This window comes from Rattus norvegicus, chromosome 12 (assembly GCF_036323735.1).
Source record: "Rattus norvegicus strain BN/NHsdMcwi chromosome 12, GRCr8, whole genome shotgun sequence".
Lineage (NCBI taxonomy): Eukaryota > Metazoa > Chordata > Mammalia > Rodentia > Muridae > Rattus > Rattus norvegicus.
The window spans coordinates 45,371,449-45,443,378 of record NC_086030.1 but is presented as its reverse complement, the minus strand read 5'-3'; the positions used below and the strand labels follow the sequence as shown (position 1 = coordinate 45,443,378).

The following is a 71,930-nucleotide window of genomic DNA, read 5'->3' as shown; positions in this document are numbered from 1 at the left end:
GTTACCCAGGACAGAGAGCAGAGACCATGCTGTACTGGACGGATGGTCTGCATCTGATGGCATGACGATCCTGCTAAGCTGATTCCTCCCAGACCTGTCATGTCCCATACAGACCTGTGACACAGACACTTCTACTTCTCCTGACAGCACACCCTCCGAGACTGCTGCTCCTGTGTGAGGGCCAGGGAGACCGCTGTAAGAACTGCTCACCAGGGAGGCCCAGCAGATCCTAGTGTCACTTGCCAGCCTCAGCCCTTGACACCGTCTAGGGGAAGCTGTGGTCTCCCAGCCCCTTGATGCTTATGCTAGAAGCAAGGACAAGATGGGGAGAGGTGCCGCTTGGATTTTCTGCAGGGGATGCAGGCTAGGAGGTAGCTTAGAGCGAACGGGACATGTGATGCCATGACAAGGTTCCCTGTGGAGCCAAGGGGATGTCACCAGTCCCTGTCACTGCTAGAGAAGCCAGTGAGGTCTGATCTGATCACTACAGGAGTGCCAAGGGCGCTGGAGCTGAATAGATTCATGGAATGTGTAGATTCTGTGGGACATTTCAAAGACCTTGATGACACAGGCTGGTCTGATGGAGCACCTGCAAGATGGGGCTGGAATGCTTTCTCTGCCTTTCTCACCACACACAAGGACCCATCAGTGAAGAATGGAAAGAGGTGCAGTGGTTGGGGGAGGGGCGGTGCTCAGGCCCATACAGCCAGGATTGAGTGAAAGGCTTCGAGTTGGGGCCTCAAGGGAGACAACGAAAACTGTCCTTTGGATAGGAGAGTTATTGGAAGACAGGGAGGAAGATGGTAACCAGGTAGGGATCCAGGAGGCATATGGGGCAAAGAGGGGGTTCCTTTCTTATGGGTCCATGAGGAAGTGGGAAGGGGCTGAGGCACACAGGGGTTGATGAACCGTCACACATGCAGTTAGACTGTCCCTGCTAATAAAGCTTTCTCGAGCACCTCCAATCCAGACATTTCTAGCACTTAAATCCAGAAGTACCACGATTTCGTCAACGAACTTTAAATTCTGCTACAAAGCTGCGAGTGCTCTAATCTCTGCTTCGCCAACAGTTGGCCATGTGACCCTGGGTCTCGATCTTCCTGACCTTGGTTTTTGTACTTCTTTCAACCCCATTGATAGTGGCAATCTAGGGTCTCTGCAAAGCCCCAGGGACGGGGTAGACATCAAAGAACCTTGCAAATTAGAAAACGCAGGGAACGGCTGGGTATTAGTATTGTTGGCGATATTACATTCTCAGCGGGGCCAAAGACAGCCTGAGGCACCCTGGGAGCTGCAGTGCCTGCCCTCCTTCCTAGGGACGCGCTGGAAGAAGGAAGCAGCTGGGAAGATTCAGATAAGGTCGCATTTGCATTCTTCCAGCCTCCCTTGCCCAGAGCTCAGCCAGCTGAGCCAGGCACAGGGCCAGCAGCTTCTGCAGAGGATGGAGGTGAGGAGGTTGAGGTGAGGGAGCTGTGCTCCAGCCATGTCAACGCTGCCACGGTCGGTCGCATGCCAGTCAAGGCACAGCACCCCAACTATCACTTCCTGACAGCCTTCCTTGTACCCAGATTCCTTGGTCTGCACATCTCACTCGGTCCCTGGGACAGCTCCATGAAGTAGATTTATTCCTGCTGCACGGACAAGACAAGCAGAGATGAGGGGGTTAATGAGTGTGCCCACATTTACACAGCCAGGTCCGGTAGGTCCACACCTCCCAGTGCCAACTTCAGACCACAGTGCTAAGATTACCAGTATTGAGCGCCATTCAAGCTGCCTGCTATAACAGGCTTTTGGAAGCTGCTTCTGTTGGCTGAGGAGACGGCTCAATGGGTAAAGGTGCTCGCCAAGCCCAACGACCTGAGTTCCATCCATAGGACATGGCAAGAGAGCACTAACTTCCACAGATTGTCTTCTGACCTACATACACACCATGCCAAGCACGAACACACACACACATACACACACAGAGACACACACACGTACGCATACACATGCGTATGTACATACACTTGTATACACATGCACATGCACAGCATACATACAAGATAAATATATTTGTAAATGAGCAAATAAATGTACAGTGTGTATATATGGGGTGTGTGTGTGTGTGTGGTGTGTGTGGTGTGTGTGTGGTATGTATGGGTGATGTATATGTGTGTGTGTGTGTGTGGTGTGTATGGGTGATGTGTGTAAGTGGTGGGCATGGTATGTGTGTGATATGAGTGTGGTGTGGTGTGTGTACGATGTGTATTGTGTTGTGTGTGTTGTGTGTATGTGCTGTGTTGTGTGCATGTGTTGTGTGTGGGGTGTGTGGGGTGTGGGAATGGGTGACTCGTGTAAGTGGTATGCATGGTATGTGTGTGATATGAGTGTGGTGTGTGTGTATGATGTGTATTGTGTGTGTTGTGTGTATGTGGTATGTTGTGTGTGGTATGTGTGTGTGTGTGGTGTGTTGTGTGTGTGTGTTGTGTGTGGAGTGCTATATGTGTGTGTGGTGTATGTGATGTGTGTGTTGTGTTGGGTGCGAGTGTTTAAAGGAACTTCTTAGCGCTCATGAAGTAACCAGACAGTAGGAAAGCCCGGCATCTCTTGCCTTCGTTTTTTGTCAGCCTGGCCTCCAGAAAAAATGACCATTTTTTTGGTGGAAATTCAGGTCCTCAATAAAGACATTTCAGAGGAGCTAGCAATTCTCTGGGGGAAAATAAAGAAGATCCAGAAGAGTAGTGAGCATGGGTTTCTGTGAGAGCCTTGGGGAGACACAACAGAGAAAATGAGACAGGGGATTTGGGGAACAGCCTGAGGTCTGTACGAGTCCCTCCCTAGCCAGACCTTCTCTTTGCCCTGCCCTGTGCTGGTGCCACCTGTACTCTGTCTGTGAATCCCCAGTGTGTGAGCAGTGGGTGTCGCCGAGAGAGATTCAAACAATACAAGAAAGTTAAAAGTAAGAGGTGTCAGGGCTAGAGAGATGGCTCAGTGGTTAAGAGCACTGGCTGCTCTTTCAGAGGTCCTGAGTTCAATTCCCAGCAACCACATGGTGGCTCACAACCATCTGTAATAGGATCCAGCACCCTCTTCTAGTGTGTCTGATGACAGCTACAGTGTACTCATATAAGTAAATCTTTTAAAAGGAAGATAAGAAGTGTCTTTGAACTACAGTGATTCCAATACTCAAGAGGTTGAGGCAGGAGGATTGCCACAAGCATGGGAGCATCCCTGGCTACATAGGAAACACTCCCATCTCAGAGAGAAAGAGACAGAGACACAGAGATAAAAGAGAGAAATGAGTTCCTTCAAGTTCCAGGCTCCCCCTCACAGTGCTACCATGACTAGATCCTTCCACAGCCTCAGCCCCCCACAGGCTCTGCCCCTGCTGTTAGCTCTCCCAAGCTGGTGGTCCACAATACTTCCTATATGTCAGTCATGGAGATGGGAACACTCTCAACTATCTGTATGTGCCTCAATACCACATCCATCTTCAGTCTTTCTGACTTAGCCAGGTCTTCTGAGACTTCAGTAAATTGTCATCAGAGTTTATTCTGACACCCGGCTGTTCTCTTGTGATGCCCTGAGCATAAGGAGGTGGTGCTGGGTCAATGGCAGTTCAAAAAGATGGACTGTCCCCGATCAGCTACTCAGGAAACTGCCATGGTGGGGGAGGGGGGCTTTAAGGAACCCCTGGTTGGTTCTGCTGTGTGATGTCATTTCCTTTAGGTAAAGGACTACTCAGCTTCAAGAAACAAGATCCCAGCTGCTTCCTCCTGGCTCACAATAGGCTTGAGGACAGTGCTGCCAACGGCACATGGTGGAAGACGAGAAGCTCATTTTTATTGTCACTGTGACCAGACATCTAACAGAACTTAAGGGAAGAAGGGCTTCTTTTGGCTCATGGTTTAAAGGGATTCATCCATCACCATGTAGAAAGGCATGGTAGCTGCAACGGTCTTAACTGTAAACTTGCCATGGTGGAGAATTAACCCTGGAAGAGTCTTAAAAGGGGATTGTCTAGTTCAGTTGAATCTGCGGGCACGTCTGTGGATGACAGCCTTAACTGTTAATTGGTGAAGGAAGACCTAGCCCACCGTGGGCAGCACCATTCCCTATGCAAGCAGCTCTGGGTGATCCAATACAAGAGAAAGTCAGGTGAGCACAGGCGAGTAGTATGAGTGCATCCCCTACTCTCTGCTCTTGACTATGAGTGTGGGGTGATTAGCTGTTTCAGTTCCTGCCTTGGTGTCCCCCTAATGATGACCTGGAAGGGTAAGTTAATCTACCCTTCACACACGCACTGCTCTTTGCTGGTCTCTTATCAGAAGAACAGAGTCAAAATGAGGGTGATGGCTGAAGTAGCTGAAACATTCTTTGCAGCAAACCTGGAGATACAACTTGGAAGGTCAGGAAGAGGGGGACTCCGGCCAAAGTAGGGCTGGGATAGAACCCTCAAAGCCTCCTCTCAGCCACACAGTTCCTCCAACCAGACCTCACCTCAGAGTTCCACCGCAGCTTTCCAAAACAGCAGCAAAAGCTGGGGAACAAAGGTTGAGGGGCATCACAGTCAAAGCACAATGTGGTGCACAGCTCTCAACACAGTGGCTCCCTCCTTTCAGCTCTATGCCCTTAAATTTGTAGGGCACTTTCTCCTGAGTTCACACATTGCAGCCTCCCTCCCTGTGACCCTGCAGCATGGTGATAAAGGTCATCATGAACACACATGCGCACACATGTACACACAATACATGTATGCATGCACATGCACACACATGAACATGTATGCATATACATAAACAAATGCATAAATGGGGACTCGAACACCTTTAATATTCCAGGCACCAGGCAAGGCATTTTACATACCCATTAACCCATTTAAATGGTGAGATGATTGCAATAGTTTGAAGATGTTTGGGGCTCAAGATTTAAATGGCTCACCCAACCTCACAAGGCTAAAAATGACAGATTTGGATTAAAAAGAGACACATCCCAAGGTGCCCTGTTTACAGCAATGTATTGCATTGCTTTAGTACCTTCCAAAAGGAGCCTAAACCTGATTGATGAGAGGTCCATTTGCAACTGGGATCGGTTCCTGTTTGGCGGCTGTGGAACGACGCAGCCACTCTCACAAGGGCTTTCCTTACATGTTGTTTTTCCATACAACACACTCTGAAATAGGCAGTTTGGGGAAGTGTAGGCTTATATTCTTTTCAAAACCTACTTTAATAAGTGTACTTAAATGTTTTAACCTCCCTTCTAGCCCACAACCCACCAGAGGTCATGGAAAGGAAAGGCTATTAGGGGAAAGGAAGATGTGGGCCTGTTTAGAAATAATTCTTTGGGGCAGATCCAATCGGCATTGTCAGGATATCAGCAGCTCAGTTCACATGAATCAGCAGAGGTAGCCCCATCCACTGGTAAACACCATTCATGAATCAGCAAACTCCAGTTTGATCCAGAAGAAACCACAAGGCTCTGCCAATTGGCCCAAGTTCTTGGACATGGCAAGAAGCTTCGGGAACATCACCAGACATTCTTTGGTGCATTTCTCTCTATGAAGTCACAACAGACAATGTCCAGAAAAGAGTAGCAAGGTGAACCAACACCACACAGCTGCGTTGGCCACTGTCTTTAGGGTTGTATTTTTACCCTTTCCAAACATCGTATGTTCTTTCAAGCATCTGCTCTAGCAAAACATCACACGCCCTTTTTTCCAGGAAATTTCCAGAAAAATTCCACATGTCTGTCCTCAGCGAAAACATGCTACCACATGTCTCCTTCAGCAAAAAATATCCTCTCGTAGACAGTTTCCAGGAAAGCATCACGTGGCACATCTGAGTCTCCAAAGAAACCAGACAAGTCCACGTCAGGGGAGACAATGATGAAGTGAAGTTTCCAGAGACAAAGAGGGTAACTCAGCAGCTTCATCCCTTCATACTCTGGCGAGGATTGAATTGTCAATTCAACGTGACCTGGGAGGAAGAGTCTCAATGAGAGATTATCTACAGCAGGCTGGCCCGTGGGCAGGTCTATGGGGAGCCACCTGACTGCTTTAATTGATTTGGGAAGGCACAGCCTGAAAACTGGCAGTACTATTACTTGCTTGGGGTGCTGGGTTGTTAAGAGTGGAGATAGCTAAGTATCATTCATGTGTTCATCTGCGTTGTTGACTGTGGCTGTGATGTGACTAGCTCCTTTAAGCCCCTGCTGCCTTGAGTTCTCTGTCACAGTGGACTGTAAACCCGAGATGTGTGAGTTAAAATAGCCCCTTTCTTTTCTAATGTGCTTGTTTTGTTTGGTAATTTTTATCGTGGCAACCTGATAGTAGGTTTTTTTTTTTTTTTTTATATCCAGTGGGAACTTCCTCTTTGAAGCAAAATTCCTAGGCACAGGACAAGTAGTCACATTGCTCCATGGAGAAAACCCAGGATGCAAAAGGAGGTTGTCCAGTCTTGACAAAGCCAGGATTCTCATCAACGCAGACTGGGTCCAAATGCTTTTGCTCACACCACTACACTGGGGTGGTTATCTTGTAATAAGAATCCAAGTAATGAAGAGACTTTCCCAATGTCACACAAGATGGTGTTGCTGACGCCAAACTTGACTGTTATGGTTTAAATGTGAGATCTTCCCCACCCCTCAAGCTTGGGTGTTTGAATTCTTGGTGTTCGGATGCTGTTGCAGATGGGGGAGATGGGTCATCATCAGTGGTTTGGCCATGTATCACTTCAAGTGGAACTTTCCGCTTCCTGCTCAGTGGCATGCAGCACACAGCTGCCTTATTCCTTTCAGCTACAATAAACTGTACCCCCTTCAAACAAACAGCCGAAATAGATCCTTCTTAATATTGTATTTTATCAAAGATCCCATCTTAGGAATGAGATAAGACGCTGACACAGCCAACCAGCACATTTTGCTGCTTCCTAGCGGCTCCCAACCTCTGCCTCACTTCCATCCCCATCCATTTCCTCTTATGGCTTCTGCCCTCAGTTCTGCCCAAAAGACAGCTACAACTGGGAGATGCATCTCACCCATGAGAGAGATAAGGGAGAGATTCATGAGCATGTGGGTGGGGGATATTTGATCTTACCTGCCTGAGGTGGTGTGTTAACAGAGTTCCCTAAACTCTTGGTAGTGTCTGCCTGCAGGAAGGACGGAACAACTGTGCAAACATCCACCAGAGGATGTCTCTGAAGAGTTTTTCCTGGCACCAGCAGCAACTACAGGGCAAGTGCTTGAGCCTCCTTTGGGGTTTATTCTCTAAGTCTGTGGTTTGCATTCTACAACAGCTGTGCACATAGAGGAAAGTAAAACTTCTGGGCAAGAAACCTTCTGAAGCAAGGTTCTGTGTGTGTGTGTGTGTGTGTGTGTGTGTGTGTGTGCATGTACATGTATGTGTGTGCATGCATGTGCATGTGTGTCTGTGTGTGTGCATGTGTGTGTATGTACATGTATGTGTGCATGCATGTGCATGTGTGTGTGCATGTACATGTATGTGTGTGCATGCATGTGCATGTGTGTCTGTGTGTGCATGTGTGTGTGCATGTATGTGTGTGTGCACGCGCACGCGCACGCGTGTGTGATTTCAAAAGCTCTCCATACTTGGCTTAGTTTGGTTATTGGCCACTCTATCTACCTTCCCCTCCAAATCTCTATGACCCAGGTTCTGCTGTCATCCTCCCCTGCTTCAGTAGGAGAAACCAGGGCAACATCACACCAGGCTGCTCACCAAGGCCACACAGCTCGTCTAAGATTGAAGCCAGGACTCCAATCCAGGAAGTCTTGTTCCAAGGCTTCTGTTCCATATGGGGTCATCCCATTTGTTCTCCGTGGTTCTGAAACTGTATTGATACAAGCCAACCACGCGGGACACTGGCTCAAGTCCAGATCCCTGGGCATCTGCTGCCTCGACTGGTATGGGTGACTAACAGACCACATTCACAAATAGATTAATTCATTTCCACAATCTATGGGCTAAAGGACTATTGCCAGACTAAATGGTGTTTGTGTGTGTGTGTGTGTGTGTGTGTGTGTGTGTGTGTGTGTGCGTGCACTGCTTGAGGACAGAGGAGGAAGAATTCTAATACAGGCTGCCATTTGCTGAATGCACATCTCCACATCCTCCAAACCCTCGTGATGGGTAGCACCTGCTGGTGTTTAATCATCAAAATACCCCATAAATCAGGGGCATCATTATCTCTGTATCATGGAAAACCCATAGATGTAAACTGCCTCATTTACAGCCTGGCATCTCACAGGTCTGTCTGGTCCTGCTGTGGAGTCTTATCTTTACACTTTTATTCATCCATTTACATGTGTCTGTGAGAGGCATAGCTCACATGTTAAGGTCAGAGAACAACTTGTGAGAACTGGTTCCCTCCCTCTACCAGTGGGTCATGGGGATGAAACTCAGGTCTTCAGACTTGGCAGCAGGCACCTTTCTCCTTAGGAGCCATCTTGACACCACTGTACCATCCACTGCGGCCTTGTCTGTGGAAGCCTGGTTTCATGTCAAATTTACAGGTTAGTGGGGAAACCAAGCTGTACTTTTGTACGATGACAGAAACACAATGGAGAATGAGAATAGGAGCTGGTGGATAGCACACGGTGTGTGAATGAAAATGAGTGCGGGGAGGGGGCTGTACTGCTTCAAATTAGTTGACAGCCTTGATTGGCTTCCCGAGGAAAGTGATGTGTCATAGGGTCTGTTTGTAAGTAGTAGGGTTTGAACCAAGTAGTGATGGGAGTTCCGTCTGGATCAGAATGTTCCTGAAAACAAAAATACTGGTGTAGGAAGTCGATGAGGAATGAGATTATCTTGCTTACTCTGCATCCTGACAGTCAGGAGAGCTCACTTCCTCATCTCCCTCAGATGTGCAGGTCTTAGCGGACCACCCCACTGCCATGAAGCCTGCTTTTAGGGTCCCGGCTCTGCTTCATTTCTCTGAGGCTCTTTTGACTTCACAGATAAAACCCTGCTTTCATCTACCTCTGTCCACTAAGGACATAAGCTGGGGAAGGACAAGGATTCCTGACAGTTTTGTTCGCTGCTGGCTCCTTAGGGTGAATAATGGCTGAGGGCAGTGAGACGTGTGGGTACTCCGGAAGAGTTAGTTGAAATCTGAGCATGGGAAATGGGAAGAAACAGGCAATAGGGAGGGCCGAGGGTTCAGAACCATGGACAGAGACACGCCTCCCAAACCTGGGGAGCATTGGATGGGAGAGCTAAGGTTCAGAACCACGGACAGAGACACGCCGCCCAGACCTTGTGCAAACCACTGAATGAGGAGGGCGGAGGGTTCAGAACTATGAACAAGAGATGGGATGTCCAGAAGTTGGGGCGTTTCCTGATAGCCCAGCAGATGTCAGTTGGAGCGGTCTAGCAAGAGCAGAAATTTCATTCCTGGCTCCTTCCTCACTCCTCCCAGTCTCTTCTCTTTCTCTCGCCCTTCTTTTCTCCCCCTTCTCCCCATTTCCCCCTTTATCTTTCCCCCCCCTCTTCTTCTCTTTCTTCCCCTCCACCCCTGCCCTTTTTCTAGATCTCCATAGACTCTCAGGCATAGGCTGCCTAGACACAGCCCCAGGTCCCACCAAGCTACACAAGCCACCACCATTGCAGGCGCCAGCACATTCCCAGATTCTTCATTCCACCGAGCTTCGCTGCACAAGCCACCCCGGAAGCCTGATGTTCTCTCATTAGTTTGAGTTCAGGAGGTCCAACACAGCCCATAGGGACAACTTACCAATCAGCCCTGAACCCAAGACAGACTCCTCAACTCTTCTCTGACAGAACATCTTTGGCAGACTCCCCTCTCTTCCCCCTCTCTGTCTGGTGAGTCCTCGGAGACTCCAGCCAGACTGTTGTGATCCATATTTATCAGCTTGGGGCTGCCTTCCTTCCCTACCATTGCCCTCAGATTCTCCCCTGAGTTAATTGGGGAAGATGGATGGACGACGGCGCCCTATGTAACTCAATTAAGATAAAAGCCCCTGCTTTATGGCCGCCAGCAATAACTCTTGGTGCCGACATGTCTGATGCGAGCCACCCTGTGGAGGAGGCAAGGGTCTCAGCAACTGCTCTTGGTGACAGAGCGTTCCAGTTCCATGAGCCCCACACCCTGGACAGATATGGAAGGTGGATAAGCCCACTCATTGCTGCTGGGGATCCATGGTTTCTATATATAGAACATAGTCACTTCTAACCACTGGTTCAAGCCCCCATGTCTCTCCACTGCACTGGTAGTGCAAATTTACCTGATCCTAATATTTCTTCTTCCTATACCCCATTCCCAATGCAACATTACTATTTTGTATTCCACTGGGTACGTCAGCCAAATTAGGTCACTCATGGAAGCCATCCAAAATCCCCCTATGTCATTCAAAGGAACAGCCACAGTCGACATGACGGTTCTTTCAGTTTAATCTCCTTTCCCCCTCTGACCATAGATCTTCCCACGCTCCCTTGCTCGCCATGTCCTGACCACACTCCTTGAATCCACCCAGCATGCTCTGGGCGCCTACTTTTTTTCTGGCTGTTTCTCAGACCACAATGTCCTCCCCCCAGGGTCTCTCCCATGACTCATCTCCACACTATTTAAAACTGCCACACACTGTGCCAATAATCATTATCCTGACCCATTTCTTTCCTCTGGAGCACTTGTCATTGGGCACTGGCTAACTCATCTCCCCACCGTCTCCTTTCCCTCCCAGTGTGGGAACATCACAGAGAGAACAGTTTGTCTCATGGCCTCCTGAAACCACAACTCCTTGAGTGACATCTGGCACACACAGAGCACACCACAAACACTTTCTGAATAAAAACAGCTGTGAATCAGTAAAGGTCTAAAATGTGTTTGTTAAAGGCGGCTAGAACAAGAAAGGGAAACTGAGGCAGAAGTCTGAAGATGTCTACTAAGTTTCCCTGATGTACAACATCAAGGACTTAGCAGTTCCCGAGCATAGCCTGATCATATCCGTTCTTATCCAGACAGTTATGTATGAACTCAATAAACTTCCTGCCTCTGCTACTTCCCAGCTGTGAGAAGCTCCCCCTCCAGGAAGTTCCAGAAAGATCCAGAATCCCTCACATTCCATGAAGCAGACAACTCGAATTTTTTTAAAAAAAAATGTGTATGTGTGTGAGTTATGTGTGTGTCTATGTGTGTGCTGTTCCCACTGGTGCCAAAAGGGAATGCCACATCTCTCGGAACTGGAGTTACACATGGGGAGTGATGTGAGATTTGAGATGAGGAAAAGACAGGGGTCTTTTAGGGAAGAAGGAGAGAAAGGCAGCTGTCTCTCCCTCTCTTGCCCTCAGACTTCTACCTCAGTTTCCCTTCCTCTTTCTACCTACCTTCAAACATACATTTTTAGGCTTTTACTGATCTGTTCCTCTGTTTATACTGAAGTATTTATGGTGTGCTCTCTGTGTACCAGACATCATCCCAGAGGCCGGATGATGGAGAAGACAGTGAGACAAACTGTTGTCTTGGTTCTTCCACTCAACCCAGTACTGGGCACCCATGAATGGCTGATTACTGTGAGATGTCTGGGAGCTGGAGAGATATAGCAGACATGAGGACCTGGGGTTTTTTTTTTAGTCCACATAAAAAAGCCAGCTGTGATCATGGGAGCTTGAAGTCCAACCTCTTAGGAGACAGAGATAGATGGGTTGGTGCCCCCAGATGAAATATTTCCTCCCAATATCTATATAAGAAAACTTATGTCAAACACTGTACAAATGACTGTCATGTGTGGCAATATGTACAGACACCCAAGGCACAGAAAGTGTTCAAGGTCACACAGCTAAGAGTTAGCAGAGCAGTACTTGAGTGCAGGTCTTTGCACCATGATGCCTCTGTTCTTTTCCTTCTGCCCCCACTCCCTCTCTCCCATATGCCCTCAGCCTGGAACCTCCTGTCTCCACTCCATTCTCTTCATTTCACATATAGTAAGACCTTCAGTGTTCCAAGCCTGGACAGCAGTAAGGTTCCCCACCCATTGGAAAAACCCCAGAAATCAGTGTTTCTCTTCCTTATTATCATCCAAACCATGAAGTAGCTAAAGCTTTCTCAAGACTTTTGTCTGAAGGGTAATCCTGGAAGTGGAGCCCCACCAGCTACATCTTAGATCTAAATGGGAAGGGCGCGCATGCGCGCTCTCTCTCTCTAATGTGCACGCACATACATGCACACATACACATGCTGCACACATACATAGGTGCACGCACGCACACACACACACACGCTTTGTGGATTTGCTTTGGGACAGTTGTAGGAACCCCACTCCACATTACATCAGCGTTGAAGTCAACATGGTGTCCATCTTACTGCAGGCATTTTGGTCTTTCTCTATAGGATGGGCTCATAAACCAGTGAATCCTGGTGTGCCATCTAGCTACAGAGGAGCAAAATGCTAAAGTCTATAGACTGAAAAGCAGGGCCTCACATGTATGTCCATGCATGTGTAGAGCATTGCCCAAATCTGTTGACACTGTTTCCCACATGACAGTCTCACCTTAGCACCCACATCCCCCCGGGGCACTCTCTGAGCTTCTCGTGATGGGAACACAAGGGTTATAAACATAGATGGAGGACCTTTGGCCTCTCGGTCCAAAGGACGCTTAGCAGCATCCCTGGCTCCAAGACCATCCAGCGTTGCCTTGGTCTGTGACCTTCTGATACCCACCCCACCCTCTCTGAAGGCTGATTTCCTTGTTCATGAGAGACGAGCGATTCAGACTGACCTAAGATCAAAGAGTCCTCTTTGGGTGTCAATATTCTGGATTCTAAACTCCATCCAAGCAGGACTGGAGAGAAAGGCAGGCCCGGGTTTTACACCTCTCATTTCCCAGTGCCTCCCTGTATCATACAGCACGTCTGTGGACCTAGCTGTTCTCTCAGTAAGTTTCTTACACAGCGCAGGCCTCTGTGGGGGATGCTTACGTCCTAGTTAAGGCTGTTGTTGCCGTGATGAACCACCATGATCAAAACAACTTAGGGAGGAAAGGGTTCACTTGGCTGACATGTCCATATCATTGTTCATCACTATAGAAAATCACGACAGGAACCTGGAGGCAGGAGCTGATGCAGAGGCCATGGAGCAGATACCACTCACTGGCTTGATCCCCATGGCTTGCTCAGCCTGCTTATAGACCCCAGGACCACCAGCCATGGGCTGGGCCCTCCCCCATCAATCACTAATTAAGAAAATGTCCTACAGACTTGCCTTTCTCAAATGAGGTTCTCTGATGACTACAGCTTGTGTCAAGTTGGCATGAAACCACCCAGCACAGCTGATCCCTCGTCAAACTGACATACAAAACATCGCTGTAAAGCCACGACCTTTTCTTTCTCATGTATTGTCACGGTCTCACATTAAAAACATAGGTAACATTCAGAGTCCCGCAGATTTACAAATTCAAATGCCTTAAAACTCAGTCCAGTTAAAATATCCAGTCCCTTTTAGAATGACAAATCTCTTTTAAAAATTCAAAGCTTTCTTAATTGTGGGCTCCTATAAAAAAAAATAAAAATTAGGTTAAATGCTTTCTTACTTCAAGAGGGAAGGACCGGGCCACAGTCACAATCAGATCAAAGCAAAACCAAACTCACAACAGTGTAAATAGCACAGTGCCCAATATCTGGGACCCACTCACGGTCCTCTGGGCTCCTACAAAGGGCTCGGTCACTTGTCCAGCTCCACCGTCTGCAGCATACAGAGTTTGACTTCTAGTCTCTGGCTGGCTCTACCCCACTGCTGCTGCTGCTGCTGCTGCTGCTGCTGCTGCTGCTGCTGCTGCTGCTGCTGCTGCTGCTCCTGGTGGTCATCCCATAGTACTGGCATCTTCAAAATGCTACAGTTTTCTGCAACTCAGCTGCACTGTCACCAACAGCCTCTCCTGGGCTCTCTTCGTGGACTCCAGCTCCGCCAGTGTCAAGCCTCAACTTCTCTGCCTGACCGTATCAGTCCTGGGCTTCCAACTACCACTGAGGCTGCACCTTCACCAATGGTCTTCCCTGGTTTCTCACAGCGCCAAGCCTCAGCTGCTTTCTATGATCTCTTCACGCCTTCAAAACCAGTACCACCTACGTGACTCTCAGACTATCAAGTTCAGCTGTCAGCAGGTTGGAAGACCTTGGCTGTCTCTGGAACACAGCTTCTGGGTGCGGACTCTCAGGAAACCCTCCCCAGACCATTTCACTTCAGTGATGCTGATTTCTTACCTCTGGCTAACCAGCATCAATTGTCTCTGTAAAAACAGGGTTTCACCTTAGTGGTTCTGGTATGTTGTTAATCAGTCAATTCTTCAGCCCCAGATAACCAGACTCAAAAGTCCCAGTAGAGTCTTTGCTCCCTTCTGAAATGCCACAAGCCAGGCCTCCATCTTCTTCATTGCTCTTAACATTCTTATCTTCCCAGCTCCTACAGAACTGCTTCCTGAACTCTCAACACTCAATGTCTCTTCTAGCCCAAAGTTCCAAAGTTCTTCATAATCCTCCCCAAAACAAATGGTCAAATCTGTCACAGCAATACCTCACTATCCTGGGACCAAGTTCTATCTTTGTCAGGGTTTCTATTTTGCAATGAAAAACTATGACCAAAACAACTTGGGGAGGAAGGGGTTTATTCAGCTTACATTTCCTTATTGCTGTTCATCATCGAAGGAAGTCAGAACAGGAGTTCAAACAGGGAAAGAACCTGGAAGCAGGAGCAGAGGTCATGGAGGAGTGCTGCTTACTGGCTTGCTCCCCATGACTCACTCAGCCTGCTTTTTTATAGGACCCAGGATCAACAGCCCAGGGATGGCTCTACCCGAAATGGACTAGGCCCTCTCCCATTGATCACTAATTGAGAAAACGTCCTACAGCTGGATCTTATGGAGGCAGTTCTCCAACTGAGGCTCCTTCCTCTCTGATGGCTCTGGCTTATGTTGAGTTGACACACAAAACCAGCCAGTACAGACACAGAGAAGTTGAATGATTTGCCCAAGGTCACACAGAAAACGAGTTATCAGATCCGTAAATGTAGCTATGCCCAACTCCCAAGTCTGTGCTGCTCTCCCTGACCTTCGACTCCTTCTCGTTGAATGGACCTTTCGGAAGGGTCTAATGGTAGATGATAGGAATTTTCTAGAAAGATTGATGGAGGGTGAGGATTTCAAGATAGACTTGGAGGTCTGAAGGTGAGAAGATATACTCACATCGCCCTTACTGTAACAAAATACCCGAAGAAAATTCGACTTAAAGGTAGAAAGCCCCTAGCTTTGGAAATTTACATCTATGGTTACTTGGCTCTGTTGTTTGGCCTCCTCCTCATAACCATGAAGAAACCAAGAGAGGGAAAGGGAGAATCTGGGACCTCAGTCTACCTTTGGAAGGCATGTGGCCAGTGACTTAACTCCTTCCCCATGAGCCATGCCTCTTAAAGGTCTCAACACTTTTCGATGGTTCTATTATCTGATACCAAGCCTTTAACACAGGACCCTTTAAGGACAGTCTAGATATGAAGCACAGTAGAGAGACAGAAAGTGGATCCCGAAGACCAGAGGATTCACACAGAGCCCTGGGAGAAGGTCTAGAGGGGGGCTTTCTTTATCCTCATCCCCTGATGAGGATGGTGAGGATGTGGTATTAGGAGGCAGAAACCCTGGGAAGGCCCATCCATGCTGGGCCACACATCAAGGACTTCCTAATGGCATAGGCACCTCCTGCCACAGAAGCCATGGTCACAGGCCTTTTGATGATGAATGATGGCATCTTGTATTTAAATGTGTTAAGCCAGGGACCTCCATCTGTAGTCGCTGAAGGAGGAAGAATTTGAGGAGCCACTGAAACAAAGACCCTGGGACCCTTGTGGCTGCTGTGGTCTCCGTAGATGGTTCCTTGCACCTCTTTGGAAGAGAACTGGCCTGGGTAGCACATTGCCACAAGCATAGAAAGTTCCACCAAATTATCCTAATATGCAGAGGGGCCAGGAGAAAGGTTGGTCCCACCCCCGCCCCGAGAAAACTCAAGATGGAGGGTGGTCGATTCCAGACTTTATCTGCAACTTCTTTAATGGATGGAAGCTAAGGGTATTTTCCCAGAGGAAGAGACAATTATGAACAATTTCATAAGCACAAGATTCTGCTTAGCATTCTGGAGGGGTCACGGGCTCCCAGAAGGCAAACAATGAGCAATGACCCTAGTCCCGCCTAGTATTCAGGGAATTTCAGCAAGAGGAGCTGGGGACCTTGGTTTGAAAGCCTCCGTTGCCTGGGAGCCATCTCCAGGGCCTTCTTTATTCTCCACCCGACGCCCTTAGTCTGGGAAGAGAAGAATTTGTCTCTACTCCTAATTATGGGTTAAGACACAAATGATGCAAATATTATGCTAAATGAGTCCCCTTAAAATAGCAGAGAGCAGAGACTGCAGAAGAGGCCCCGTCCTTCTCATTTGCATGAGTCAGATGCCTTCTCCTCCCCACCCCTGTTGTTGATGTTAATCTGAATCCCTGAAGGAGTCACCTTCTCCTCCCCAGGAAGGTGTCCTGTGAGAGACATGGATGATTGCCTACAGCCAGTTAGTATTTATGCACCCAGAGAGGCTGGAGGGAAGCTAGGCCTTCTTGATGAGGAACTCTGAGGAGGCAGAGCTTCCTGTCTGAGGGACTAGGAGACGTGGAGAAGGGAGGAAGGAAGCATGAAGGGAGTTTAGGCTGCTGTTCTAGCTTCCTTTCTGTTGCTATGATAAACACCCTGACCCTGAGGAACTGAGAAGAAAGGGTTTATTCAGCTTATACTTCCAGGTCATAGGCCATCACTGAGGGAAGTCAGGGCAGGAACTCCAGGTAGGAGCCTGAAGGTAAGTCTGCTCACTATTCCATCCAACATTACCTTCACAAGGAACTCATTTCACAACCAAAGAAACACAGCAGGAATTATGGAGGACACGGTTTGCTGTTTGCTCACAGTGGTCAAGCTCAACTAAATTTCTTAGAAAGTTCAGGACCACCTGCATAGGGAATGGTGCTGCCCAGAGTGGGCAGGACCATCCAATATTCATGAATAATCAAGATACTTACCCCCATAGACATGTCCAGAGGCCAACCTGATCTAAACAGTTTCTCACTGGCAGCTTCTCCTCCCAAGTGACTCGAGGCTGTGTCAAACTGATAGGCATTCCGGTTAGGGTTCCTTTTGCTGTGATAAAACACCATGAACAAAGCAATTTGGGGAGGAAAAGGTCCTTCCTTCCATGATGAGTAGGGGTGTGGAGGCATAAACCAAACAAACCCTTTCCTCCACAAGTTGCTTTGGTCATGGTGTTTTAATCACAGCAATAATAACCCTAACCAAGACAACTGTCATTCTGACCCAGCCCAGAGTCACGTGGGAGGAGAAGCTGCAACTGAAGAACTGTTTAGGTCAGGTTGGCCTCTGGACATGGGGGGACTATCTTGATTATTCATAAATGTAGAAGGGTCCTGCCCACTGTGGGCAGCACCACTCCCTATGCCATAGTGGACACAGACAAGCTCCCACTGGTCCCCACTGTTCAGGGCTCTATATATAGATGACTGGGAAGTTCACCTTGGTTTGCTGCTCACCTGACTGTGAATCTTTGTTTTTCAAATGTAAAAAGAAAAGTAGCAGGAGAGTCCACAATAGACCTCACATCTCCTGTCAGCAGAAAGGAGTGGTAGCCTAGACGCGAGAAGCAAAAAGTATTATATTTGGATTTGGCTGCCAATGTTTGTGAAAACTAAGAAACAAGGTTTCACTTACCCACCTATCTCAGTTGATCAAGATGCAGACAAGACTCTGAGAGGAAGGACCCCCATCAAGCAACTTCCAAGGATCAGCGGATGGCCAGAAGCCCAGTAACTTATTCTCCCCTTCTGTTAAGAGTCAGAAAACAGCGGGGCTGAGCGATGGCTCAGCTGGGAGAGAGGTTGCTGCGCAAAATGAGTTCAAGCCCCAGGTCCCAAGTGAAAGAAACACTGGGCACAGTGGGATGTGCTTGCAGTTCCAAGGTTAGGGAGATTAAGACAGGTGGATCCCTCAGGCTTGCTGGCCCTCCAGTCAGTCAAGCTGAACCAGTGGGCCCCAAGCCAGTGAGAGACCCTACCTCAAACAAGTGAAGGCCAGAGAGATAGCTCTGCAGCACTGGCTGCTCCTGCAGGGGGCCTAGGCTTGATTCCCAGAGCCGACAACCATCTGTAACTCTGTCTCTGTCTCCTCAGGCACCAAGCGCACCAGACTACACAAACTCCTTCCCTTTCCCCATACACTGCTCTACGGGTCATTTCAGTCCATGCTATGCAAGGTGAAAGCACACACACCATTAGCCTAACATCAGACACTGTACTACACTGATTTTATAGGGCTTGATACATCCTGTGACCTCATGAGATCAGACATGATGGTGGCCTCTTTCCCAATGTCACCTAGAAATCTTTGAGGGTATTGACATGCCAGTTCAGACCTCATGCTCCTAGGAGATTCTCCTTTAATTGACCCAACGTGAGGTCTGTCAGGTAGAATTTACTTAAAGCCCACGTTTTCCCTATTGGCCATTATATTTGAGCGGGGGCTGGGCTACAGAAATTATGGCATCAGTGTGACAGCAAGCGATGCAGAATGGAGAACTAACACCTTAAACCCATATTTTTTTAAGCTTCAGAATAAAGAAAATCCCAATGTATTTGACCAAGATTTAAAAACAGTAATTTTGCGCCCTCGAAATCAAATACTAAACTGAAAAGTGTTAGGTCCGAAGTGGGCGGGTCCTCAAAATGGCGGTGCTGATAACAACATCCTGAGGGCTCTGACTCAGTAAACGGAAGGACTGCTATTGGGTGGACAAGAGGCCTAGATTCAGCATCCCTAAGGGGACGTTCTGGTTACCGTGAACCCTCCTTTATCCACTCTAAAAGCCACCTAACTCAGGCAAAGGCCTCTAGTCCCCATCAATGCCAACAGCCTGTATCGGCTCAAAGACACCGCTCCTCCCCCACCCTGCTGACTATCCATATGAAACTGCTTGCTTTCCCACCATTTTGCTTCTCTCTGACCTCCCACTCCCACCAACCCCACAAAAGATAGCCTTGGCAGTTGGATCCCCAATAAATCTGCCTCTACACACAAGGGTGGCTCAGTTTTATGGTCTCACTCAGCCTTCACAGACAAAAAGAAAAAAAAAAAAAAAAAAACACTAAACAGCCAGCTTCCAAGAAAGAAACAGAGGTAAATATGGAACAAAAAGGAGGAGTGTGTCCATCTTCAAGTTAGTCTAAGCAAACAACAGAAAGTGCTGTCATATACCAAGAGTTCTGGGGAATCAACAACATAAAAATAAAATATCAATAAAAGAAAATTGACAAAAGGTAGAAAGAAATAATTCTCAGCAGAATGAATACATGTATCAAATAAGCTTTGGGTTGGAAAAAAAGCAAATCCAGCCTTTCTAGTAATTTTTTTTAAAAAGAGAAAGAAATAAAAATGGAACCAAAGATATACCAACCTTAAAATCTATTCAACTAGGAGAGACAAAAATAGAAGAAAAGGAGGGGGGAAAAAACCCACCCTTCCAGGCTGGCCAGGGTGAGGGAGCCGCTCTCAGCATGGCAGAGGAATATGAATTAGTTCCACCTTTCTAGAAAGCAATTTGGCAGAATAATCCCAATTATGTTAAAAATATATATGCATATGCATCTCGGCATATAAAAAAGACCGGGTAGATATAAAACAAATGTTAACAGCAATTTTCTTGGTGTAATAAGATTAGGGTGATTTTTATTTTCTCCTTTATGCTTTTCTGTAGTTTCCAAATTTTCACACTGAATACGAATCACTTGCATAACGAGGAGGAAAGAAAAGCAACGAAAGAGGGGCGTTTTTAAAAACCTTGTTATATCCTTTTGAAATGTACTTCTTATATTTATTTATTTATTTTTACTGCTTCACTGCAGAATGCTTGGTTTCGCTGAGCTTTTTTTTTTTTTTTTTCTTAAGAGTTTTCATCCTGAGAGTAGTCAGCCAATAAAAGAAACAGGTTATTCCAGTCTTTCTGGGGAGACAAAAGGAAAGAAAGAAAGGGAGGGGAAAGAGAGGGAAGAAAATAGGGAAGGGGAGAGGTGGGGATATAGGGAGGGAGGGAGGCAGGGAGGAAGCACAGTAGCTCTACCCTCAGCAGACTCCTGTGGGCTTTACCCTCTCGGATGAAGCACGCTAATCCTGGGAGGTTTATACTTGGTATTTTTAAGTAGAGACCTGCACTCATCCCTCCTGCACAGTATGCCATAGTAATTATTTTCAATTTGACTAGCTTTAGAATCACCTAGGAGACACACCTCTGAGCACCTTTAACAGAGAAGGAAAGGCCCACCTTCAGTGTGAGTGGAGCTGTCCCCTGGCCTGTGGGTCCCTAAGAAGGAACCATGAGCTGAGCATTGGTTTGCACCTCTCTGTGTAGTGTGAGTTTTCCAGGAGAGGTGTGAGCAAGCGTCCTTCTCACCAAGCAGGGCACTGAGGACCATTCCACCCAAGACTAACTTAGGAAGCACCTGAGTATATTGGAGCTACTTATAAAAGGATAGATGACAGACACTTAGAGAAGCTTGGGTGACTCAAAGCCACCTGCACCTCCCAAAAGCCCACCCCAGCATGGGCAGCTCAAGGAAGCTGCACCCAGCATGGTTAGTCAAAGAGCCTGCTCTCCCCAGCAATTGTTACTGCTGCTACAACCTTGCGGAAGGGCCTTCTTAATCTTGCAAGTTTCAGGCACTTCCTAGACCTTATGAATTGTATTGACCTCACAAGCCTTAACAGGTTTTATTTTCGTTCTGTATCTTAATGAGCCTCCCTCCAGCTCTGAAGGTTACAATGTGAAGGAAAGAACCATAACGTGCCTCAGTGTCCCGCCACCATGCCTTTCCCACTCAAACTGTGAGACAAAAAGAACCAAAAAACGTTGTACCTCGCCCTGCTTCTCTGCTGGGGTGCCTGAAGCAATGCTGGCTCACTGCTGCAAGAAGGCAGGGCAAAGTCTGAAGCGGAGAGTCCACAGTGGTTCGTGGTCTCCTGTGTACCTAGGCGCTGCCATTTTACCACTGGGAGGCAGGAACAGGGTTCCCTTGTCCACGCTCCCCCTCAGGGTGTCCGCACACCTGGCAGGAAATGAGAGGCCGAGCCATGGACTGGCAGAACCTGTCTGATTCAGACTGAATGCAGAGTACTGGAGAGGCTGCAAGCGAGAAGGCCTTCCTCGGGATTTCTAGGTGCGCTAGCTCTTTAAGATGAAGGTCTTCCCCACGGCGACCATTAATGATGAGATGGTCCTTGCTTCTTCATACTGGTCTATTTGATGATAGGTGTGAATGCATACACTTTCCTCCCGGTGAACCAGGGATTAAATACCTATAGGAAGGAATGCCCAGGAAGGGAAACTCATTGGCTGAACGCTGGAGGGGGCGGGGCATGGCCATCTAGGTACCTCATTGGGTGTTTGTGCTCTGTGACCCAGTGCCCTTGGTCCTCAGTGGGGTGTGGTAGTTACTTGTTCTAGAGCAGGTAGAGGCAGGAATGGTAACGAATGGCTCCACTCCTGTGGGTCTCAATTCTGAGATTCCCAGGGTTTGAACCCATTCAACCTTACCACTCTTATGCCTGTACAAGGTCCCACATGTCTTTCTAGGGGCTGTAGAGATGGTTCAATGGGAAAGATGCTTGAGTTCAGATCCAGGCACCCATGTAAATGCTGGGTATGGTAGTGCTCACCTATAACTGGGGAACTAGGACATAGAGACTGATGACTTCTGCTGGGGACTCACTGGCCAGCTAGACTAACTAAAACAGGATCAGTGAGAAATACTCTCTCAAAATCAAGGTAGAGAGAGACTGAGGGAGAAGCCCAGTGTCAACCTCTGGCCCCCATATGCTCCCGGATCAGTGTGCACTGACCAGCCCCCAGCCCCACTCCCCATGAACCTTCCTTCCTTCTTTAAGTTATTGTGGTCAGGCATTTTATCACAGCAACAAGGCAAATGTGAAGTACAAATTAACCGATGACAGCATCTGGTTTGTAGTGTTCAGCAATGAGAACTCACACTAGTCAGTGGGTTAGGTGCCCAGACTGAAGAAGCAGTGTTTCAAGAGAAATCTATTCCATGTGGAGAAAAGTAGGGCAAGGTATGTCCCACGCCATTGTTCCCACTTTAGAACCAGAGCCTTGGAAACTCAGAGCTAACAACGGACAATGTCCTGCTCCCTTCATTCTTGGATGTCACTCTCCTGCTGTAACCATAGGACAGAAGGATATCCATCCTCCTGTCCACTCATCCATCATCCATCTATCGATCACCATCCATCCATCCATCCAAGCATTTGTCCAAGCATCATTCCATCCATTTGTCTATTCATCCATCTATCTATCCATCCATCAATTCATCTACCTATTCATCTATCTGTCCATCCATCTGTTCATTCATCTATCCACCCATCTACCCATTCATCTATCTACCCATCCATTCTCCTGTCTATCCATCCATCCACCATCCACTTATTCATCCACTTATTCATCCATCCATCCACCCATCCATCTACCATCCATCTACCCATCCATCATCTATCCATCATCCATCCACCCACCCATCCATCCACTCATCTATCAACCCACCCACCCATCCATCCATCCGTCTACCTATCTGTCTATCCATCCATCCACCCATCCATCCATCCTATATCTCCCTAACAACTGTATCATCTTCCACAGTCAAGGCACATGAAGCTTCTCATGTCATGGCAGCACATTGATCATGGGAAAATGTGAATACCATCTAAATTTCTCTGAACTCCACATGCCCAGTCACCAAGAGGCTGGGCACAGGTAAGGCTGCCTGAAAGTGGGCCAAAAAAGAGATTTTACCTGCCAATGCATGCAGAATGGAAGTCTGTCTTTCCTGTGATATTTTCTAACACCAGGTTACATATTGGGTGCTTATCCTTATGACCAGAGACATTGGCAGTCAATCTCCCGAGAGCTAGGGCTCCTAATGCCCCTTGCCTCCACTACCCTGCTTTTATCATTACTGCCAACACAGCCATACACTACTCTGAAACTGGACACGCACTCTTCATGCCAAGCCAACTATCCCAGAATGAGGTCTGCACTCTCAGAGATATATCTGTGTACTGTGACCGGTGAGTTGGGGGACTCTCCACAAGGGGCTGGGAGGATCCAAACAGAAGTGTTTGCAGATACAAGTCTGTCATTTGCTACAGGGGCTTGTCTCTTGCTTTTGCTAGGACGCTCCAACCAAGTGCTCCTAAGTCCCAATCAGAGGGTTTCTGATGATGCCACTTGCTCTTGCTCACAACACCCCTTAATGCCAGCCAGCCAAAGCCAGCCATGTGCCCACGTCAGATCCTAGGAGATGGCAAGAGCGGCCCTGTTAATAGATGGGATGCTTCCCACTGTTTGATAGCCAACACCTTGGTTTTGCCTCAAAGGAGGAAGAAGGGAAGACCGACCTGCCATAGCTGTAGCCTTCCTCTCTTTGATGCTTTTGCAATGAGGGAAACTGAGGCTGGCTCTATCCTTATCCTAGGCTGTTTATGCCACAGGTTAGCAGGCCACTTCCAACACTTGTCCTCAGAGTGCTCACCTGCAGACTCATACCAAACTCTTCATATCGTGTGAAGTCCGCTCTCTACTGCAAATGGAACGCCATATACCCAGGCTCTACTGGGCAGTCCTCCATCCTGGCCTGCCCTAGCTTCAATGACCACATATTCCCCAAGTACCAGACACCCTTTCTCCAGCCCTCTCCCCATCCTCTCCTCCTCCTCCCCACCCTCTTCCCTTCCTCCCCCTCCTCTTCCCCACTCTCTTCTGCTCCTCTTCTTTCCCTCTCCTGCCCCTTATTTCTTCCTCCTCTCCCTCTGTATCACTCTTTCTCCCTCCTTCCCTCTCATTTCTCCCTTCTTCCCACCTCCTTCCTATTCCTTTTCCTCTTTCCTTTTTCTTTTCCATGTTTTTCCTACAGGCAACCCTGGCCTCCTCTCAGTGCCTTGAATGTCTCACCTAAACCTTGACACAGGACACTGGTTTCTGGCACCCTGGCCTCTCCCTCATCTGGTGATTAATTTTCTATGCCAAACCTAGTGTCTGTGCTTTTAACTCCCTGGTTCGGTCCATGTGTCCCTGTGTGTTTTCACGGATGCGAATCTGTCCTTCCCAGCAGCATCCCCGATTATAGCCAGAGACCCGCGGGGTGATTGCTTCATCTGTCTCCTCCGCTCAAACCATAAGCTCCCTGGGAACCAGAGCTGTGCAACACGGTAGTTTACAATTCCCAGGTTGTGTCCCTCGTTCCATGTGTAAGCCAGAGTGACGACAGGGTGTTCCTCTAATTTCTTTCTGCAGCAGAGAGAGAGGATGGCAGAAGGAAATCCAAGATCAACCACTGTGAAGAGCATCACAACACCTATAACCACAAAATACACGGATGTGATTTCAGGGGAAACATTTCCCTTCCCAAGTTGTGCTATAAAGTGTTTCCAATCGCCTCTTCAGTTAAGAACAAGGCAGATTCCACCGATTATAAACTTACCCGCAGCTGGGAGAACAGCAGATGAGCTGCAAGTGTCCACTTGCATGAGTGCAAATCTCAGGCAGTCACGAGAAGCACCTTACCCACAGTGCACTGCAGCAGACTCTGTCTGCATAATGTGCCCATTCCTGGTGCTGACTGGACAAGAGATGAACATCTCTAAAGATGACCCAATCAGATTTTACTGCCTGGGCACATGACCAAGGAACCCGGGGTCCTGGTGTCCAACAGCTCTGATCCGCCTAGGAGATGAAGGTAGAGAAAAGCCTTTGTGGAAAGGAAGGCGGGTCTTCCTTGTTTTCTCTTCAACCTTTCTGCTGCCCTTACACACCTGCCCCTGGAGTCCGTAGCACTCCCCAGTGCCACTCTCCAAACAAACGCCCTTCAGAATTTCCAAGGTCGAGAACATTTCTACAGCTGTGGCCCCCAGAGCCAGGGTAACAGGTGTATTGATTTACCCCTCCACCCCCCGGCACGAATGCGTGCTTGCACATGCTGCAAGTGTTTTCTTCCATTGTCCTTTAAGTCTCACACGCTCCTTGTCCCTTCCCTCTAATCTCCTCCCTGGCTTTTATGTCCTTCTAAAATGTACATATATATTAGGATATATATGTGCAATATACAAGTGCTTTAACGTTCCCTTGCTATTTCCCCTCTGGAATAGCACAGCTCCATAAAACAGAACTTTTGAAAACTTCCTACACAACATAGCCATCCAGAAGTAAAAGACCATTGTAAGTCATAAAGGTGAAAAGAAAAAAAAGCCACACAGCAGAGAAGACAGTCATAATGTGCATGGCCAAAAAAGGGTTAAATGCAAGAATACTTTCAGAAACACAAGGCTGGGAGGTATCTAGTTAGAGAAAGGATCTGCCTTACAAGCTCCAGAGCCTGAGCTCCAGCCACAGAATCCATATATACAGGCACGCACACACATACACATGCCCAGGCATGGTGACACATGATCACAATCCCAGTGTTGGGGAAACTGAGACAGGCTGGTCTCTGGGACTCAATGGGCAACCAGTGTAACCTACTTAGTGAGCTGTCAGCCAGTGAGAGATGTTAACTCATAAAACAAAGTGGATTGTATCTGAAAAGTCACCCAGGACTGACCTCTGACCTCCACACGCATGCACACAAGTGTGCATCCCACACAAACACACTCACACAAAGGACACTGGAAACCGAATGAGAAATGAAATAAAAGAAGGGGATGCCCATGAGAGGAATTGAGGAAGAGCAAGAAGAGGATCTGCCAACCAAGAAAAGCGATCCAGGCCAAGAGAAAGGACATACCCAAAAATGATTGAGTCCTATAGGGATTAGGCTAGGGGAAGAGAAGCAAAAACTCAGTCCCTATGAAAGGGAGGTTTAGTGTAAGAGGTAGGGCGCGAGGTGTGCTGGGAGGAGCCACAGGTACAGAGGGATGCTGGGAGAACTGGGAGGAGCCACAGGTACTGAGGGATGCTGGGATTGCTGGCCAGTGTCCTGTGTTAATAGAAACCTCAGCCATTTGTCCTGGATTTCTGAAACCTAACAGAAACCCAGGTAAGAAATCCTCTCAGTTGTACTCAAGGAAATGTAAACTAAAACAAGACAATATTACACCCATCCTTCCAGGAAATATGTGAGCATGAGATGGTTTTTCACCCCTCCCTCTCATTAATTAAAAGAGCACCATTGGCATGTGATGCCTCTGGGAACTTCAGATAAAGCAGAAACACAACAGAATCTCCATCCTTCCAGAGTTTGGAGACTGAACGTAGTAATAAAAAGAAAATGCCTATGGTGTCTTCACTTGTTCTCTATCACCGTAACCAACAGCAACACACAAGGGGAGGATATATGTGTTTGGCTTACAGGTTACAGCTCACCAGAGAAGGAAGCTGGGATAGAGACTCAAGGCAGGAACCTGAAGGTGGGAACCGAAGCAGAGGTGGAAGGAATGCTGCTTACTAGTTTGCTCACCTGCCTAGGAATGGCACCGCCCACAGTGGGCGGTGTCCTCAGACATCCATTAACAAGGCAATGTTCCTGTAGATATGGCCATAAGCCAATTTGATGGAGACAATTCCTCAACAGATTCCCTCTTCCTAGGTGTATCAAGTTGACAACTTAAGCCAACTGACAGCACAGTGTATGGCCGGTTAGTGAAATCTGTTAAGGTAAAAATTTAAGGCAGAGAAGGACATGAAATTTGTGGGGATGCATATGAATTTCCATTTTTAAGTAGATTGACCAGAGGAGGAAAATAAATACAGAGAGTGGCAGGGATGGCTCAGTTGTAACAATGCTTGCTTTGTGCCTGTGAGTGTGGGTTCCTAGAACCCATGTAAAATGCCCGGTATGGTGATATGGGTCCGTTAACTCAATAATGGAGAGGTGGGAGTTGGAGACAGGAGGATCTCTGGAAGTTCACAGGCCAGTTAACCTGGCCAACTTGTTGAAGTTATAAGCCAGTGGCAGACTCTGTCTCAAACAGAAGGTGTAGGTTCCTGAGAAACCATCCCAGATGTTGTCCTCTGACCTCCACCTTTATGCATGTATGCACCCACGCTCACAAGAATGAACATGCATGCACATGCTCACACACACACACACACACACACACACACACACACACACCTGGAGGAATCAGACATGATTCATGTAATATCTAAGAAGCATCTTCGATGAAGAGATTGGCAAACGCAGAGGTCCTGAGGTAGAAATTCACCTCTGTCCTCCATCAAAGATCAGGAAGAAGTGAGACAAGGTGGCTGTCATTTGCGATCCCTGCACCCCAGAAGCAAGAGGACCAGGCTGAGCTACAGGGGAGACCCTGCCTAGGATAAAAAAAAAGAAGAAGAAGAAGAAGAGAATAGTGGCTGGAGTGGCAGGGATGGGGGACGACCTCACGGAGACACAGTAGACACAAGTCTTTGGGTCCTGGTAAGGGCTTTGGGTTTCCCTCAGTGGGCAGGGATGTTTACATGTTTGTTCACTGATAAATTCCCGACATCCATATGAGTGTCTGACACATAGCGGGTCAATAAACAGTTGTAAAAATAGATGAATAGTGGTAAAATAGAGCTATGAAATAGTTAGGCCACAAGGCTCAGTGGGGCTTTTAAAGGCAGATTAGAGAAGACTATGAAGTGTAGGCTCTCAAGCTGGTATCCATGGCTGTCCCATCCTCCACACCTATCCCCTCTTCCCCATCCTCATCCTTCACCATCCCCCATCTTCCATCCCCCTCCATCCCCCATCCCCTCACCCCACCCCTCATCCTCCAGCCTCCATGCCCCATTCTCCATCTCTCCTTCTCTTACACACACACACACACACACACACACACACACACACACACACAGAGAGAGAGAGAGAGAGAGAGAGAGAGAGAGAGAGAGAGGGAGAGAGGGAGAGAGAGAGATTGCAGCTCTACATCCCCGTTGGACATTCATGAGAGACGTGGACGGCTCTAGCCAATGGGAAGCAGCATGGGGGTGTAGTAGAGGCTGTCAGAGCTCAGAGGCCATGGAAAATTCATGGAAACAAGGGCCATGGTGTGAAGGAAGACGCATTGGTAGAAACTGAGAGGAAGACCGCTGGGGAGATGGAAATGGCCTTCATGCCCACCCTCAACCACATGCAGGACCCTCTCTGCCCAGAGTGTGTGCTGAACATGCATTCTTGCAGGGAACAGTCCCATTCTGCAACCCGTGGTGACCCCACTATGCCATATGCAATGGGAATTGGTCCCCGCCCCAGTAAAGGCCCTGGCCTAGACATTGAGTGGGTGCTAGTCAATGAATTTATGCCTGATTCATCCAGTGCCCGCCCCCTCCCCATCTCAACTGTCTGACTGAGACTCCTGCACTGCGTTCACATGAAAAGGGCTACACAAAGTATACATGGGTAGTTGGATAAATGGATGGATAATAGAGAAGCCGTGTGTTCGGCAAGTGGTACAAGGAGCCCAGAATAGCCTTGGCTGAGTTATGGTCAAGAATAGATTTAAGGACTTGAAAGGTGGCTCAGTGGTTAAGGATGGTTAAGACTGCTCTTCCAGAGGTCCTGAGTTCAAATCCCAGCAACCACATGGTGACTCACAACCATCTGTAACGGGATCTGATGCCTCCTCTGGTGTGTCTGAGGACAGCGACAGTGTACTCACATACATAAAATACATAAATCTTTAAAATAAGAAAAAAAAGATTTAGGGGTTGTGCAGGGGAGAGTTCAGAATGGACTAGGGGAAACTCTCTCTGTGGGCTTCAGTTTGTTTCCCTGCAAAGTGCTAGTAAACAGATTTGCTACGTTATGCTGTGTCTAGGGCACAGTACATGCTCAGAAAACTACTCTGTGAACATTGGGGGCCTTTGTCGTGAGATGGGGAGAGGAGCTGGCCTACTGACTCTGGGGGAAGTCACTGAGATGTGGGGTACTGTGGGGGCCCCTGGACAAGCAAGGTGGGGGCTCTACCTTGCAGGGGCTCTGAACTGGGACTAAGGAGATAGATAACTCCTTAGCTGGGTAGAAGTGTATTAGACCATGTGAAGGGGCTTGAGAGATGGTTCTGTGTGTAAAGAACTTGCCTGGCATGGACCTGAGCTTAATCCCCAAAATCCACTTTAAAGGCGGGACATGGTGCTTCATGCTTGTGATCTCAGCTCTGGGCAGGCAGAAAAAGAGAGATCTCTGGGATTTCCTGACCAGTCAACAGTAAGAGACTTCATCTCCAGACAAAACAAAACAAAACAGCTGCCCTCCAGCCTCTGGATATCCCCACTCACACACCCTCACATGCACACATAGATACACAAAAAGAAACTAACCTATTGAGAGAGGGCCCAACCACTGACCTAATTAATTCTGTTTCACTTCCCTCTCGTCTGCTTGGTTCTGAGTTATTCTTTCTTCCTTGCATCTTGGCTTTCGGGGTCAGTCACAGGATAAACACCTTCGAAGCTGAGATTAAAAAGAAAATTTTCCTACCCACCAGTGGAAGGGATTTTTTTTCTACACTGTGAATAACTGTCTTCAAGTGAATTTGTTGTTTAGATTTGATTTTTTTAATTACAGAGAATTAACTGTAAATCTCTATAGGGTACAGTGCGATGGCTGAGACAGGTACACATCTTGCCAGGATCAACGCAGGTATCCAGGCTTCCCCACATCTCAAATACTTGCCATTTCTTTGTGATGAGGACATTCAAAAATCTTACGTTCTGACTACCTTGAATAACCCCATGCACTACTGTTAACTGTATAACCCTAACAGTCCTCGGGAACTAACTCTTCCTTTCTGCCTGTGATGTTGATTGGCAGTGACAGGAATGAACCCGAGATGGTGTTGTAATGAAAACTGATCCAAGGACAGACAGACAAACATCGCATGACTTCAGCTGTAGAGCCCGAAAGAGCTGAGTTCACAGGGGCAGAGCGCAGAATGCTACTGTGAGCCTGGGAAAGGCGGGTGATGGCTGCCTGTCAGGTGGCTCCGGCCTCACTGACTGGAGAGCTGACACTTGAGGACCAGTGCTTAGGTCATCAACCTCTCCAAGCTCACGCTCCTCACTCAGTCACCTCTGGGTCATCCAGTTCCACGAGTCTGAACAGGGCATGGGCAACTTCCTGTTTAATGAAGATCATTTATCTTAATTGTATGTCTGAAGCAATTTCTGTTGATAGCGACCCACGCAGGACTCTGTAAGAAAGCGGGACTTCAGGGGAGGTTATCCGGGGCTGGAGGGGTGGGCTCAGCAGTTAACACACACCACTCTTGCAGACGGCCCAAGTTCAGTTCTTAGCACCCACATCTGGCAGCACACATCTGCCTCCAACTCCAGCTTTGGGGGATCAGACACCCCTTCCTGGCTTCCAAGGTCACCTTTACTCACATGCACATTCATACACACACACACACACACACACACACACACACACACACGCTAAATAATTTTTCAAAGAACATTAGCTCTCCTTGCTTGCATGAGTTTCGTGTTTCCTATTTTTAAGTATCTGCCTGTATTTATCAAGCGTTTTACAGGGGCGGGGGATTCAGTTCAGTTTGTAGAGTGTTCACCTTGCTTATTTCTCCAAACCAGGGGAGGCTGTTTTCCTTATACTAAGGATTAAAGTACCAGGCCATAAAGACACCAGCCATAGGTCCTAACGCAGTGAGAGTCTGGACTGACACTCCTCCCGAAATGTGCGCCCACCAGCAAACCACATTCCAACCCCTCTTGCATTATCCCAAGTTCAGGCTCTCTCTGAAATGCATGCGCATATATTAAGAAAACCAGTATCTAATTTCTATGTGCAGGACACTTTTGCCCGGGGCTGCGTCGTACAATTTGCTTACTTACTGTGCACTTTCAGGAGCATCTGAGGAGAGGGGACCTGGGGGCCCGAGCTCTGTTTGTTTTCCTGCAGATATTCATATTCCCCCACTACCTACGTTAACAGATTGAGACTCACGGGCATTCATGAGTGGTGTCTTTAATACAGCTCTGGAATATTCTCTCTATAAATTCTTAAGAACGGGCTTATGGATTGCCTATTACCTACTGGCATTATGGGCTATTAATAAATCAGTTACGGGGATGTCGTTGGGTTTTTTTTTTTTTTAAATTGAATTCCTTCCTTGGGTGTCCCCGTTCCAAGCAGCTAAAATATCAGTGAGAGGTGAACCCGCCCTGTTTTCGTGAAGGCTGTGATTTCCATGGAGCAGAGGCAGGGAAGTGGGTTGGGTGGGATCCGAAACGGTTCAGATGGAGGAGGGAAGAGAAGTCCCGGCCCTTACCAGATGGGAGTTGTTGCAACATTTTAGTGCCCACCATCAATCTCCCAGCATCCTCCAGCAACAGAGGCTGAGTCCACAGCAGCCTGCTGTCTGCTCTTACACCCCCCTGCCATTTCTCTGTCCAGACTTCTCCTGGCTGGCTATGCCTTTACCACTTGGCTGCTCAGCATGGCATCCTGGGGTGCAGCTGCTGGGTCCAGGTGTGACCACCCCACCTCCCTGACTCCAGTTCCCCAGCTCCCTGGGCCCCTCCCACATGCAGAACCCACAGAGCTTCCTGCCCTTTCCAAGCTAATGTTCCATTATAGAATTCCCTTCTATAAGGCATGATCTGGAAGTCTCTGGGAGTTTGGTGTCTTCCTTTGCGAGTGGCTTTCCCAGAAGCCTTGCCCCCTCCTCACCTCTCCTCTTCCTCCTCCTCTTCTAGTCTGTGTGTGTGCACGGCGTGCATACGTGTGTACATGTATGTTTGTGTGTGCATGTATGGGTGCTCGAGTACATGTGTGCACATGTTTGAGGCGGTCAGCGGTTGAGGTTGGCCAGCTTTCCCAATCACTCTCCACTCGACTTGCTGAGGCAAGGCCTCTCCTCAAATTCTCAGCTTGCTGATCCTGACTACTGTAGCTGGCTAACCCTCGGGGAGTTTCTTGTCTCTTCCAGGATTACAAGCGAGAATCGGAGTCCACCCAGCATGTGCAGGCTCCCTGGAGACCTGACCTCTAGCTTGCCCATCTGTGAGGCCAGTTAGCCACTGAGGCTCTTCTGATTGTCTTCCAGGGGCAGGACTCACAGCTGCCTAGGATGGGTACCCAACCCCACACTGTGAGATTGGCTATTGCCTACATCACTGGAGACCCCATGGCAGCAGGGCTGTGACCTGTTATTGCTGTACACTGAATTGTTTTCTTTTAAAGAATTATTTATGTCTATGAGCACGCTGTCACTGTCTGTGGCCATACCAGAAGAGGGCATCAGATTTCATTACAGATTTTTATGAGCCACCATGTGGTTGCTGGGAATTGAACTCAGGACCTCTGGAAGAGCAGAGCCGACAATCCTCTCCTACCAGCCTTCTTAGATCTAGGATGACAAAAGAACACACACACTCACACACACAAGCACACTCATGCACACACATACACACACACAAGCACACTTATGCACGCATATACACAAGCACACTTATGTATTCACACACACATAAGAGCACACTCATGCACTCACACACACACAAGCACACTCATGCACTCACATACACACACAAACACACTCATGCACACACATACACACAAGCACACTCATGCACGCGCACGCACACATACACTTCTCCCTGGACTGAGCCACTATGGTCTGTAAATTCGTTCCCTGGAAACGCACTTCCTTAAATGGGCCCTGTAGTCACTTTAGAATCTCATCTCATTGAGCCTGTTCTCTCTGCCCCAAACCGTTGCAGCTGTCCCTTATGCCCGAACAGGTCACTGAGACTAGTACTGTTTGGTCATTGTCCTACAGAAAGTTTCACTGACAATCAGCTGTAACTAGATGCAGGAAGAGTGGTTCTGGAAACAGACCCAGTGCTACACAGAACTACTGCTTATTATAGTAAAGCACCTCACATCTGGACGGCTCAATCAGGGCGTGTCTCTCTGGTAGCTCTCCTCACAGAGACCTGCTAGGAGATGCAGTGGGTGTGGCACATACCTGTTATCCCAGAACTTGGGAGGAGGCAGGGGTCTTATGAGTTTGAAGGCAGCCTGTGCTAAATAGTGAGCTCTAGGCTATCCCTTTGGACAAGAAGGAAGAGAGAAAGAAAAGAAAGAGCAGGAGGGTAGGAAAGGACTAGTGTTCTCCTCAGCCCATTCATAGGCAGTGCTTACAGATATAACTCAGTCCTTCAGTGATTCTAGATTCTAGAACAAAGTCTTCTGAGGTCATGTAGAACAATTCCCACTTGAAAATATGCCCAGCATCTTTATCAACACTGTATTATTTATGTCTCCTGTGGTGGTTTGAATACGCTGGGCCCAGGGAGTGGCACTATTGGAAGTCGTGGCCTTGTTGGAGTGGGTGTGGCCTTGTTGGAGTGGGTGTGGCCTTGGAGCAGGTGTGGCCTTGTTGGAGTGGGTGTGGCCTTGTTGGAGTGGGTGTGGCCTTGTTGGAGTGGGTGTGTCACTGTGGACATGAGCTTAAGACCCTCATTCTAGCTGCCTGGAAGCCAGTATTCTGCTAGCAGCCTTCAGACAATGATGTACATCTCTCAGCTCCTCCTGCACCATGCCTGCCTGGATGCTGCCATGCTCCTACCTTGATGATAATGGACAGAATCTCTGAACCTGTAAGCCAGCCCCAGTTAAATGTTGTCCTTTATAAGAGTTGCTTTGGTCATGGTGTCTGTTCACAGAGATGGAAACCCTAACTAAGACATCTCCTCAACCCCCAAGCGGTAGCCAGAACCAGAGTCCATCCCTAACAGATTTGAGGATGCCAGTGTGCTGAAGGCTAAACACTGTTGGCCAGCAGCAGCAGTCACTCAGCGCTGGGATGGTTAACGTCATGGGTCAGTTAGACTGGACTGTGGTGTGCCCTGACGTCTGGCGGGCTGCGTTCCTGAGTACGTGACACCCCCATTCATTCATCTCTTACTTCTCAAACTTCATTTCTTCACTAAGTTCAGACCTGAGATTCGGACTGGAGATTGTGGAGTTGTTACAGGTGACCAGGCACAGGCGGTAACAGTGATGATATTTAGCTTAGTCACAAAGTCCTATGGTGAGGATAGGGTGTGGAGTGGCCCAGGCATTCAGTAGGCACTGGTGGCCTCTGGGTAGGCAGTAAGGGGAGAGCCAGTGAGCAATATTTTTCCCAGTCTTAGTGGTGACTTGCCCTTCCATTTATGACACGGTCTCTTAGCTCTGCTTTGCAGGTGAGTTCCAAGAGTTAGAACCAACACGTTCTTTCTGACCACATAAGTGAGAAGTCTGTAGTGACGAGATCGCTGGGTGCAATGAGAAACCTGGCCCCACGGTCAGAAAAGAGGCTGAGGCTCTAACTTGAGATTCAGTGGCATTAGCTTGGGACGCAGTCGTAGGGCGGCAGCAGGCTGTGAAAGGTTCCCAGTCAAGATAAGGTCGAAACCCCAGTCAGTGACCCTGAAAGGGACGGTAGGCATTTCCCTAAACTCCCAGGAGGCCAGACCCCTCTCATGGAGCCACACCCCCCCCAGAGAGGCTTGTGGCCATCAGTCAAGTAGAAGCAGGACCACGCCCTCCAGCATGTAGATGAGGTCTTCCCAAGCTCTCAGAACAAGCCAATAGGGTACCTACTGTCAGACCCTGACCCACCCCAAAACTGTATATAAGAATCCTATCCAGAAGGATTAAAGGTATGAGAGAACTACTCCATTGTTTGAGAGCTTCTCTCGTAAGAGTTGTAACACTGCCGCTTAGGGAAGAAATCGGCTCTCCCCAAATCGCCTCCAGAAGCTCCCCGGCACCCCTCCCTGGCCAGTCAGTCTCCTGCTGGCTCAGCCCAGCCTATGTCTTGGAGCAACTGAAGCAACGGAGATGGAAGTGGAGCAGCTACAGCAATGGAGGCAATGGACTCCCTCCCTGCTCGAGTTCTCTCCCCTTCACGTGAAACCCCTGCACCCAGGGCCGGCCAGAGATCTCCATGGAAGGTCTCCAGTATGAAGGACAACACCCAGTAACAACGTCATCTCTCTTCTCAGGCCTCAACAGTCACATGCGCAACCGGGTCACATGAAAGACAAGTGGAGACTTGGGACTTAGGAAGAATTAGGTTCTAATCCTACCTCAGAGGGCTAAGCCCATGTGGCCACATAGTGGCTGCACCCCTCTAGTTATTCAGCCCACCCCACCCCACCCCCATTTTTGCCTTCTTCCCTACCCTAGGCAAGAAAATCAGGTCTTCAGAGGTGCCTGAAGACAGGGATGGCTATGGCCAAGGAGAAGACATCTCTAGGCAGACAATCTCCCGAGACGGAATCAAACACCCTTTACTACCTGCCTCAGAGACGAGATGCAGGTGCTCCAGCAGCCACCACTGTAACCATGAGGAAGAAAGCCACCCAGAGAGAGCTTCGAAGGCTGGAAGCAGGAAAGCGCAGAGCCCGAGGCCTCGGAGGGTACTCTTAGAAAGCAGCAGGTTTCCTGTTTCCTGGACCAGTTGACCCCGCCCCCAATGTCAAACGTCATATCCGCCTGCCCTAACCATCACACTTCAGTTACCCACAGATGTCCACCCTGATACCTGACCTTGAGTCAGCTGGTTGTTTGGGTTCAGTGGGTTTTAGGTGTGCTTCCCAGTCCTGTCAACAACCCATTTCAGAAACGCAAAAGCCAAAACACAGAGAAGGTGAGCAATTAGCCCAACATAACACAGCAAATGAATTTGAGAGCTCTCTCTCTCTCTCTCTCTCTCTCTCTCTCTCTCTCTCTCTCTCTCTCTGTGTGTGTGTGTGTGTGTGTGTGTGTGTGTGTGTGTGTGTGTGTGTGTGTGTGTGTGTATCTGTCTGTCTGTGTATCATGACTGGCAGACACACAGTCACAAACATAATTTTCACCCTGCCCAGCACACCAGTGCAAGGGGATACAACCCCGAACCACTCACATACAAAGCAAACACTCTATCACTGAACTAAGTCCCCAGCCTTAAATTTGTCCTCCGGAGCCCAGGGCTCTTAATTATAACTTGCATTTTGTTCTCCTGAGTTTCTGTTCTCCTGTCTATAAAATAAAACAGCAGAGAACAGTCATGTGAAGAAGCTTAAGACTTTTGGGCTTAAATCCTAAGAATTATCTATTCAAATCCTGCATCTATCCCTTAGTGCTGTGTGACTGAAGAAAAATCACTAAACCTCTCTGAGCCTTGATTTCCGTTTTAGTAAGTCTTGAACAGAGGGGTCTATCTCATAGAGCTGATCTAACCATCCTGTTAGGATGCTGATCAAACACAGAGCCCGGTGTGAGGTTCTCTGTGACTCAGATGACCTCTCCTGGCCCCTCAGGCACAGAGTTTCCATAGCATCTGTGACTGCCTTGATGCTTAGCGTCCTCCCTGAGAGGAAGGAACTGCAGCTGCCTTCTATGTACACAAGACAAATTGAATCCAGGAATGTTTCATCTGAAACCAACATTTTTTGTTTTTTGTTTTTTAATTGTTTACAACTCTGATTACTCCCGGCCAGGGCTACACCCAGACATGCGGCCCCTCCCTGAGGCTTCTCTGGACCCCAAAGCTCTGCAGAAGATGTCAGAAGCCTGAACGCAGCGGGGAGGGGCCGCAGGAGAGGCGCAAGCTTCAGAGGGTTACAGAAAACAATGAAATCGTAATTTTTTCACAGCAGATTTCATCAGCGTTGCTTGAGTGCACTCCATTAGGTCTCATTTATTAAATTTTGAGGAACATAATTTAGATATAAGATTCTGGACAAACAGGTTTTGGAATAGCTGATTCCGGGTGCATCGCCGGGCCCCCATGCGTGGAAAATAGGCTGGTGTTTTTCATTTTGATGGTCTCTGGAGAGACCTCATCTACAGCTCGTGTAGGGAAAGGAGAGTAGAACTGGAGGACCAGAAGGGGCTCCATACCATGCTTTGGAGCTCCCACTGCCTCCCTCCCCCACCCCCATCCCAATAGCCATTTGGAGAGATTCCCTGCCCTGTAGCATAAAAATCTCTCAGGTCCAGTAGGCACACCTCTCCATGTTGTGGGATTTCTAAGCCAAGAGGACGTGGGTGGGCAGATGCCAAGGACCCACACAAGACAAATAGCTCCTTTGTTCATTGTGGGGTCTCCATTGTGCCTCCTAAGACGCTCCTTCATTATCTTACAATCTCCTAATTGCTAATGTCTCCACAGCAAAACATAAATCAGGATCTTTTGGGATCCTGAAGTGGTCTACACTTTTATTTTGCAATCTTAAGGTCACTGGGGGCCCTCCCAACCTACACCAAGTCCCAAGGGCTTCCTCTGCCCTCTAAGTTCATCCTGGCCATTTATGCAAACAAGAGATGGGGAGAACTCCAACACAGGCCCCAGACTTAGTCTGTAAACATTACTTCCTGCCCATCCCTGAGCCACACAAGACATTGAAATGTTTTGGACAGGAAAGCTGACCCTGAGGGAGATGATGTGTGGCTAATTCCTCAGAATTGAGACATCCTCTCCAGGAAGTTGGAGAAAAGCTTGGGCATTTTATAGAGCCTGTCTTAGGGTTTTACTGCTGTGAACAGACACCATGATCAAGGCAACACTCATAAGGACAACATTTAATTGGGACTGGCTTACAGGTTCAGAGGTTCAGTCCATTATTATCAAGGCAGGAATATGGCAGCATCCAGGCAGGTATGGTGCAGGAGGAGCTGAGAGTTCTACATCTTCATCTGAAGGCTGCTAGCAGAATACTGGCTTCCAGGTAACTAGGATGAGGGTCTTAAAGACCACACCCACAGTGACACACCCACTCCCATGAGGCCATACCCACTCCCACAGGGCCACACCTCCAACAAGGCCACACCTCTTCCAACAAGGCCACACCTCCTCCAACAGGGCCACAGCTACTCCAACAAGGCCACATTTCTTGATAGTGTCACTCCCTGGGCCAAGCATAACAAACTATCACAGGGCCCAAGGGGGTCAGAAAGCCACCTCAGTCACAAGGCTATTGAGGTAGAAGCAGTTGTTGGGAAAGAGTCTCTTCCGTGAAGGTACCTGCATATTGTTCAGTGATCTCCAGGGAGGGATGCATCCTCCCCCAGTCATTGCCCTCGTTGAGGTGTGTTTCCTGATAACACAGATGCTTCTGGGTCATCTGTGCTCCTGTAAGAGACCCCAGTAAACTCACCAGATCGCTGAGTTGGGCCCAGAGGAAATGGTTTCCTTGGTCTGTCCACAGTAGCCTAATAGACATTGGCTCACATCTCTCCAAGAAAGTCACACAAGAGAGGGGTGCACTTGTCCCAGGATCACTTGGAGATCCAGTGGCAAAAGTGGGGATTAGGCCCTGATGGCAATCAGAAGATTAGAGTAACAAACTTTAGATGCAGAGCTCTTTGCTATACTCAGTTCCAAGGAGAGTTTGACCTTTTGTGAGGACATATCCAAGGTTAGACCTTGGGACAAGATATACACAAGCTGGGATACAGAGGAGGGGATGGTGGGGGCTTGTAGACTCCTGATAGATCCAGAACCCTGAATCGTTTCTCAAATTCCAAGGGGAAGAACACCCTCTGTTTGCCTGGTATCTGGCTTTGGACAACTTGGATTGGTGTGAGAGCCATGATCCCCATGAGGATGTTGTTTACAGTGCAGACTTACTCAGCTTCCCAAGCAGAGGATGCGGCTGTCTTGTAGCTAAGACTTTAAATCTGGGTTCAGAAAACATTAGATAAATGCCAGATTGGCTCCGGTTCAAATCCCACCCCCACCACTTGCTGCTCCCTGACTCCTCTTATACATGGAGCTAATTCCAAGCCCCACATCCTTTCCTTGTTTGATCTACAAATATCTCACAGTTAGGGAACTGCCCACCTTCCTCCCAGACTCTCTTGGTCACTGGCAGCCCTCTCACTGAAAGCCATTGATGATGGAGTCTTGCTCCTGTAAGCCTCAACAGACACAACCAAAGACATAATGTGCACCGGCAACCGGAACCATCATGTAGTCCGCCCAACAGAGTGAGACACAGCTGTCCATTCCATTCATTCTTTGGTGGGTATCAGTAAGGCAGGACTCTACCTCCCAAGCTCCCAGGGTCTTCCTAACAGGATTAAGGTCCAGCTTCCTGAAGAAGCAATAGACAGCATGATTATCCATCTCTACTTTTCTTTCCCACCATTGAACACAAATCCTCGTCTCCAAGGCTGCTTCTGGAGAGATCCAAATGAAGAATGTCCCTGTTGTTCATGAAATCTCAGGCATGTCATTGAAGCCCTAGGTTTCCTCATTCGTAAATAGGACTTCTTTTCGTATGGCGCCATGTTTTTGCACATGAGGTGAGTCCAGATGAGCTAAGTCGAGCTTTGAAAGGTACCCAGTAGTCAGAGAACACCGGAAACAATGGCTCTTACTATGCTCAAGGTCTAGAGAGGGGACCTGGCGACTCTGGGACTTCAGTGCAATGTTTGCTTCTTAGAGCAGATAGTCTCTGGGCCCAGAAGGCAACCTTTCTACTGTGTTCTTTTCATTGTGCGTTACAGCTAGGTTCTCCTGGTTGCCTGGAGCTCGCTCAAGCTCACACAAGCAAGGACGTCTGGTTGTGGGATATAGATGATCATCTCACACCATCATTGTGTGCCAAGCAGGGAGCAGAGTGGTGGCAGGGGTTCAGACTGGAAGACACTTTCTAATGGCCGAGCTATACTTGTGCTTCTCCGGATGGTCGTACATGCCCTCTCTCGAAAGATCCACCACTAACACTGTCTCCACCACAGCCCCTCCCTCTCTCCCACTCTTACTCCTGTTTGTGTAACTCACCAGTCCCACTGAGAGCCCTGTGGGTTCTAGTCCAGTTGGGAAATAATCAAAGGAAACACCCCTCCTATGTCCAGTTTGGGGGCATTCTACAGTATGGGCTCTCCTGCCTTCCCATACCACACAAGCTTAATAAGAGGGCTACGGAAAGTGTGTCACCTTACAAAGAAGAACCAAAAGCAAAAGCGGCCATGCCTCAGAGCAGGACAACTCAGGAAACAGGTTGCAGAAGACATAGATCCAGGTGTTCTCAGGCATTGGCCCCAACACCGCCAACACACCATCTATTCATCCCCGGGAAGACTGACGGGGCAGGGGTGGGCTGGAGAAGAGTGAAAGCTGTTGTGTGAATGGAACCATGTGGCAGACTGAACAGCACACAGGTGAAAAGATTTGTTTTCCTGCATTCACAAGCCAACCAGCTCTACTAAACACCTAGTTAAAAATCCCCGTTTACCCTCATTCCATAAAGGGGCAAGTCATAGGTCATGGGCTGGCTGATCACTAGCACACTTGGGACTATCTTTAGTCAGCCGCCTCCCTCACTAGAACACCCTTGAAGAGTAAGGGACTGTACCCAAAATGCTTGCTGCTACAACCCCAAGATCTGGAATTTGGCTGTTGGTTCCAGGTATGAGCAATGATTGAATGATTAAAGAGAATTGAATACCTGAGTGAATGAATAAATCCAACAGATGTTCATGAAAAGCCCCCTCCCTTGCTAAAGCACTAGACACCCCCTTCCCGTCCAGTCTTGCCCATAGAATCATCTCAAGCCTCAAATGTGCACAGCACCCTGGGAGAAGCCCAGCAGAGTAGCAAAAGTGTGCTAACCTGGAAGGAAACTGAGTGAGCAAGGGCACAGCCTCCCAACCCCATCACCAAAGCAACTTAACCCAGCGTTCCTTCCAGCCACATACTGCGAGTTTCCTCAGAGAGTATGACCGACACAGTTTTCTCTGTATAATTTCATTTCCACCAATGCTTCAGCCCCTCTTGAGACTGAACCACTCCCCTGATCACATGACTCTGAGCCCCTCGTGAATGTCCATAGACAGAAACTCTCCCTCCAGTTTGCTCCCGTGGGCATTAGTTAACAGAAATCTAAGCCAGGCCTGGTAATAAAAACAGCTTGTGCAAATGCTCATTTAAAAGGATTAAAGTACCCATGCCCTAATACATGGGTGCAAACTAATGACCCTAAAATATGGACAAACACCCATGAGATCTCAGACTTTACCCAGAATGGAGACAGGATGATACAGGAAGCACACAGTAAAGTCAGTCCCTTTGGGAGATGGATGTGACTTCACGGCTGAACCCAACACAGGGTCACAAGGTAGCTTTGCAAAACAAGGTGCTTGTTGGTGTGATTGGAACGAGGTGGCAATGCCTAGATGAACCACACACAGGACTTCGAATTATCCTCAGCAGTAGGCAAAGGCTGTGGAAATCCTAATGGAGAATACACAGGGCAAGTAAATCAGACCCAAGGAGCTCTTGTAAGATCAGAGACAATAGGTGTTCAATAAATAGTGGGCATGAACGAGATGCAATTCATACATCCAAGGCTGTGACAGGTAGAGACCTGGAGGGACAAACTCCTCAGCGAGAATCCCCAGTACCTTGATATTGATGGGCTTTCTGCATGCAGCCAAAGTCGGGAGGTTGCAGCTCTGGACTTGGGGAATACTGGTTTGTTCTTCAAGACTCTTAAGACCCACAGAGCAGCCAAAGTCATGGGGCTGTAGCTTTGGACTTGGGGAATACTGGATGTGTTCTTCAAGACTCTTAAGACCCACAGAGCAATAGAGTCAGAGTTAGCCTTCATTCCCACATGGCTCATGGGATGAGAGACCAGAGCAGATCCCTCCATTTGTACTGATCTCAAATACCCTTATTTTTCCGTCCATTTTAAGAAAAAGCTTTGCTGGGCACAGCACTCTTGGTTGACAGATATTTACTTGTGGGGCCTGAAATATACATAATTTCCTGCCTTCCTGCTTTGAGAGCTTTTATGGTGATGGGTCTGACATCCTTCCAGTATCTCTGCTTTTGTGCGTGAGTCTGGTTTTCCCCTCTATGGATTTTAGATTCCGTCCTTACTTTGTATTTTTGACGTCTTCACTGTGGCTTGCTGTGGGGACGTCCTTCTCTGCTCATGCGTTTGGGTATAAATGCCTCTTGCGTTGGTTGTCAACTTCGTTCCCTAGATTGGCATACTCTCCTGCTATGACTTTTTTTTCCCCTATGATAATTTATCTACTCTATTCGTTGTTTATCCCCCACTCTTTCTGTCCCATGGGTTCTTGAATGTATTCCAGAATTCTTGGAATTATTAGTCATGTCCATTGACTTTTTTTCTTCACATATGACCAAGTGTATCCATGTCTTGCTTTGTCCTGAGTCCCAGGATATGGTCTTGTCTGTTGATGGCGCTTTCTCATGTTTTTTTTTTATTTTAATGGGTTTTATTTTCCATTTCCAGAATTCCTGTTTGGCTCTTCAGAGGTGTTTTCAATCTGTTGCTGAATTTATCGTCTATATCTCATACTTTCTCTCCCCCACCTTGTGGTTCCACTCACTTTAGATGCCATCCTGTCATGATCTTGACTTAGCCAGTTAGGGTTACCATTGGTGCAATGAAACACCATGACCAAAAGCAAGATAAAGAGTAAGGGTTTGCTTGGCTTACACTTCCACATCATAGTCTGTAGGATGACGTCATCACACAGGTGTAGGCAGGTACAAGATAGAACGAGGCCTGTCATTGGATGAGAAGGAAGGATGGGCAGGAGAAAAGTTTTGGAGAGAGGAAGAGACTGGAGCAAGGTGGAGAAGTTGCCGGGAGAACATGGAGGCTGCTGTTAAGATTCCTCTCTGCACATTTACAGGTTGTTATGAATATTCGTAAGGGATGGATGTATATGGAGTTTTTGTGTGCCTAGATGAGCAAATTATATATTATCAATTGGATCAGAGGTTATGGTGTTGTGTGTTCTTTCATGTGGCGACTTAAGTTCAAGAGAGCATGTGGTGGCTGGGGACACTAAGCCGACACGGAATTGGGATGTATATTTCTGGCATGGTGGCAACCTGCCCTGGGAACTAGATGGGTAGAGAGATTACTGCCAGGCTCAGAGAGAAGCCTTCAGCAGTGTGGTATGGGATTGAGCAAAGTGGGTGAGAGGCTTTGCTGGATCTAGTGGGGGTAGACAGCTTTTTTTTTTTGTTTATAATTTTACAGCAATAATAGTCCACCATTGAAGGAAGTTGGGATAGGAACTCAAACAGGGCAAGAAACTTAGGCAGGAGCTGATGCAGAGACCATGGAGGGGTGCTGCTTACTGACTTGCTCCCCATGGCTTACTCAGCCTGCTTTCTTACAGAACCCAGGACCACAAGCCCAGGGATGGCTCCACCCACAGTGGGCGGGGCCCTCCCCATCAATCATTAATAAAGAAAATGCCTGCTTGCCTATAGCCCCGTATGTCAAGATGCCATAAAACTATTCAGAGCAACTGGATGTCCTGTTTGCTCATCCCTTTATCTAAACTTCGATATCATCATTGATACTGTTTTAAAGTAGGATTCTGAACTCTTCTTCAGGCGTTTCACTAATCTAGGTGATGTGAGGGGGACTGGGGTGTTGGGGATGGGTTATGATGGGAGGTTGTCTCATTCTCTGTGTTTCTTTGTTGTCTCTGCATATCTGTTGGGATTCATACCCCCTCCCCATTTTAACACACCTTTTCCTCAGACTCTGCATTGTTAATTGGCTCATAAGAAAGGTTTCCTATCGCTAAGGGAGAAAAACCTGGAAAATAAGTGGCAGTAACCACTGAGTCGCCCCTGAGCACCGGCAGGGGATGTGACTCCTAGCAAAAGTCACCGGGAAGATGCTAGTAACTGTGGCGTGTTAAAGACTTTCCTAAGGCTGTGATAAAACGCCCGAGACCAAAATTGACTGATTGAACAAAGAGTTTATTTTGGCTCATGGTCCCACGGGGATTGCAGTCCACTATGGCAGAGAGGCATGGCCCGCATGGTGGCAGGAACCGGAAGCTAAGGGCTCACATCTTCACAAAGGGGAGAGAGCAAACTGGGCGTGGCTAAGGGTGTGTAATCAGAAAGCCTGATCCTAGTGAGACTTCATCCAGCAAGGAGGTGGTTGCACGTCCCTAAACAGCGCCACCCACTGGAGACATTGGGTAAGAGCTGCACCTAGCACCTGCCTCATGGTTTATGTAGTTAATTCTCATTATCTTTCCACGCACCCTGAGCATTCTCTGACTGAACAGCTGCCATTCCACACTAGACTTATGAGCGCACCTGTCTATTAGGCTCCAAGCCATAACAGGCAGGTAAAATTCCTTACTTCCTTACTTCTGTCTATGTCTTCAATAAACCTCAATACCCTGACATATAGGAAATGCTCAGACAGTGTTTGTTGAAAATAAATGAATGGCAGAATGATCGTGTGAAATAAATATTCTGTATTCTGCTCCACGGTCTTTGTGATTTTTGACACCTAGATTCACAGTGTTCCCTCCTGACTGTCACTGTAAAAGACAAGTTAGAAAAGCTTGAATCCTTCTGGTTGGCCCTGTTTACCACACCTGTTTGACCACAGGAGCTGGAGAAGAGAAAAGAGGCAGGTCCCATGGCAGATGCTGCTACTCCTGAGATGAAAACCCTGGAGAATGAAGAACCTGTCCCAGTTTGGAGACACCAGAGCTTCAGAAACGTCAAAACCCAATTTTCCTAGCTAATACCATTGCCTGAAGCACTCTGGCAGCCCTTTTCCCATTTTGTGTTGTAAGAGGCTGTTCTGATATGTTCTGCTGCCACAGACAGCTAAAGGCAAACTGGAAGGCAGACACAGTGGTGTATATGCAGGCTCCCTTCCAATGCCTTGTAGAGCATTATATTTGGCCAATTTAGGAAGTAAATCAAAATAAAAAGAGACCAAGTAAGAAAAACCAAACTTGTCATGAACCAAAAGACAGCTGAGAGACCATGGTGTCCTTCAAAGCCAGGGTCTTTAGATCAGGCAAATTCCAAGCCTGCTGCTGCTTACCCAGGCAGACATCACTAATCAATTATAGCACGCTTTCACTTTAGCCAGTGATTCAAAAGCTTCCCATCCCATTGATTGGAGCGAGACATTACTAATCTGTTAGACAACGTACAGCATTAAACTCCCCTCCCAAACCTGACCTAGATGTTCATACTAAGTGTGTAATCTACAGGAGTAGAACAGACTTCCTTGCCTGTTTCCTAATGATGCTGACTGGGTTGGGGGGGATGAGTGGGTGGGGTTAATGACGTCAGCACAGAACAAACCATTTACTTCTTTTGCTGCTCTTCTCGCATACCCCCTCCACTTACATCCATCTCCAGGACACTCCGGCTTTCTTAACCTCATTTTAATGGAACATAACACACAATGGCAGGACTGGAGAAATGGCTCCATGGCTATGGGCATGCTTTGTTCTTGTGTTTAATTCTAGGCACTCACAGCAGCTGCTCACAACGGCCTATAACTCCAGCTCCAGGTATCCGATACCTCTGACTCCTCAGGCTCATACGTAGATGCACGTGTATCTACCATAAATAATAAAAATGTAAATAACAACAATACACTACGACAAAATGCAATCTGTGTTCACTATAAACTGCCCCCGAGGGGAACCGGGAGATGGCTCAGTTGATACATGCTTAGCTTGAGAGCCTCAGGACCTAAGTTTGACTCACTCAGAACCCACCTGAAAAGTTGATCAGAATTGGTGAGCATCAGATTCAGTGAAAAGCCCAGTCTGGAAAAATAAAGTGGACGGACAACTTCAGTGACAGTTTTCGTTGGAGGTGTATGCACATGTGTGAGTGCCAGCAAGCTTAAAGGCACTCTCTACCAAGCCTGACTTTGTTTTGTCTCTGGGTCCTACATGGTACAGGGAGAGAGCTGGCTCCCTCAAGTTTGTCCTCTGACCTTCTCCTCATGTGCACCATGACATGGGGGTGTAGACCACCCCTTCACATACATGTACACACATACACATGTAAACACACATGTGCACACACCTCCAACAGAAACTATCACTGAAGTTGTCCACGACATTACTTTGTATCTTCTCTCTGAGGCTCCAGGAGGAGGGACTAGTGCCTTCCTGGTTTGGAATCAGCATTGAGTATCTCTTGACCTGCCAGACCTCTGCTCCCTCTCCACCCAACACAGCCCCAGTTCGCACCAGTGGCGGCACACAGCTTAGAGCAATGGACTATGGCCATGCAATGCCCCATTCACCCCTCCCCTGAGTCCATCCTGCTTTCTGAACTACCTCCCCGCATTGCCTGGTTTACCCATTGTGGTTGCTTGGCGGGGGGTTGGGAGGGCGCATGCTGAATACCTGGGGGGATAAGTCTGGTATAAATAAGCAAATAAATAAATACATACAGGGGTTGGGGATTTAGCTCAGTGGTAGAGCACTTGCCTAGCAAGTGCAAGGCCCTGGGTTCGGTCCCCAGCTCCGAAAAATAAATAAATAAATAAATACATGCATACATACATATATACATACATAGACACATGCATACAAACATATACAGATATATACATTATAGATGCATACATATATAAATACATACAGATACATACATACATGCATACATAGATAAATGCATACATACACACATAGATACATACATACACACATAGATACATACATACATATATAGATACATACATACATAGATACATACATATATAGAGATAGATACATACATATATAGATATATACATACATAGATACATACATACATAGATATATATACATACATATATAGATATATACATACATAGATACATACATTCATAGATATATATACATACATATATAGATATATACATACATATATAGATATATACATACATAGATACATACATATATAGACACACACATACATACATAGATACATATATAAATACATACTATCTTGATGAATGTGAAACACATTTAAGCTCTTTAACATCAGCCCCCTGTGCAGGTGTTGGGGGCTAGACCTCACCAGGGAGGAAATGCCGTATCTCCTATTGAGCACCCATCTCCTCTTCTCCTTTTGAGCACCAGAAGGAACAAATAAATACACGGGGTGGGGGAGGGGCAGTTCTGCCTCATCTGTGTCCCTACAATGCCAAAGACCACTAAGTAGCCTCCTAAGTCAACCTCACAAAAGGCACATAGACTTTAATACTGAACATGAGTGTCCAAGGGATTGGGATGGGAGGACCACTCTATCATGGCTCCCCCAATTCCCAGTTATTGATTCCCTAAGCTACATCTGGGAAAACACTATTGTTTGAAGCTAAATGTGTTGGGCTTTGCAGTTAAGATTCACATTCTGCTGTTTAAACTACGTCTCATTCACCTGTGGGTTCACGAGCCTCAGCTTCCTGCCTGGGACTGCTCAATGGGAAATAACATATGGGAAGCGTCTAGCATGGTGCTTGGTGGTATATGAAACATACTTTAAGGCACCAGTTACTCCTCCCCCTAGATCCTGTTAACTGAAGATTCTCCTTTGCTCTCCCTGGTGGAGGGGGACTAATATGGCTTACCACACAACTCCAGCGGACTCGTGCCCAGAGTCAAATACACTGGTCATTTAAAATAAGTTTTGGGGGGCTAGAGAGATAACTCGGCAGTTATAAGTATATACTGCTCTTTCAGAGGAACCAGGTCCCAGCATGTATGTTTGGTGGCTCACAAGTGGCTGCAACTCCAGCTCCAGGGGGTCTGATACGGTCTTACGGACTCCACAGACATGGGATGGCTAATCTTAGCTGTCAGTTTGACGCACCTTGAAGAACTGCCTCCATCAGATTAGCCTGTGAGCATGTCTGTGGGGCACTTTCTTGGTTGCTAATTGGTAGAGGAAGGCCCAGTGGGCCCACTGCAGGCAGCACCATCCCTAGCAAGTGGACCCAGGTTTGATAAGATGTCAGTTATATGTGAGCCTGAGGCGGCTGAGAGAGCCTACAAGCAGCGTTCTCCACTGCCTCTGCTCCAACCCTTCCCTCCAGGTTCTATCCTTGGCTTCCCTTGATGGTGGACTGAAACCTGGAAGTGTAAGCCAAATAAATTAACCCTTTCCTCCCTCATGTTGCTTTGAGCTATAGTGTTTATCAAAGTAACAGAAAGCAAACTAGGACAGGGCACCTGGATTCGTGTGTAAAAATACCCACTCGCCCCCAGGCACATGCACACACACGTATGTAATTACAAAAGAAAAAACAATAAAAATAAATCTTAAAAAATAAAATTCACTTCAGAATATCAACCCGCTTCCTCTCGGTGTGGCATTTCATTACGATTAAGATTTTCTCCTTCCGGGGTTGGTGACATGGCTTGGTGGTTAAGAGCTCCAGCTGCTCTTCCAGAGGACCTGGGTTCAATTCCCAGCGCCCACATGGCAGCTCACACCTCTCTGTAACTCATGTTCCAGGGGACCTGACACCCTCACAAAGATACACATGCAGTCAAGTCACCAAAGTACATAAAATAAAAGTAAATTATTTTTGAAGTAGAGTTTCTCCTTTCTAGAAAGGCCTCTCTCCAAAGTGTACCAGCTGTGTCCATAGCGCCCTCTGCTGGCTGGAATTAGCAACAAACAGCCTCTCCTTAACAGCAGGAGCGGAGGATGGGCTTACCCCGTGCTAGACTGGGCCATGTCCCAATTGGGTCTTGGGCCCGTCTGTCAAGTGCACACATAAAACTGTTGTTGGTTGGTGAGCAGCGCATCAGTCCCCAACAGCTAAACTCTCCCTGTGTGTAAACCTTACAGACAGAGTACCTAACAATCTGCATTCTTTTCCAGGTCAAAAAAAAAAGCAGCAAGAGGATTTAAAACCATGTCTTAGAAACCCATAGAGACGGCCCGGGAAGGCAGTGACGGGGAGAGTCCTGGTTAATTTTGACATTCCAAACCAACAGCTTTCCATCAATTCCAGGACCTCATTCCCCCCTACACCTACCTCCTTTATTCTCAGAACCGATGTTTATATTTCCGCTAGACTAGAGACCAATCCTCCTCGGCATTCTCCGTCAGAGAGAATCAGAAATTTTCCACCTGGGATGTTACAAATTGCATTTTTCAACACAGTTCTGGGATACGGGGTGTGACCAGCATAGCTAAGTGATCAGACCGACTTGATCCCAATCGCTATCAGACACGTGAAGCTCAGGATGAGTGAGGCACGGAGTCCCCTGTCCACCGAGAGCCGAAGAGAAAGCCCAAGTCAGTCTGGAGATAGCTCACTGGGAATCTGCAGTCCGGAGGGAGGGTGGGGGAAGGCTTCATTCTCCGCGTAGGAAAGGAGCGTCGTTCTGTTGCTCGGAGCCTCCATTTGCCCATCTGTGAAAGGCAAATAAATGTCTGCGCTGGGGAATAAACCTGGAAAGGAAGCGATTGAGTCTCAAATGTGAGAGCAGGAGTTCAATACCTCAGCGCCCACGTTAAGAAAAACAAACCAGGCTGGAGGGATGGCTCAGAGGCTAAAAGCACTGGCTGCTCTTCCAGAGAGGTCCTGAGTTCAAATCCCAGCAACCACATGGTGGCTCACAACCATCTGTAATGGGATCTGATGCCCTCTCTGGTGTGTCTGAAGACAGCTACGGTGTACTCATATAAATAAAATAAATAAGTCTTTTTTAAAAAAAAAAAAAGAAAGAAAAACAAAACCAACCAACCAAACCAAAAACAATAAATAAAATCTCACTATTGGGGAGGCAGAGTCAAGAGGATCGCTGTGTCTCAGTAGCTAAGTCTGTGAGTTCTAGGTTCAGCAAAAGACGGTCATTACAAAATAGGGTGGAAAATAAGAAACATCAGACATTGACCTCTGGCCTCTACATGCATGCATGCACAGTCCTTAGCCAAGAAATACTCAGAATCTCTTTGATATTTCACCTTTTTTTTTTTTTTTTTTGGTTCTTTTTATCGGAGCTGGGGACCGAACCCAGGGCCTTGCGCTTCCTAGGCAAGCGCTCTACCGCTGAGCTAAATCCCCAACGATATTTGACCTTCTTTAAGAATATCACTAATAACCAGACACTGCTTAACATCTGTGAGTTCAGGCCAGGCTGATCTGCAGAGTGAGTTCGTGTGTGTGTGTGTGTGTGTTATGGTTTGTATATGCTTGGACCAGAGAGTAGCACTATTAGAAGCTATGGCCTTGTTGGAGTAGAGGTGGCCCTGTTGAAGGAGGTGTGGCCTTGTTGGATTGGTGTGTCCCTATTAGAGTAGGTGTGGCCTTGTTGGGGTAGGTGTGGCCTTGTTGGGGGAGGTGTGGCCTTTTTGGGGGAGGTGTGGCCTTGTTGGAGGAGGTGTGTCACTGTGGGTGTGGGCTATAATCCTAGCTGCCTGGAAACCCGTATTCTCCAAGCAGCCTTCAGGTGAAGATGTAGACCTCTCAGCTCCTCCTGCACCATGCCTGCCTGGATGCTGCCATGCTCCTACCTTGATGATAATGAACTGAACCTCTGAACCTGTAAGCCAGCCCCAATTACATGTTGTCCTTGTAAAAGTTGCCTTGGTCATAGCGTCTGTTCACAGCAGTAAATCCCTGACTGAGACATTCTGTATACCACTAACTTCACAGGGAAAGCCTTGCCAGCCATATTTACAAAGTCCAGAGCCGGCCCTCTTCCACATCACACCTCTCAGTCAATAGTGAATGGATAGTGGAAGGCACCTCTGTCCAGTTAGATCAGCTAGATCTTCCCTCCCTGGACCCTGGGGTGGAACCTGGCCACTTAGATTCTACAAATTATTTCAAGTGAGGGTAGGTTAAATTATCCAGCCAAGACAATGCCATCCCACGAGAAAATGAGAAAGTCTATGAATGGAGAGAAAGACTGGGGGGGGGTGTCAGGAAGGAGAAGACAGGGAGAGGGGTGAATAGAAGGAGGGGACAGGGAGAGGGGTGAATAGAAGGAGGGGACAGGGAGAAAGGGAAGTGACCATCTGCTCAGAATGACTTCTCACTAGAAGCTGGGGGACTATGTAGCAGAGATTGAATCCCTTGACCCGAGAAGAACACCTTGATTTCAGACTTCTGTCCTTTCAGGCTACATCTAATCAATTTCTGTTGTTTTCAGCCACTCAGTCTGAAGCAGGGGGCCTGGGAGGTCTTGAGAATGTTCTTGGTGCCAGTGCACACTGAAAGGCTGAAGAGGCTGGGTTCTGACATCCCCGTGATGGAAGCCACTATGGAGCCTCTTACTCAGAAGTGTGCATTCTGCCTCTTCCCATCCACCCGAGTTCTCAGCCTGTGGAGCTGTGTCATGCACACATGGGGCGGGTCTTCTCTCCCCATTGTATCCCGGCTGCCAATCAAATCATCTCTGGAATGCCATCACAAACACGCCCGCAAGTGGGATTTGTCAAGTCTCCAAGTGTCTCTCAATCCAAGAGAGCTGTCAGTCAATACTATGGCTCTGTGTTGGGGGAGGAAATGAAGGCAGGACACATTTGACTTGTTAGGCTTACTCAGTAAGCTAGTAAACAACAGGGCTAAGACTCAAGAGGACTTCTCTGATCCTGCACTGTGAGACTATGCTGTCCTGGGGTGGGGGGGACAGGAGCTGCACCGCCACTCCCCTGCTGTAGCTTGTGAATGAATAAACACTGGGGTTATATACAACATGGTGCTGATTCCAGAAGAGGAAAAGGCTAAATTTGCCTGCTTTGGGCCACTGCTAGAATCAGGCTCATGGCACTAAACCCCAGGCACAAAAAGGCATGTTGGTAATGAAAATATTTGTCAAAGTATCTTTTCAGGAGAGGTTGGGCTACTTCCAGAAGTGTCCCATCCATCCTTGTTTCTCTCTGTGTCCAAAGAAGGCTAGATGTAAACTCTAGGGAAGTCTTTTTGGAGAAAAGTCAAACTCCACTGACTGGGACGTGGGGAGGTTGTATATTCTGAGTGCTGTGCTAAGTACTTTGCTGAACCAAAGTACTGAGTAAGTGTTAAGTACTGAGTGCTGTGCTAAGTACTTTGCTGAACCAAAGTACTGAGCAAGTGTTAAGTACTGAGTGCTCTGCTAAGTACTTTGCTGAACCAAACTAAGTATGCTGAGACCACTACACAACAAAGCAGAGCACTTAGACACGCAGGATCTGGAGCCAGGCTGCCTTAACCTTCCCTGACCTTGGACTTCAGTTTTCCATCAGTAAAATGGGATGATCCTGTCAATACTCCCTCCTTGGCAGAGTTATTGTAAGGGCATTGGAGCGCCTGACTTGGTGCTCCCTGCACATACGGGCCCGTTAATCCTTCCAATGACCTGAGAGCCCCCTGAAGCCATTTTGCATACATTATTCCTGGGAATTTTGAGGTAGATAATTGCTCCTTCTGACAGAGCTCACGTTTGTACGAATTCCCTTCCATGAGACAGGGACACCCAGAGCCTTTCCAGGTTAAAAGCCAAGGTGAGAAGACAAACTCAAAACACATAAATCCCACTGGGAGCAAATGGAGATCCATAGACATCCTGGACCCAAGTGTCCAGGCTGTGGCAAAGGCGCCTCCCAAGGAGGTTCTGGGAATCACAGGGAGGGAGTGGAGATCATTGCTGGGCTTCAGGTCCAGTCATACGGCACTTACAAAAGTGTTCAACAAACATTGGCATCCATAAAAAAATCTAGGGCTTATTCAGTGCTGGGTATGTGTGGTACACAAGCACTCTGTACTGAGCTGCAACCAAGTAAATGTGTTTGTGTATACACACTTGTCCGTCTGTCTGTCATTCTGTCTGTCTGTCTCTCTGTCTCTCTCTATGAGTGTGTGTATGACTGTGTGTGACTGTGTGTGTCTCTCTGTGTGTATGTGTGTGTGTATATGTGTGTGTGTATATGACTGCATGTGTATGTTGGTGTATGTCTCTCTCTCTATATATATATATATACATATATATATGTATATATAGTGTGTGTGTACATGTATGACTATATGTGTATATGTCTGTGTATATCTCTCTCTGCATGTAGGTCTGTGTTTGTATGTGAGTATGTGTGTGTGAGACTGTGTGTGTGTCTCTGTGTGTTTATGTCTGTGTGTGTGTGTGTATGACTGCATGTGTATATCTGTGTATGTCTCTCTCTATATATATATGTGTGTGTGTGTGTGTGTGTGTGTGTTTGTGAGTGTGTATGTGTATGACTCTGTGTGTATGTCTGTTTGTGAGTATGTGTGTATGACTGTGTGTGACTGTGTATCTAAGTGTGTGTCTGTGTGTGTCTATGTGTGTATCTGTGTGTGTCTCTGTGTATGTCTGATTGTGAGTGTGTGTGTGTGTGTGTGTGTGTGTGTGTGTGTGTAACAATATGTTTGGAGATTAGAGGAGAATTTGTGGGAATCTGTTCTCCCCTTCCACCACATTGGTCCCAGGATTTGAACTCAGATCATCAGGCGTGGCTGCAAACCAAGAACTCAAAGGCATTAAAAAGCAAAGGGTTAATCTTTGCTGGGTAGAGAATGTCAATGAGCCCTATACAGTGTCTCAGCAAACCGACCACTGAGGGGCTAGCTACTAGTGTCATCTTTCACTAGAGACACAGCACATCTGTAGGAGCTTGCTCTCCTGGCCGTGAAAGCCACGGTGGTTATAGATTGGAGCAATTATCCGGCTGCGATGCTGTGCTTTATTGTGTAGTCCCGTGCTGCCGTTGACACACTGAGAGATATAAACCCTCTTATTACAGGCAACTTCAGCGTCTTCCCTCTCCCAATACTGTCAGAGTGCTGTATTCATCTTTTGACTCTCTATGCATGTATGGATTATACTATCTGTGGAAATTCATTTCTGAGTGGTAAACAGGGCGTTACAATTCTTCTCTCCTATAAAGAGGGGTATTGAGTCTGACTGAGAGCGATGTCCTTTAGTGGATATTGTTAAGCTTTAGGATATAAGTCCTGTGGATCTGGGGAGAGTCATGGCCATGTAGTTTTATCATGTTCTACCGCTCTGACACTAGCTGTCTCTTCCTTCTTTAGCATTGAACTCTTCTGCCATTGTATTAAGTTTGTCTTGGCAATCCAGGCTAACCTCCTTCTTTAAGGTCAGCTAAGGGGCAACCTGCTATAATGGCTGACTTTGCTTCTCTTTGTCAGGTGTCTCAGTTAGGTTTTACTACTGTGAGCAGACACCATGACCGAGGCAACTCTTATAAGGACAACATTTAATTGGGGCTGGCTTACAGGTTCAGAGGTTCAGTCCATTATCATCAAGGTGGGAACATGGCAGCATCCAGGCAGGCATGGTGCAGGAGGAGCTGAGAGTTCTACATCTTCATCTGAAGGCAAACAGGAGAAGGAAGAGGATGAGGGTCTTATAGCTCACCCCCACAGTAACACAATTACTCCAACAAAGCCATACCTGATCCAACAAGACCACACCTATCCCAACAAGGCCACACCTACTCCAACAATATCACACCTCCAAACAGTGCCACTCCTTGGGCCAAGCATATTCAAACCACCATACCAGGTAATATACCCATCCACACTGTTTGTGTAGTAGACTGACCATCTTGAGTTGGATTGCTCTTATAATGTTGGGGACCAACCTTGGAACTTTGTGCATGCTATGAAGTGCTCAGTGAGCTGCACCGCCAGGGTAGGATATAGATTGGACCTCTTGGAGGGGAAGAGGGGCCACACACATTCCTCTATCTCCTGGGCATGCATTGCTACCACAGAGACTGCTCGTTCAAAGCCAAGACATCAGCAACCCCGATCTCCACTAGCAATGTGTCTTGCCTAGACTGCAGCCAAACTTGCCAAGAAGAAATCCACAAAAATATCAGTATCCTGCAGACCTGAGTTTTCATGGTTCAGTCATCCGCGGGGAATCATTGATTTAATCCTGACTTTTTTAAACACAGCGTGATCAGCCACTGTTGAGTAGCTAAGCAACCTCATGCTCAAGACAGTAAAGATGCAATTTCCCATCTCCCAGGGAGCCAAAGACAAACAGTATTTCAGGCTAAGTATGGTCCTTAAAGGCCACCATAGTCATTCTCTTTCTTTGATTGACTTGGTTCTTCTAGAGACAGAGAGACCATTATCATGTAAAGTGACCCATCTTGACTTTGAACTTACTTAACCCCTAGTAAATCATTCCTCACTGCACAGCTTGGTTACACATTTTCTATTGTTATGATAAAATACTCCCATAAAAAGAAACTTTAAGGAAAGAAAGGTCTACTCTCGCTCAGAGTTCGCAGTGTAGCCCAACATGGCCAGGAAGTAAAAGCTGGTCACATCACATCCACGCCCAGGAAGCAGAGAGTGCTGCTGCACTGTGCTGACATAGCCCCTTTCTCCATCCCATAGTCCAGAGTCCCAGCCATGGGAATGGTGCTGCCCATAGTGGACAGGTCAATTAATGTAATCAAGATAATTCCCCACAGGCATCCCAGAAGCCCATCCCCCAGGAGACTCTGGATCCTGTCAAGTTGACAGTGAGCACTCCCCCTCACAACAACCACTGAGAACTTAAAGACAGATGTTTGAACCACCATAGAAATAGCTCTAAGACAGATATAGACGAGGAAGGGCATTGTACATTGAAGGGCAATGTACCTCACACCATCTGCTTAGAATGCAAAACAAAAATCTCCTTAGTGTGTGTGTGTAACTGTTTAGGAAGGCGTATGGAATCATAAGAACAAAAACAAAATCAGCAGTAATGTTAGCTTTAATAAGGGGAGGGGTTGAGAAGGGTTGTATATTTTTCTGAATTATAATGAGACCTTGTAAGTTGCTGCAAGGATCAAGAGAGAAAGAAATCAAGTTCTTTTTTAAACTTTACCACGGACTGTCACTCTGTACTAAGATGACTGCTAAGTAGATGTGTGACTCAACACCCACCATCCTTCCTTCTTTCCTTGATACCAAGAGACCAAGACTGGAACAGGTATGTCCAGCCCTAAGCTGAGGGCTGTGACATATCAAAGCATCTAATTTTTATCATAAGCATATTTGAAATGATAATGTTTGTGTTCCTGGGGTTTGTATGTGTGTGTGTGTGGGGGGGTCATTGACCCATTTATTCATTGCAAATAAAAAAGCAGTAAATTATTTTACATCAGTTGGGTCTGTTTGGTTACAAATAACAAATTAGACTAAACAACTATGGCATTAGACAGACTTGCCAATCTCCCTGTGATATTCCAGAAGTAGGTGAATGCTGGCATCGGCGCAGCTGTCAGGAGCGCAGGGGCGTTGCTGTTCTGAGGATGCTAGTGTCCCTTATTGCTGTTGTGTTAGGATTTCAAGATGGCTGCCTCCTCTGCAGACAGGAAGGGAGAGGAAAGATGGCCGGACTGTGTTGTTTTTCCTTCTCTTGATAAGACTACAAGGATAGATGATACTGGATCCCTGTCTTCTTAAGCTGGGTCACATCTAGCTGCAAGGGAGGCCTGCACAATAAACAATAGGACATCCTATTTGCCATATCCTTCTATTTACCAAGCCAGATATGCTGTTACCCAGCATAAGACTCTAGCTTACGAACAGTCACAGGAGGGAGGATTATACATTAGATGTGAAAGTGTTTACAAGATATTGCACTGAAGAGCTTAACTCTCTAATGTTTTTCAGAGCCAAGAACAGAACAGCTGAGGGAAGAATTATTCAGCTTCATGACTTCAGAGACTTTGGCCCACAGTCCTATACCTCACAGGGATAGCAGAACACTGTGGCAGCAGGAGAGCATGGTAGAGGTGGTTGTCTGTCTCCTAGTAGGCAGGAAGCAGTAACAGGAAGGGGCACAGCAAGATGGAGCCCCCAAGGACATGCACATGTCCTCCAACCAGACCCCACCTCCCAACAGCCTATTCAGATGTGAATCCATGGATGAATTCTGCCTCCTGGTCATCCCTCACCAAATCTAAGTTTACCGTCAAGACCGACCATACTACAAAATTCCACAGTGACCTTAGCTGTTATTTATAATATGGGTGTTAATAAGTCCATTTATTGTACTTTTTGCTGCAACACATAAATTATTTAAAACTTGCAGGGTCAGGACTGGGATTTAGACTTCATCCTTCCAACTGGCATGGGTCCTCTTCATAACTACAATTATAAATTACTCAAACATCATCTGAGAGGAAGAAGCAGCAGGCCATGGGAGCCTGTTTTGTAGGGATTGATGGCTCAGGATCTGAGGCAAATATCTATATATAATAAAGACTGGCTGGGAGGGAGATTGGACAGAGTAGTCTGAGATCCACAGAACAAGAGTGCATTGGAGCCTGGCATCAGGTAAGGGTGGGACATTTGTGACTGTTCTTGAAAGGAAACTGGGAAGTCTAGTTTAGTGCCACCTCGCACAAAGCTCAGGAAGAACACACAAAGTCTCTTAGATCATAAATTAACCCTGAGCTGCTGCTGCATGGAAAGTGTCTGGGTTGATACTTAGAAGAAAGGTTGAGGCCTACATTCCCAGAACCATACCCACCTCTCCCGCGAACAGACTGTGTGACCAGAGCAAGTTGCTTGGCCTCAACCATTGGTTTCTTCATCTTCGTAACCCTTAAGACAGAATTGTCTTCACATAGCAAGTGGCTCAGAGTAAACTCTTGCTGGCCATCCATAGTTGGTGTTGTGCAGGGCCTGCCCACCATGACATTGAAGGAAGTTCAATGTCCTGTGGTTACCAGAGGCTAGAACTAACTGAAGGGTACTCGTATAACTCTAATCAGATCCATATCCCTGGGTGGCCCAGTTTGAAGCACTGCAGAACCCAAATAACTAAAGGAGTGCTCCTCTAGACTTCCATATCACTTGGCCTTTCCTAAAGTGAGGCTAAGTTTCTAGAGGACATAAACTCTTTGTTCACGGGTCACCAAATCACCACACTCCTTCAACTCTTTGTCCATTTTATGACCAGATCATTACCCACAAGGCCTTCATGGTCCCTCTTCCTCCATAGAACTTTGATTTTCTGCTCACACAAGTAGGTCTATGTTTCTCCAGAAGGGACTCTTACCACCTATTTCTTCTTTCTCTGTTGTTGTTTGTTCCCTTGAGACAGGATCCTACGTGGCCAAGGCTAGCCTCCAAACAACTGTGTAGCTGAGGATGACCTCGAACTCTGAATCTCCTGCCTCTGTGTCCTGAGGGCTGAGACAGTAGGCATGCGCCACCACACCTGGTTTGTGGAATGCTGGGAATGAAAACCAGGGCCCCACGAATGTTAGGCAGGCACAGTACCAGCTGAGATATGCCCTACCCCTTCCCTCCATTGTTTGATATTCTGGTGACCCCATTCTACACCTGAGCCTGGGTGGCGAGAAATGAGTCCTTACTAAATGAGCAATGGAGGAGATCACTCAGAGAGAATGGAGGATGGGAGCTAATCTGCCTGTTCAACTGATGTTTGTTGGTGCCAGGCAGGATTCTAAGTGGGGATGTAGTTGCCTCTGCTTTGAGGATCTCCCCATCAGCTCCTCCTAACCACTTTCCAAGATGAAGACTATCCCTGACCATAGGGACCCCCAGCTCAGACATGCAGCCCTTCAAAAGGCCATATAGCACCTCACTACTAGACGATGGAGCCCTATCCTAGTGGAGCCCAGCTTCTTGGGAAATAAAGACACTGAAGCAACAGTGGCCTGGGCAGAGCCAGCGAGAGCTACAGTAATTTATCACCAGCCCCAGATCCCATTCAGCCTCGCTGACCTGTAAAATCCACACTGAGCTCAGGACTGACTCTTCTGAGTCTAGCTTTGATTTAGACCCCAGTAAAGATCTCTGGTGCCTCTGGCTGCCGAACCACTGGTTCTCAGTACTTCCCTCCTTGACGTAGGGGTCTAGGGAGAGCTGGAAGGTAGGGGGATCAGACTTGCATCACCTTTTATGTGCAGATTCTAGGGTTCACACAATTCTCAGACCCCAGAAGTCTCCACTTGGCAGTTTGTCATATTTGGAATAACTGGACCCAAATACCCTTCTCTGTAATGTCTCAAGCGTTCCGATCTGGTGTATTCTCTTCTGTATGCCAAGCACCAAACCCAGTATGTGAGCACTGGATAAACAGCTGCTAGCCTTGTCTTGTATGATCCAGCGTTTACAACACGCCTCGAGAAACACACAAGAAGTAGGAGGGTCACACTTGCAAGAGGACCAAGCAGAGTGTGGTGCACTCCACCCACTGTGTGTTGCCATAACAGAAGACCACACACAGGCTGGTGCATATAGAACAAATTCAGTTATGGAGGCTGGGAAGTCCAAGTCTGCACACTGTACTGTTCCACGGTGGGAGGTAGGAGAGAGAGAGAGGGAGGGAGAGAGAGGGGGAGACAGACAGACAGACAGACAGACAGACAGACAGACAGACAGACAGAGAGACTGACTACCCAAACCAGCAATCTTCCAGGGCCTTCTTAACCAGTCAGAGTTTTTGTCCTCATACCCCCCGCACCCCCCACTAAAGGGTTATTAGCAGCCTGGCTTTCCGTGTCAAGGCAGCCCCCTGCCATTCGTCGTTCATTTGGCTTTCATGGTCATTTCTTTCCCCTTGTTACTAACAAGGCAATCAGGATTAGCACCCTACACACCATGAGCATCCTCCATGCAGGCCCTTTGGACTCTCTCCTTCCTCCTTGCTCTCCACCTCATCTTCTAGCTCAGGATAAACTGAGCTCAGAAGACCTGTAGCTTCAGCCAGACCTGAATAGGTATGGCTCCCATAGACTCATGTGAGTGAATGCTTGGCCATAAGGAATGGCACTATTAGGAGGTGTGGCCTTGTTGGAGTGGGTGTGGCCTTGTTGGAGTGGGTGTGGCCTTATCAGAGTAGGTGTGACCTTGTTGGAGGAGGTGTGTTACTGTGGGGGTGGGCTTTGAGGTCTTCTATATTCAGGCTACGCCCAGTGTGGCTCACAGTGTCTTTCTGCCTTCATATCAAGATATAGAACTCTCAGCTACTCCAGAACCATGTCTGCCTGCAAGGCGCCATGATCCTTACCATGATGATAATGTACTGAACCTCTGAACCTATAAGCCAGCCCCAATTAAATGTCGTCCTTTAGAAGAGTTGCTATGGTCACGGTATCTCTTCACAGCAATAGAACATTAAGACAAGACCCAAGTTCTATGTGTTAGCACAGAACAGACAGCATTTAAGGCGTCACTGGCCTTGGCATTATTCCCTATGAAAGAGATAAGTGTAGAAATACAGCAGTAGGTAGCCGAGGAGCATGCCCAGTTTGACCCAGGAGCACCTGCAAAGCCATCTTAGAGCAGGACCCCAATGGCTTTGAACCTCTTTGTTTCAGAGGGAGCCACTCACCTCTGAGATGTGCACAAGAGCCCACGGAATAGGAACCCACCTCAGCCCTGAGCGTTCGGCTGAAATTGTTAAGAAAGGGTAATGTAAGATGTGGCTGAGTTGTCGCTTCAAGACTCTGGCTGACTGGGGATATCTGGCCTCAAGGGATTTAGACTGAACATTAAGGAACCTCTTGTGTTGTGCCAAGTACAACAGAGGCTTTGCCCTGAAGCTGAGGAAGTCCCCAGTGTATCCACGTGTGGTACCATAAGCAAAAGACCAGCTTGGGTAACTCTGTTCTGCAACTCTGACCTTATGGTTCCAACTGCAAAATGTCTCCCGTCAACTTTTATCTTGGTGCCTGTGTGCGTGCATGCGTGTGTGCGTGCATGTGTGTGTGTGTGTGTGTGTGTGTGTGTGTGTTGATTATCTATTTTAATCAGTAACAAATTCATCCCTGTGAGATATGTTCAAGGCCCTGTATGGTGGTGTACACTTTTAATCCTGGTGCTTGAGAGGCAGAGACAGGCAGATCTCTGTGAGTTCCAGGTCAGTCAGAGCCACCTACTGAAACTTTGACTCTTAAAAGCTGCTAGGACAGAAAGGGTCCACCTTAACCCATGCCTTCCTGTTCTCTCTTCCCCCAGTTCCTGCGGCCCTGTCCTGGCTCTTGGACATCTGTGTTCTGCGTCTAAGACAAACAGGTCTAAGAAAGAAGCAACCGGTGGCTAGGAAGATGGCTTGGTTGGTAAAGTGCTTTGCTGCACACAAAGAGAGGCCTAGGCTTTGAACCCTGGAAGTACACTAAGGGGTTAAAAGAAAAGAACAGGTGTGTGCGTGCATGTAATCACAGTGCAGGGGTAGTGTCAGTACATCTATACAGCTTGTGGGCCAGCTAGCCTAGAGCCAAAGGATCCATCTCAAAAAATAGTAATAATAATAAGCGGTTGGTTCCTGAGGAGGCCATGCACGCACGCATGCGCAAAGAAGGGAAAAAGAGGCAGCCATCAAAGGTGCCTGTGGTGGATATAGCCTGGCTTTAAAATTTGGAAGGGGACTCTGGGCCATCACAGCTTTTGACCATAATTTTTAGGCCTCCAGTTTGCAGTGAATATCCCCAAGGCCTCCTGTGTGTCTTGACAAGTGGTCAAGCCTAGGGCCTCGTTCTGGAACAGCCCAGTTGCTCCGCTCACCGACACTTTCCGAAAACAGCACTGACCTCTGCCAAGGACGTAAGAGTCTTTGCTACTCCCATCAAATTTTATCTCCCTGTGGAACTGCCCATGGCTGAGAGATAGGAACATCCCCACTAAATTGCTTTGATGGAGCTGATTGTGAGCCTTAGATTGCCTCGCTCTTCTGAAAGTTACGTTACAGCTCGGGGCTCAAATCTGTCTTCCTGTCGTCCTCACACTCCTGAGTATCAAACTTCCCCCTTTCAGGGTCACCCCGGAATACCATGGAAACCCTCACGTTCTAGAAGCTTAGGGAGGTCACAGACCCTTTTATGAATCCAATGAAAGTACCTGGTACCTCTAGTCAAAAAGCAGAGAGAGAAGGAGAGGGGGCAGGGGGAGGGGGAGAGGGAGAGAAATACCTTCTGTACACCATATTGGGGATAACCCCAGGACCGTGGGAGACATCTAAAAACCTTGTCCTGACACTAGCATGGGAGTAAGGTGAAAGCTCAGAGGGATCTTAGAACTTACTAGGTCCCCTGACTGCTGCAAAATAACAATTGTGTGTGTGTGTGAATCACAGGCACTAGCAAGATGGCTTAGTGGGTCAAGGAGCCTGCTGCTAAGTCTGGGACCCAAGGTCAATCCCAGGAAACTACATGGTGGAAGGAGAGAAGCAACTGCAAATGTGATCCTTTGACTTCCAAATGTTCAGGGAGCGTGCGCACTTGCGCGCGCGCACGCACACAAAGCAAACAAATCAATAATATTGTAATTAATCACCTGTTAAGTATTTATTATATACCACCAACCCTGCCAAGACTCTACATCGATCAGGGTCATAAAATCCAAACAGTAACTCAACTTGTAGATATCATTTGACCCCATTTTTACACAGAAGGCAACTAAGGGTCCTAGCGCTGATGTCACCTACCCGAAGATACTGAGACCTGACTCAGAAGTCAAGTCAGCTGACACACAGATCCATGCTCCGTGAGCTAGGCCTGCAATTCATTGTCCTTCCCTTCTCCTTCGGTATACTGTGAGTGTCAGGAGCCGTCCTGCTTTGTTTTCAAACTGCTGCAATCAATATCATGACCAACAGGAACTTGGACAGAAAACAATTTATTTCAGCCCACAGCTTAGCAGTCTATCATAAAGGAAGCCCAGGGCAGGGGTGGATGCTGCTTACTGGCTTGCTCAGCCTGCTTTCTTACATACCTGAGAACCATCTGCCTCGAGGCAACACCGCCCATGGTGGGCTGACCTCCTTTACACCAGTCATTAATCAAGATCATACCCACAGGCCAATCTGGTCATGGCATTTTCCCAATTAAGGTTCCTCTCTCCAGATGACCTGAGTGTGTGTCAAGTGGGCATAAAACTACGCAGCAGGGTGCCTACTGGTGCTAACTTGAGCTGTGCGAGGTGTTTACAGAATCCGCAGGCAAGGCATGGTCTGGGTCGCGGGTTTCACCTGCAGTTAGATGGAGTGACTTAGCAAATTGCTCCCAAGTCGTCCTGGAAGCCCTAACTACCTGGTGACTGCGTTGGCAGACAGCCTTCAAGGAGATGCCAAGGATGAACTGAGGAATGGAGCCCTCATTTACCAAAGAGCAGACGTTGTCTTTAAAAGAAAGGTAAGTGGGTTACACAGATGGCGCAGTGGCTGAAGTGCTAAACAAAAGCATGAGGACCTGAGTTCATACCCACAACATACCTCAGCCATGCAGCACCTCAGCAACACAGCACTGGTGTAGAAGAGGGGTGTGGTGGCTTGCCCTTGTAACCACAGCCTTAGGGAGCTGTGGAGACAGGCAGAGAACACTCACTGGACAACTGGTCTACCAGAAACAGTGATTTCTTGGTTCCCTGAGAGACACTGTCTCAGCGAACAAAGTAGAGCGCCAACCTCTGGACTCGGTGTACACATAGGTGAACCCAAAACACGCACACAAAAACACATGTACACACAAATACCCAGTGGACAAAGCAGAAGATACCTGATGTCAATCTCTAACATGCACACACATGCATAAAAACACATATGCACACATGCACACACAAATATCCAGTAGACAAAGCAGAAGATACCTGATGTCAATCTCTAACATGCATACACCTGCATACATATGCATACACACATCCCTAAAAACATATGTGTACACATGTACACAAAAATACACCCTGGACAAAAAAGAAGACACCTGGTGTCAGTTTCTAACATGCACACACACACACACACACACACACATACACTCACCCCATAGCCAGAGACACAGAGCTCTGTCCCCACCGTATGAGAATCCAGAATCAACGAATATACCCTCAAGGCAGGAGTGGAGCCCACACCAGGAACCAAACCATGCAGGGCCCTTGGGCTTAGACACGGCCCCAGAAATGAGAGAAAATAAATTGTTGTTGAAGGAGTGTCTTCTGGTTGCCATGGCAATTGTAAATGCCCTCTAAGTTTCCCTCACTACCCCTTCCTCTTTCTCCTCTCCGCACAAAAAGAGAACCAGCACAGGGGGCACCTAGGACCTGGGTTTTCCTAGTGTGACAGACACCAAGGGGGTCATGACCCAGATTGGTAGATGCTGAGGTTTCAAACTCTGTAAATGCCCAGGAGGGCCAGGCAGGGGCCAAGCCGAGAAGCAGGTGCTAAGAGCCCACAGGTTGACAATTTATTCACTACTCTGCTTCAGCATCTTGTCATAGAGGCAGCAAGCCACTGCTGGCTGCCAGTGCCCTTTGCTTTAAAAGAAAGAAGGGACGGGAGAGATGGTGAGTGGCCGAGAGCACATAATGCTCTTACAAAGGTCTCGAGTTCAATTCCCAGCACCCACAGGGCAGCTCAAAACCGCCTGATGCCACCTTCTGGTGTGCAGATGCACATGCAGGCAAAGTACCCATAATACATAGCATACATAAATAAACATCTTAAAATGGATGAATAGCTGGTATAATCTTTATCGTCAGGTGGAATCACAGATTCTTAAAACACTGAGAACTTGTACAGTCTAGACGAAGCCTGTGGAGGGGCTGTGTCTAGACTGGGGTTGGATAGTATGCAAAAGCCAGTTAGGATCTAGCAGAGAAAGAGATGAGCAAGGAGAACACATTCTGCAGAGCCACAGGGCTAAGTTCGAGTCCTAGGACCACCACTTAATTGCTGTGCCACTTAACAAGCCACAGACCTTCTCTGATCAGCCTAAGGTAACATTTCAATCCTGTTGTTTCCAACGTTATATTGTCACCAATGACAATTCCATAATTCTGCACATGTCGTTTTATATGTATACATGCTTTGTTTTTAATTATCTTCATGCTGGTGTGTGTGAGTGCGCACATGTGTGGGTGCATGTGTGCGTGCGTATGCATGTGAGTGTGCAGGTGACCTTAGAGGCCAGAAGGGGGTGCTAGATCCCCTGGAGCTGGAGTTACAGGCCATTGCCAGACACTTGATGTAGGTCCTGGAAACCAAACTTGGGTCCTGGAAGAGCAGCAAGGGCTCTTAATCTCTGAGCCATCTCTGCAATGCAATCCACATTTCTATTCTGCAAGTTTATCTGTTAAAAAAAAAAAGCAAAAAACAGTCCCTAATGGGTTAGTTCAGCCTGCTTTCTCAAGAGTACACAGAAGACAGAATTTAGGTTACAGATGTTTCTTAGGTAAATATGTCCACACACAAACCTGTGTAAGAGTGCTCACAGCAATCCAATTAAGTGTAAAGAGCTAAAACATCCACCCATTTGTGAGGATAGGGATCAAACGCGACACATTCATCCTGGAGAATAGTACTCAGCAATGAAAAATGAAAACGGATGAGCTCTGGATACATGCTATGACATGGATGGACACTGAAGACAGATTGCTGAGGAAAATCAGCGAGCCAGCCTGGGCACACAGTTCTGGTAGAGCACTTGCCTATCATTCATGGAATCCTGGGTTCAATCCCAGAACCATGTAAGACAGGAGTAGTGCAGGGTGTGTTTCTGCAATCCTAGCACTTGGGAAGTGGAAGTAGGAGACTCTGAAGTTCAAGGTCATCCTCGGGTACATAGGAAGTTCTAGGCTAGCCTTGGCTACATCAGACCCTGTCTTTAAAACATATATAGAGAAATGTAGCAGGTATGTAGTTTGGTCTTCGTGTGGGTCCTGGACAGCTGGGATGGGGCTATCCCAAAGCTGTTTCCTGTACGTGAAGATGTGTACTTCTAGCTGGGCTGCCTCCTCTAGCCTCAGTGGGAGAGAGAGAGCCTACCCCTGCAAAGAGTTGAGTGCCAGGGTCAGGGGATACCCAGAGGGGGCCCCACTGGCTGAGAGGAGAAGGGAGAGGTAGAAGAAGGATTGTGGGAGGGGGTGAGCAGGAGGGAGACAGTGAGCAGGATGTAAATATGTAAAAAAAATTAAATTTTGAAAAAAATATAGAGAAAAGGAATAAACACACGCACACACACGCGCGCGCACACACACACACACATACACACACACACCACTTATAATTCCATTTATGGGAGGCTTGCTGACAAGCTGAATCACTAAGGATGGAAAGTGGTTATCTAGGTGTGGTGTTTGGAGGAGAAATAACGAATAAACTCCTGATGAGGAGTATCAGGCTCCTGGGAGGTGAGACTTCTAAAACCGACTTAATGAAACCTCCCCAGCATGGAGCACACTGAAAACTGTTGTGGTCACCCTCCACAGTGCATAAGTATAATTATGTACTCTATAAGTAGAGCTGTCGATAAAACATCGATGCTGCTGGTGGTGGTGGTGAGGAGAGGAAGGGGGAGGGGAAGGAAAGGGGAGGAGAAGAGGGGGGACGGGGAGGGGAGGGAAAGGGGAAGAGGTGGGGGAAGGGAAGGGAAGGGAGGGGAGGGGAGGGGAGGAGGAAGCAGGATTGAGCACAGGATAAGGTCGAAATGGCAATGCTGGGCTGGGAATGCAGCAGGTGGCATCCTGGGAGAGGGCTTGCTGAGAATGTACAAAGCCCTGGGTTCCACCCCTGTCAGTATCACATGGATCTGCCTCCATGACATCAGCCTTTCAGAGGTGGAGACCAGAGGATCGAGAGTTCAAGGTCACCCTCAGCTTCAGTTCCAGGCTAGAGATCCTGTCTCGAAACAAAACAGAAAAATAAAACACAAGTCCAATGTCATGGGCCAACTAGGCGGAGCCAAAAACCGTGAAACCCCTCCCTCTGTCTTACTCTGGCCAGATCATAGCAAATTCCTAGGAAGGTGTGGCCTTGGGGAGCCCCTGTCTCTGCAGCTGTCACAGACGCTGACAGTTGGAGGCCATCTGCAGACCACACTCCCCACGACTGGGCAGTAAGCCCACCCAGGAGGAGAGAATGTAAAAACCCATTTCCATGTCTACCTCGCCAAGTCAAAAGGCAAACGCGGCTAAGCTGGACAGTTACAGCCACAGCCTGCCATTGTTGCTGACACTGAAGGACTCCCAATTGCCGGTGATTTTTAGTGTATCTGGCACAGGAGACGCATAGAACATCAGGAGGCAACACACTGCAGAGACCACAGGAAGGAAGACCTAAAACGTCTCTTGACAGTCTTTTCCTTTCTCCTGTACGGATCACAGAGCCCAGCAGGGTAGTGTTGTTTTCCATAGAAAACTGACATGATGTAAGCTGGGGTTTAGAATACTTGGCCTGGTGACAGCAAGCAAGATGGATTGGAAAGGGGAGACCCAGAAGACAGGGAGACTAATTAGCAGATTATTGGAACCAGCCAGCCGTGAGACGGGAGGGCGGTGGTTTCTGCAGAAATGCAAGGGGAGAGTGTGGAAGAGAAGAGAAGGTTGTGTGCACCTGTGGGAGCGGGCACTGCGAATGGCTGGGGAATGGAGGGGAACTGAAGCCAAGGGCATTGCTCTGCTCCTTGCCACACAGTGTGAGGGGCTTTGTGCTAGCAGATCGCAAGTGCCTTATATACAAGACTGGGGTGGGGGATGAGTCAGCAATTACGAGCACTTCTTTCTCTTGCAGAGGAACCAAGTTGAGTCCCAGTACCCAGATGGGGCAGTTCACTACCGCCTGTAACTTCAGTTTCGGGTGATGAGGGGTCCTCTTCTGATCTCCAAGATGGTGGGGGCATGTAGCTAAGGCAGTCCTTTCCTTCACTGTGGACAGGAAGTAGGGAAAGAGAAACCGGAAATGGCTCTATGCAAAATACCACTAATGGCCTGCCTTCAAGAAGCCTACTTCCGCCAGCGAATGTCTGACTTAGGTTTCCCACCACCTCCCACAATGGCTGTAGCAGCTGTGTCCAAGCTTTCAAGCACATAAGCCCATGGGGGATGGTCTAGTTTCATCTACTGACTGTGGCACCGGCCTCTTAAGTCACCTTAGTCTAAATTCTCCCCCACAGTCGCCACCAGCATCTCTCTCCTGGGCAATGTAGGATCATCCTTCTGTGTTCCTATGACCCAGTCTCCTTAGAACAGAGAGGAGTGTGTGTGTGTGTGTGTGTGTGTGTGTGTGTGTGTGTGTGTGTGTACGTGCGCATGCGCGCGCACACGCATGTCCGCGCACACGCATGTGCTTGTGTATTTGCGTGTGTTCCTCTGTCACTCTTCACCTTGTTTAATTGAAGTAGAGTCTATTGATTCTTATGAATTTGGCGCTCACAGATTCTGCAAGACTGGCTGGCCAGCAAGCCCCAGAAATCCTCTAGTCTCCAAGTCTATCTTGCAGTGTTTAGATTTTTTTTTTTTTAAGATTCAATTTTAAATCCTAAACTATATATGGGTTTGTGCACATGAGTGAAGAATCCAAGGAGGTCAAAGGAGGCCATCAGATGCCCCTGATCTGGAATCTTCCTTCAGTCCTCTGGAATAATAAATAAAAGCAAAGGACACTTCCACCCGTTTGACAAGGTCCATGCAGCTCTGAACGGGTGGCTTCCCTGCTCAGTCCACCCTTTACCTGATCTACGAGCTGCACAGGGTGCCACAGGGACACCTGAAACTACCTCACATCCTCCACGTGTGAATAACCATCTTCAACCCAGGACCTCACCTGACCCCACAGCCTGAAGAAGAGCTGCCATTGTTGCCCACACCCCATGACGTATTCGTGTTATTTTAATGCCCCCAGACTCATTCCGGCTCTGCTTTGTGTAACTCTCCTATGATCACATGGTTTGAGCCACAATTCAAACCCAGCCCTCCCAAGGGCACAGGGACTGGCTAAGTGGGATGACACCTGTCACGGGCTGAACAATAAAGAGATGTTCCAGGGAGGGATCGTGGAGAGCGATGGAACCCGTCTCCATCTTGGTCTCTTTCTTGTGGCCACTCCCTGACTCTGAGTATATAGAATGGGATTCATCATTAGCTAGTAATTAAACCACTTACTTTATTAAGTAACGTAATTTGCTCAAAGAACCCAACCGTTGGCAATATTTCTCTCTCTATGTGCATGTGATCCCATCTGTCCCCCCTTAAAGGTAAAGGCTGGGTGAATCCATCTGAATGCTGATGGGTTTCCCTGAATAGCTGTGTCTAGTGGTACCTTGTTCTACACGGGGCTTGGTGATGGGAACACCAAGTGTCTCAGTTAGGGTTTTACTGCTGTGAACAGACACCATGACCGAGGCAACTCTTTTTTTTTTTAATATTTATTTATTTATTTTATGTATAAGTACACTATAACTGTCTTCAGACACACCAGAAGAGGGCATCAGATCTCATTACAGATGGTTGTGAGCCATCATGTGGTTGCTGGGATTTGAACTCAGGACCTCGGGAAGAGCAGTCAGTGCTCTTAACCACTGAGTCATCTCTCCAGCCCCCGAGGCAACTCTTATAAGGACATTTAATTGGGGCTGGCTTACAGGTTCAGAGGTTCAGTTCAGTATCATGAAAGGTGGGAGCAGGGCAGCATCCAGGCAGGCATGGTGCAGGAGGAGCTGAGAGTTCTACATCTTCCTCTGAAGGCTGCTAGGATTAGACTGGCTTCCAGGCAGCTAGGAAGAGGGTCTTAAAGCCCACACCTACGGTGACCCACCCACTTCAACAAAGCCACACCCACTCCAACAAGGGCACACCCACTCCAACAAGGCCACACCCACTCCAACAATGCTACACCTACTCCAACAGGGCGACACCTCCTATTAGTGTCACTCCCTGGGCCGAGCATATTCAAACCACCACACCAAGTGACAGGTTCTTGCATCTCTTCACTGTAGCTGAGTTTTAGAAGTTTAGAGCTTGGCTCTCTGGCTCCGTTGTGTGTGGGTACCTTAGGGATTGACACCGCTTTGTAGCTTATCTTATTCCCCCAACCAACATGATAGTGTCCCTCTCCCATCACGCAAGGCTCCTAGAATGTGCTAACTCCTACGGGGTGCCTGTGTCTAGGTGCCACAGGGATATTTGAGCTCTAATGGGGCTCTGAGCTCACTGCCATCAGCAACACTTCTTGGCTTCTACACAGTTGAGATAAAGGCTGCCTCACTTGGGATCTTAAGTGGGGGAGTAGCCCACAGTGACAGGCAGAGGTGGTTATGCTGAGGGTTCTGATTCCCCCTTTGAAGCTCACTGGCTTCCGTCCATCTGTCCATCTCTAACCCATCAGGGGAGCCTCCCTCACCAGGCTTCAGGGGCTTTAAGACCATATCGAGGAGCTTCAGTGTACTGACTGCGTGCTGCTGAGCAGGGCGGTAGCTGTTCAGCGGTATGGAGACCTGGGTTTTACCACCATGTAACTAATAAGGCTATTAACACAAACCGGGCCAGCCGCCCACGCTTAGGACGCCATAAATCTCTCTTCCCACTGGAAGGATTAACAGTGTGGCACGCTCAGAGGCCACGGCCTCTTGCTGTGTTCTGCTTTCAAGACTTGGCAAGGAGAGGCAGGGCCCAATAAAGGGAATGCAGTTCCCAGAAAGGAGAGAGAGATCGAAGCTAGGCCTGGTCTCAGCTCCCGTTCCTGCTGTCAGCTTACAGCACTGACCGCTGCCATGGGCAGATTGAAATTTTATGACCCTGATCATGAACCACCTGTTTATGTCTCGTTTGTAGAGTGGGTGCCTTGTGCTAAGCTCTTCACAAATGGAGTAGCTATCAACCTCCTGGCATCTTCTTGAAGGTGAGAACACATTACACCTGTGTGTGTGAGTGTGTGTATATGTGTGTGATTGTGTGTGTGCATTCACATTTGTGCATGCTGTATGCCTGTGTGTGCACAAGTATGATCCTGTGTTCCTGTTTTCCTGTGTATCCATATTTGTGAGCACATGCTTTCATGAGTATATATGCATATGCACATGTGTATATGTGTGTTCTGGTATGTACATGCCTGTATACATGGTGTGCATGCAAGTCTGTGTGTATGAATGTGTCTTAGTTAAGGTTTTACTGCTGTGAACAGACACCATGACCAAGGCAAATCCTACAAGGACAGCATTTAATTGGGGCTGGCTTACACATTCAGAGGTTCAGTTCATCATTATCATGGCAGGAGCATGGCAGCATCTAGGCAGGCATGGCACTGGAGGAGCTGAAGGCTGCTAGTGGAAGACTGACTTCTAGGCAGCTAGAATGAGGGTCTTGAAGCCCACAGCACAGTGACACACCTACTCCAACAAGGCCACACCTACTCCAAGGCCATGCCCAGTACAAGACCACGCCTACATCAACAAGGCCACACCCAATCCAACAAGACCACACCTACTCCAACTGGGCCACACCTTCTAATAGTGCTACTCCCTGGGCTCCGCATATACAAACCATCACAGTATGCATATGGCTGCATTGTGTATGTGCACATGTCCGTATATGATGTACCCTCATGTGTATGTGTACATTCGTTCACGCGTGCATGCGTGAGAGTAAGCACATGCTCCCACTGGACATTGCTCTCATTTCACAGCTTGCCAGAACCAGAGAATTTAACTGCGACATTCCCAAACTCCATCACTTTGGCCAGTCTTACTTTTCTCGTTGATTTTAAGTTAAGTCAGGTTTAGGTTTCCTTGCTCTTTGGGGAGCTGTGAGCTCCACTAGGGAATTAAATAGCAAGAATCATCAGTGGGAGGGCCTGGCAAGACCGTGCTTCCATCCACTGAACTGTAACCCAGACCGTGGTTCTGCCCTCCCTCCTCAGAGCTGCTGTCTGTGGTGAGACACACCCTATCTGGTGTCCTCTGCCTGAAGCTCTAGGATCGGCTTTGCTGACTCCAGCCTCCTTCTCTCCTTCCTATCCCATAACCCCCAGGGCCTATGTAAGAGCCAAGGGCCATGACACCCCAGGGCCACTGGAAACATTCTCTCTCTGTATGTACATGTCTGTCTGTGTAGTCACCCATGTATACACGTGTGATTGTGGTGTGTATATGTGTGCGCATGTGTATGTATTTGTGTATATACATATACATATGTGTACACTTGTGTGTGCACGCAGGTGCACACACATGACTATTCTATCTCTACCTTTGCCTCTGTCTTGATATACCAGGAGTCTTTGCCTCTGCTCCAACCCCTCAATGCCTCTGCTCCACCCCCTATGCCTTTGCTCCACCCCCA

General features: G+C 47.7%; 3 long non-coding RNA genes across 7 annotated transcripts; 1 reads left to right on the top strand and 2 right to left on the bottom strand.

The window, feature by feature from the left end:
* The first annotated feature begins 3,627 nt into the window (after nucleotides 1-3,627).
* On the top strand, nucleotides 3,628-6,807 carry LOC120095994 (uncharacterized). 2 transcript variants are annotated; one of them, XR_005492038.2, is made up of 3 exons: nucleotides 3,698-4,140; nucleotides 5,703-5,895; nucleotides 6,340-6,807. It is a non-coding gene; the product is annotated as an uncharacterized LOC120095994 (long non-coding RNA). The 2 variants fall into 2 exon arrangements; XR_010056573.1 differs by having other exon boundaries at nucleotides 3,628-4,140; nucleotides 5,703-6,807.
* Nucleotides 6,808-20,785: 13,978 nt separating this feature from the next.
* LOC108352461 (uncharacterized) lies at nucleotides 20,786-27,744 on the bottom strand. 2 transcript variants are annotated; one of them, XR_005492036.2, is made up of 4 exons: nucleotides 24,580-27,737; nucleotides 24,128-24,386; nucleotides 23,498-23,679; nucleotides 20,786-21,385 (listed from the first exon to the last, which is right to left on the bottom strand). It is a non-coding gene; the product is annotated as an uncharacterized LOC108352461 (long non-coding RNA). The 2 variants fall into 2 exon arrangements; XR_010056574.1 differs by having other exon boundaries at nucleotides 23,498-24,453; nucleotides 24,580-27,744.
* Nucleotides 27,745-43,825: 16,081 nt separating this feature from the next.
* Nucleotides 43,826-61,672, bottom strand: LOC108352460 (uncharacterized). 3 transcript variants are annotated; one of them, XR_010056571.1, is made up of 6 exons: nucleotides 61,424-61,672; nucleotides 57,922-58,098; nucleotides 54,123-56,347; nucleotides 48,897-49,276; nucleotides 45,631-45,681; nucleotides 43,826-45,469 (listed from the first exon to the last, which is right to left on the bottom strand). It is a non-coding gene; the product is annotated as an uncharacterized LOC108352460 (long non-coding RNA). The 3 variants fall into 3 exon arrangements; XR_010056572.1 differs by lacking the exon at nucleotides 45,631-45,681; XR_005492033.2 differs by lacking the exons at nucleotides 54,123-56,347; nucleotides 57,922-58,098 and having other exon boundaries at nucleotides 61,424-61,670.
* Between the last annotated feature and the right edge of the window lie 10,258 nt (nucleotides 61,673-71,930).